The sequence below is a fragment of the Notechis scutatus genome, chromosome Z (assembly GCF_049901735.1).
Source record: "Notechis scutatus isolate UNSWTSFEM ecotype Mainland chromosome Z, rNotScu1.2, whole genome shotgun sequence".
Lineage (NCBI taxonomy): Eukaryota > Metazoa > Chordata > Lepidosauria > Squamata > Elapidae > Notechis > Notechis scutatus.
Window position 1 is genome coordinate 87,033,621 of NC_142025.1, and position 72,089 is coordinate 87,105,709.

The window sequence follows — 72,089 nt, forward strand, 5'->3', positions numbered from 1 at the left end:
TCAGATTCTCAAAAAATCAGTGTTAACATTGTTATTGGTTAGAGTTGAAAAATATTTGTGGCCTGTTTTGCAAGATTTAGATTGGAAGGGATAGACTGATCCTTCACCTGCATATTATGTCCTATAAAAAAAATCAAAATAATTTATATTTGCTTCACCTTTCTCATATATTTGTGATGTCTAGCAATTAAGCAAAAGATTTTAAGGAAAATACTTATCAATGCAAACCTTTCCAGCTTGAAAGCAGGGTGCACATGTTTTAGAACAAACAAATAAAGCAAGTCAGTTATTTTGGCAGAAATTTTTAAAAAGAAAAGAAAGCAGACATGCTAGGCATTAATCAAGCAAGCTCTGTTTACTTTCTTGATAAGAAGGGCATCCCTTTCCCCTTTGCCTTCCTGACTTGAGAATTTCTCAGAAACTGAGATTTCAAGAAAAGCCTTTTAAAGGCACACCAGAAGGATTTTCTTTCATCTGCTTATCTCAAGGGCCCTGCCCTTACTTCCCAGCCCACAGCATGAACTGAGAGTCTTTCTTTGTTCCACCAATAGCTCTTCATAATTTATTCTTTCTTAGTTACTCCTTTTTCCTTTATTAGGCAATGGAGGTATTATTCTAATTTTTCTCTATGCTCACACTCTGGGGGTATCAAACTCACAGTAAGTTCACAACTGATATATGATCACTTTGCAAATACAGAAGTCAATAGCAATGGACAAAAGGCAGAGGTGCTGATAAACTGGCAGCCTGAAGTTAGCTGCAAGAAAGTACACATACTACAGTTTGATGGCCCATTACTTCCACATATAATTTCTATCCTAAAAGACCTTTTGCTGGATACTTCTATTTTATAGCTGAGAATACTATTGAGAATTAAACAGGTTTTTGATGCCATCAATCATGCTATCATTCAATCCCTGCATATGGGGATTAATAATAGATGGTACTATATTGTGATGGTTGTCCCTTTTCAATGGTCAGATGGAGTTGCTGTTGGCAGAGGGATAGAAATCAAGCCAGAGATTCTTGACATGGGGAATGCTCTTCAGGGCTTGACCTTCTCACCCTTCCTATTTAACATTTACATGAGGCTTGGGTGATATCATCCATTAGTTTGAGGTCATATACCAGTGTTATGCTGATGATCTCCTGCGGTACATCTCAAAGCTGAGTAACTAGAAGATGCTGTCCAGGTGTTGTCCTTGGTATCTGGAAACTGCAAGACCAAGTGGGGAGGAACAGGCTCAAGCTCAACCTTGGCAACATTAAGTGGTAGGAACATGATTCCCCAGAGATTAGAATGGCCCCCTCATGAATCCTCTTTCAAAAGGCACTGAAGTTCTGCCAGTGGGCCTGGGGAACCCAGAGAGGGATGGAGCCTATCAAATGGCTTGGATGATCTGCTGTCGTCGGGCGGGGGGCAGTTGGGGGTGATTTTGTATTTATTTTTTTTATTTATGTTTTCCCCAGATTTTGTTCTATTGTACTTTATTAATTTATTTGATTCTTTTTATTAGTTTTTGTTTTTATTTTGAATATGATTTTACATTCTGTGAGCCGCCTCAAGTCGCCATGGGCGAATAGGCGGCAATATAAATAAATTAATTAAATAAACAAACAAACAAACAAACAAATAAACTAACTCTTTGTGTTTATCCTTGAAATCCACTTGAAACCTGTATCTGGTTCAGAATCTAGAAGCACGGGTAGTGAAGGGGATACCGTAATATGGTCATATAATATTATTGCTTCATGAGCTACAATGGTTACCAATCATCTTCTGGGTGCAATCATATATGAAGCCCTTAATAGCATATGGTTACTTGGGAGACTTATCTCTCCTCCATAATTTCAGCCTATCTTATACAATCAGGAAGAATCAACTTTCTTTGGATCCCATTGATTAGACAGTGTCTTTTCTGCTACAACACCTGGACATGATGTCTTCCCAAAGATTCCTATGGTGTCCATCCTGATGCTGTTTAAATGTGTTCCTAAAACCTGACTTTCCCTCTAGGCCTTGGATTACAGTACTGGCAACCTTCTTCTAAAATGTTTGCTTTGGTGATTTAGGTGGTTTCCCCGAATATTTGTATGATATGTTTTGTATGATCTCTGTAATATCCAGTCTGGGTCTCTGTAATATTCTATTTAATTTGTCTCATGATGTACGCTGCCCAGAATTGGAATGAAGTCCAGAAGCCCACTAATAAAAACAAACAGATAAGTCCCTCTCCCCATCCTATGATCCTGAATACACATACTACCCAGGCCAGCCTAAGGCATTTAAATGTTTGTGGCAGAAGTAGCATAGTCTGCCTTGTGGGAAGACTATTCTTGAAGTTCAACATTCGTTTATGATGTGCTTGCAAGATCAGTCTTCCCACTAGGCAGAATGAAACTACTTCTGAATATAAAGTCTGAACAAGAACTCTTAGAGCTTAGTCGCAAACAAAACAGATCTTCTATGCTAGAATTAATTCCTACTATTAAGGAAAAATTAAGCAGCTTCAGCTCCTACGATTCCTACCTAGGAAGAACGTATTTGAAGGGTAATAGGTTGTGGGTAATAGTATAGGTTTCAGGAAGGACATCCAGCCAGTAACTGCATGAGCTCCATCCAGTCCCTCCTGTAGGAAGTTAGCACCCACCCCTCTCCTAGAAAAATGATACCCTAGGAAATATTAAAAGGCAGAATATTCCCTCTAAAAGGGAAGTAGAAACTCAAGAGAAGCAGAAGCTCACCCCCAAACCTTTGTTAATGGGCAGACCATTAAGGCCTGGGCCAGAGTATTCTACATAACAAAGGCCTCTACCATCTCACCACCTGGCCTGGGAAGATTGCATCAGCCAGCACTCAGGTGAAGTCATATGGTCCAGACAAAGTCTACAAAGTTAGCTAAAAAACCCACCCTGGGAGTCTGACAGCCAATGAGATACATGTCAGCTTTGGAAACCATGTTGAGATTCAATGCTCCCACGCTGCCACAAGCCTTGATTAGAATGGAGGTTTGCTGGGCACGCTGACAATACATTTCTTACACAAGAACAGGAAACACTAAGGTGGGGCCCAACAGAGGGAATAAAACCCAGGGACTCTCAGTGTCTCTTCCCTTTCCTTCTTTCCCTTCACCCAACATCTTGAAGCATGTGGTCATCCTTTTTACTTTGGAGCTCCAAGCTATGTGGTCCTGTCCATCATTAAACCATCTTTCCAAACAGCCTCCATGTTTCCGGTGTCTTTTTCCCCACTTGGAACTGAACCCAGGATATTTTTTCCAACACCCCAATCCACCTTGATGCAAGGGATTACAGGGTTGTTAAAACAAACAAACAAAAAAGTGTTCTGGAAGTATGATAAACCTTTTCAAGAACCTTATTAATTAAAATACCACACAAATATGAAGGAACCAAGCCCATGCAGATAAAAATGCAATTTAAAACAATGATTTAATGATTTAACAATCAGATAAATTAGGTTGAATCTGTTATTCATTCTGATCTACAGGCTTCTGTAATTCTAAATTGCCAGGAGCTAATGATTAAGTGGGCTAGACTAGAACAATGCAGCTTGATTAACATATCCAGTTCCAGCTTCCGCAGGTGCATTGCTTCTCTTAACACATGTGGAGAGATTATGCTCAATCTTCATAGATCTGCCACAAAAATGGTGATTTTCAAACGAGTATTTTTCAAACTCTGCAATGTTAAATATGTGGATTTTAATTTCCAGAATTCCCCAGCCAGCCTCATAAAGTTACTGAAGTTGAGAAACACTGCACTAGAAGTATGAGCTGTAATTTCTTATTTTACACTTAGCCAGGTATTGCATCTTTTGACCTGAATTCCCAATTTTGTTACAATATTGTTTACATGCAGTGCAGTAACAGTGTTATTTTCAATGGTGCATGAATAGTATAATTTATTGACATATATGATGTCTGGTTTGGGACACTAATAGCCCCTGGAAGGAACAGAAAATGATTTGAAAAACATTTGTAATGGAAAAAAAAGGACAGAAAGCAGTGTGTTGCATACTCTTTTTGAGACCTGGATCAGACAACAGGTCAGACAAAGTGATGAGTTAACGGGTTTCTTTAGAGTGGACTGCAATTTGTGACAGAAAAGGGGGAGGAAACTTTGGTTCACAGGAATTTGGATGATAAAAGCAGTAAACGCCGAGTTCCCAAATTCTTATCCTTTCTAGAAACTGAAATACAGTATATACAGAATGTCAGCCACTTACTTGTTTTGTAAGAAAGACCTACATATTTCTGTCTTTCAGTGCTTCTCACACATGAGAGTGAGAAAAAAAACTTTGCACCAGAATTACAATCAAATTTTTCACTGAACTCCACTCTTGCCCAAGAATATTTATTGCAGATGCCCATGTTTCAGATAGGGGTTAAATTAATTAGAACTCACTTAGCGACCATGTGACTGATTTAGCGATGTTCAAGTTACAATGGCACTGGAAAAAGGGACTTATGACTGCTTTTCACACTTAATGACCATTGCAATTTGATCCAAATTCAGACACTTGGCAATCGACCCATACTTATGACGGTCTGTGTCCCAGAGTTATGCGATCCCTCTTTGCGACCTGACCAACGAAGTCCACAGGGAAGCCAGATTCACTTAACGACCATGTGACTTACTTAAGAGCTGCAATTATTCGCATATCAATGGTGGCAAGACTGGACATAAAATAGGTGAAAGCTCACTGAACAGCTGTCTTATCTAGCAACAGAGATTCGAGGCTCAGTGGTGGACATACAGGAAGTCGAGTGGTACCCTTACTGTTATGAGTGTGTCAATCATCTTTGCTCTCAAATTCTCAGTCTGATCCACAGTGATGGACATCCACTGTTGGAGGATGGATTGAGTTAAAATGCTTCAAAATTCACAACTCTCTTGCTTAGCAACCAAAATTTTGGGTTCAACCGTGGTCGTAAGTGGAGAACTATCTCTGCCTTCCTCTGCATGGCAGCTTTGTCCTAATAAACTCCTTCCCCTTTCTGGGGAAGTTCCTCTCTGTTAGAGGCACCAAAATAACCCAGAAGATGTAAGGTCTCCTGCTGGAGCAGGGGTTGGACTAGATGACCTCCCTTCCAATCCTGGATTGCTATGCTGTTTCAAAGCATCCTCTGAAGCAGTGTCTAGTGCTGGGTTTTGGTCCTTCCTTTTTCTCTCCCTCCCTCTATCCATCCATCTACCCATATCTCATTCACTTTCCCTTCCCCCTTCCTTCCTTCCTTCCTTCCTTCCTTCCTTCCTTCCTTCCTTCCCTCCCTCTTTCTTTCTTCTTCTTTCTTTCTTTCTTTCTTTCTTTCTTTCTTTCTTTCTTTCTTTCTTTCTTTCTTTCTTTCTTTCTTTCTTTCTTTCCTTTTCTTTCTTTCTTTTCTTTCCTTCCTTCCTTCCTTCCTTTCTTTCTGTTTCTTTCTTTCTTCTTTCCCTTTTCTTTTTTTCTTTCTTGTCTCCCTTCTCCCTCTCTTTCTCTCTCTTTCTCCCTTCCCTTTCTCCTTCCCTCTCTCCTTCTAAGGCAAGCATACCCATCATGAACAAAAACTTCTATGGATGAAACTGGCTTATTTACGCCCCACCCCCACTCTTCCCTTTCCATTTGGTGTCAGGGAGGCATCAGATCCTGGGGAACTTTCACCCCATCCACTTCCTTCTCATAACAAGTGGCTGAGGCTGTTTGGCTGTAGCACCTCCCCCAAAGTCCCCAGACCCTGCATCGATCGCACTGTGGTTTCTGGCTGCCAGCATTGGCATTCAGCTGATTGGCTGGTGGCAAACTGTCCCATGTGCCCAAAAGCTGAGACGAACTGTATTTTGGCGAATGGGCCATGCCAAAGGGTGTGCAAATGGATGGCCAGCCAAAGTGAAAAGCTGGAGGTTATATATATAAAAGCGAAATACCACTCACGCATCACAAAATATCCAGAACCATAAAGCCTACAAACTTGAAATTTGGCACATATGTTCCTCTTGACTTCTAGGTGCTCACTAAGAAAGGATTTTTCGAAATGACCACCAGAGCTTTAGTATTTCGTATATTATTATTAACATGCTCTGATGCTAAGGAGTTCTACTCCTCCTCCCCACCTGAAAAGAATTCTGTTCCAAATGCAAAACACAAGCAGAGGAGAGGAGTTTCAGTTTCAGAGCACCAAGCAGCTTTAGTACAGAACAGTTGAGTTAAGCCATGCCTGGGCTCCTTGCTGTCTTCTTCTTGCTCACACAGCAAATCCTGTTTCACTTTCCAAACAGCCCTCAACTCTCTCATACATTGACAGGACACTAGCCAGATGAATACTGATGGATGTTGGTAGGCAGAGGCAGAATTCCCTCTCCCTTATTTTCCTCCCCCAAAACTAAGCCCAACCACAGTTTTGTAGCGAAGCAGGGGTATGGAGCTAGTAGTATCATAAACAAATACCAGAAAAGCAGCAAGAAGAGGATTGCTGGAACAACTTGCAGAAACCAGAATAGCACTAGGTTTTGTGACAGAAAATGTGTGAGGAAAGGTAATACATTGTCTGAACCACTTAATACTAAATTGACAGCTTTCAAAAAAAGAATGGATAAAAAACTAGTAAAGATGAAAGAGGGGATGAAAGAAGAAGATGAAAAGCTCTGTAAAACAACGGACTGGAGTTATAAAACAATAGCAAAGTGAAAATTCTGGAGAGTAAGAAGTTAGGGGGAAAAGAATTAGGCCATCTACCATTACTGGAATTGAGAGAGAAGAAATTTTGTTTGAGATTCAGAGCATTTTCCTCCAGTTTCCCATCTCAGTATCAGCAGATCTTGCTTAATTTTTTAAGATCAATTAGTCAAGTATTGCCACCTACTGTGACCTCCCCACCCCTCTTTCTATTTAATTATATCCAGTTCTTCAAGATTGCCTGGATAAGTCCCTGGTGTTTACTTGGCAGGTTTTTCAGGAGTGGTATGCCACTGCTTCTACCCTAAAGCTCGGACATTCACCCCAGGTCTCCCAGCTGGCTTTGTACTCAAGGTGGAACTAGACCTCACAGTCATGTGGTTTCTAGCTGGTTGCTTTAATCACCACTCCAAACTGACTTTCTTGATTTATTGACAGTTTATTTATTTATTTAGAGTAGGGCAAATACATGGACTTATAGTAGTTCAAATGGTGATGTCCAGTCTACCCAGCCATTCAAGGACAGGGTGATCTATGTTGAAAAAAAATCAGATATTGGGATAGTGTAAGCTCTTGGTGGGCATTCAGACACAATGCGATGGATATGAGTGAGGGCAAGCCGCAAGCCCCGGGCCGGTCACCACCACAGCTAACTGTCCTTGTCCAGCTGGCCTGCCTTGCCCTGCCTGCCTCCCGCCGCTGCCGCTAGCCATCCTCGCCTGCCTGGACTGCCTACCCCGCCGCTGGCCTCCGAAGACGCGGATTGCTAAATACGATCCTCCAACCTGGTCGCCTACCTACCGCCACCAGTCCCAGTTGCCCGCCCCCATCTTCCCTCGCCCACGGCCCTCCATTGTTGCTGCCTTGCCTTCCCACCACCGATTGGTAGTGAGGAGGCAAAGCAGCAACTCCTGCTGCTGGCCCAGTTCCCTACCCCCTCCTGCCACCGCCACTGCCCCCAGCCCGGTCGAGAGCCAACTCCCGGGCTGGTGCCACTACCTCGCCCACATGGCGGCTGCCATCTTGGCTAGGCCACCAGCCTGCCACCTTATCTCGCCCGCCGTGGCCCAAGGGATGCTGCTTTGCCTTCCCACCACCGATTGGTAGTGAGGAGGCAAAGTAGCAAGTCCTGCTGGGCCGGTCCCCTACCTCCTCCTGCCACCTCCGTCACCAGCCCAGTTGAGAGCCAACTCCTGGGCCGGCTGTCCTCGCCACAGCAAGCTAGAAGACTGAGGAGGACCCCGGCATAGTTGGCTAGCCAACTTGCCTGTCTCCTTTTTGGTAAGTTGCTTTTTTATATTTACGTATTTATTTATTTTTACTGTTTTTTGTTTTTATTAATCATAAAAACAAAACAGATACTAAAAAAAATAAACACATAAATAAAAATTATTTTACTATTCATCTTGATGTTTCTTTCCTTTGCTTTAAAGAAACATCAAGATGAATAGTAAAATAATTTTATGTGTTTATTTATTTTAGTATCTGTTTTGTTTTTATGATTAATAAAAACAAAAACAGATAGTAAAAAAATAAATACATAAAAAAAAAGTAACTTACCAAAAGGAGACAGGCAACTTCTTGTTACATTGATGTTATATATTATCTGTTTCTGCTTAAATCAATATATAGCAACATCAATGTAACAAGAAGTTGCATGCATGCATAAATGAATTTTTTTAAATAAAAGTGTTTTAATTTTTTAAACATAAACAAAAACATAAAACATAAACCATCTTCAGTTACATAGTGTGTTGGTTGGTACAAATCACTTGTGCACAATCTCTGCAGTCTTTCCTTTCCTATTTGCATTAATCCTTATATCATGCTAAGCAATTGGCCACTAAGCGAGCACCTGGTCATTCAGTGAGGACCACTTAAATTTGGGTTGCCAGCCACATGGCCATCTGCCTGGGCCTTGCCAGGGCCTCCCCAGGCCTTGGAAACTGGCTAAGCAATTGGCCACTAAGCAAGCACCTGGTCATTAAGTGAGGACCACTTAAATTTGGGTTGCCAGCCATATGGCCACACCCACCCCAGTCACATGACCACATAGCCACGCCCAATCAGCAAGCCACTCCCACCCATCACATGACCACCAAGCCACACCCACAAATTAGGCCATGCCCACAGAACCGGTTGTTAAGAAATTTGAATCCCACCCCTGCTCTGAGGTATTTGGGGTGAGGATCATAAGAGAGAAAGTTGTTTTTCGGGTAAGCCTTTGGGGTGACATTGGCAAGTTTGTTGTTGAGTTGGAAACAGGTAGTCACCGTTTTGCTGACACTGGGTATGAGTCTCCAGGGAGCAAAGAATTTTTCTAGCGACTTCAGGTCCTCAGAGATGAGTCAGTCCAATACATCCAAGTTTTTATTTTGCACTACTAGGGCAAATTTACATCTCCTTGTAGCTGGCATATCTGAGATATAAAGATTAAACAGTCTAGGTGCCAGTACAGAACCTTAAGGAGGGCCATTGTTGAGTTTTCTTAATTTGCTAACATTGTCCCCATAATGAACTGAAAGAATCTACTGCTGAGCATGTTGTTTATTAGGCAATAGAGGAATTTTTTTTAATAAATTTTATTGGTTTTTAAAAACAAACATAAACAAACAAAACATAAACACATCAAGCTATCTTCCATAGGTGTACATACAGTGTGCCGGTTGGTTTACAAATTGTTTTGTGCTTCCATTTTGTAGTCTTCAATTACAATTACATTACATATAATCTCATATTGTCAATCAAAAATTAAATACCTTAGTATCATTATTAATCAATCATTTGACTATATTTTTATTCATTCATGTTTTACAAGATAACCATAATTTACTTAATTTATTTTATAACAGTTCATATTATCATCCCAAATCTATCCTAAAATCATTTTGTAGTTATAATAAGAAGTACATCTTTATATATTTATTATTTTCTAAAAATCTACATATTTCATTACTGTACTTTGTTATTTAACCATAGATAGAAAAGATCCCAAATTTTATAAAATTGTTTATCCTCTTGTTCTCTAATTTCAAATGTCAATCTACTCATTTCAGCACATTCCAATATTTTCTTAATAATTTCCTCCTGTGATGGTATTTTCTCATTTTTCCAGTTTTTAGCAAATACAATCCTAGCCGCTGTTAATACATTTACAATCAGGTATTTCAAGTCTTTACTATATATTTCAGGTAAAATTCCCAATAAAAATATCTCTGGTTTCAAGTCTATATGTTTTTTCGTCATTTTTTCCAACCACATGTGGATTTTAGTCCAGTATTTTTTAGCATCCGCACAAGTCCACCACATATGGTAATATGAGCTAGGTGTCTGATGACATTTTTCGGATTTATTCTTGAACATTCTTGCTATTCTTGTCGGGGGAAAATGCCACCTGTAAAACATCTTATACAAATTTTCTTTATATGCTGTTGACATTGTCATTTTATAATTTTGAGACCACAATTTTTGCCATTTCTCTAAATCAATCCCATATCCAAAATTCTTCCCACAAGCAATCATAGTTTCTTTAACTTGTTCTTCTTCTAGTTTAATTTCTAATAGATATCCATACATTTTTTCATCAGTACCTATCAAAATCTTATCTTAGTCAGTCAGTTTATCATAGAAATCTTTCTGTTTTAGAATCTTTATCATACCTTGCATGTATTTGCGCATATGAAAACCAATTCATCTTTATACCTTGTTCCTCTAGTTTTTGCATAGATTTAAGTTCACCCTTTTCATTCTGTATTTCACCATATTTAACTGTTTGTTCCTTTTTGTATATTATAGGATACGAGAATGCTTCAATAGTCGATAACCAGACCGGAATTTTCAAATAACGTTGTCTTTTAATCTTCTCCCAGTTTAACCACAGAGACTCCCATATATAATGTCTTCTAAAATACCCGTGTTTTAATTCCTTTGTGCCATAAAAAAGCATGCCACCCCAACAACAAATCATGTCCTTCTAATGTCAACAATCTAGCATTTCTTAGTGTTATCCATTCCTTAACCCACATCAGATTTGTAGCTTGGTAGTACAATTCCCAATTAGGCAAACCAAATCCTCCTCTAATTCTAGCATCTTGCAAAAGTTTTAACTTTATTCTCGCTTTCTTACCTTGCCATATATATTTCAACACAATTTTATTTAAATCTTCAAAATAGTCTTTTCCAAGCCTAATTGGAATTGTTTGAAACAAATATAACATTCTGGGTAATATATTCATCTTGATTGTTGAGATTCTCCCTATTAGTGAGAGTTGTAAGTTTTCCCATTTCGCCAAATCTAGCGCTGTTTAAGTTTAATATAATTATTCTCTTTTAATGTACTACATCTTGCTGTCAAATATATCCCCAAGTACTTGATCTTATTCGTGACTTGAATTTTCAATAGGTCTGCCAGTTCTTCCTTTTGTCTTAATAGCATATTCTTTGTCAAAATCTTTGTCTTATCTTTATTTATTTTCAAACCAGCCACCTTTCCATATGTCTCTATCTTTTCTATCAATTTTGATGTTGTTTCTAAAGGGTCTTCTAAAATGAAAACCAGATCATCCGCAAATGCTTGCAGCTTAAATTCTTCCTTTTTGATTTTCATTCCTTTTATATTCTTTTCATCTCTAATATTTCTGTTTAACACTTCCAAAGTTAGCACAAACAACAAAGGTGATAGTGGGCACCCTTGTCTTGTTCCTTTTCTTATGTTAATAGAGTCTGTCAGCTCACCCTCTATCATTACCTTTGCCGTTTGCGTATAGTATATAGCTTCTATTGCTTGGATAAATTTTGTAGCAAAACCCATCTGTTCCAACAGTAATAACATGAATCGCCAATTCACATTATCAAATGCCTTCTGTGCATCTAGAAATATCAGAGCCATTTGTTTTTCAGGATGTGCCTCATAGTATTCCAAGGTGTCCAAGATTACTCTCATATTGTCTTTAATTTGTCTCTTTGGCAGAAATCCATTTTGATCAGTATGGATAAAATTATTTAGATGTTTTTTAAGTTTTTCTGCCAATATTGAAGCAAAGATTTTGTAATCTGCATTTAGTAAAGAAATGGGTCTATAGTTCTTAATTTGTAATGGGTCGGCCTCCTCTTTAGGAATAAGTGTAATATAGGCTTCTGACCATGATTTAGGTATCTTCTTCTTTAACATAACTTCATTCATAACTTCTAGCAATGGAAGATTCAACAATTCTTGTAATGTTTTATAAAATTCTGCCGGAAGTCCATCTGGGCCTGGTGTCTTTCCATTATTTTGCTTCTTGAGTGCTTCAGTTAACTCCATCATCGTTATGTTGCTTTCTAACATTTTTTCAGTCTCTTTAGGTATCTGAGGTAAATTAGCATTCTGTAAGTACTGCTTGACTCTTTCTTCATCAATATTCTCTTGCATATATAGTTTCCCATAGAAGTCTCGAATGATTTCCTTCTTCTCTTTGCTACCATGGCAAACTTGGCCTTGGTCATCTATTAATTGCAATATTTTCCTTGATTCTTTCTCCTCTATTAATTGCAATATTTTCCTTGATTCTTTCTCCTTTCTCAATTTGTATGCTAACCATCTACCTGGTTTGTTTGCGTCTTCAAAGTAGTTCTGTTTAGCACCTCTAATTTTATGTGCTAATTCTTCTTTTTCTATTTGACCCATTTTGTGTTTAATTATATCCATTTTTAGCTTGATGTCCTTTTCTGTGGCATTTTCTGTAGCTCTTTTTCAAGTCTTTTATGTTCATCCTCTAGGGAAGGGTGGGCAAACTTTTTGGCTCGGGGCCGCATTGACTTTTAAAATTTGACAGACGGGCTGGGTCAGCACAAGATTTTTTGGGAATCGCCCCACCCTTCCCCTCTTCTCCTCCTTCCCCTCCCCTCGGAGGCCCCTGAGTCAGGAGTTGCTACCGCCGGCGCGCTCCATGCGGCTCCAGTCCCGCGTTGCCTCGGGAAGGGAAAGGCAAAAAGGAAGAGCCGCGGCGGTGCTTTGCAACGGAGCAGCGGCACCGAGGCTCAGGCTCAGTGGCTCCTGGTTTTGCCTTTTCCTTCCCAAGGCAACGCGGGACTGGAGCCGCACGAGCTGCGCCGGCGGTAGCAACTCCTGACAGCCCCAGCCGGACACCTGAGCGGAGCCCGGGCGAAACTGCCTGTTGCTGCTGCCGGAGCACCGCCGGTCGCCTCCTCCAAGCAGCCCGCCCGCCCACCCGGCTTCCCTCTGCCGCGCGGCTCAGGGCCAGGCGCGAGCACCCGCGAGTTAAAAGGAAGCCGAAAGTTGCTGGGAAGTTGCTCGGGTGCTGGGAGCAGGCTTTTAAAGTGCCGCCCGAGCAAAGTTTAAGCAGCCCGCCCGCCTGCCGGGCAGAACCCTTCCCGCTCCTCGGCGGGAAGACGCTCCAGCCTGCAAACTTTGCCTTTGCAAAGCCCTGGAAGCCCCAGAAACCCGAGCAACTTCCCAGCAACTTTCGGCTTCCTTTTAACTCGCAGGCGTTCGTGCCTGGCGGAGGGGAAGCCCGGAGCCTCCTCCAAGCAGTCCGCCCACCCGCCCGCCGGGCTTCCCCGCCGCCGCTGCGGTTTGGGGCCAGGCACGAGCGCCCGCGAGTTAAAAGGAAGCCGAAAGTTGCTGGGAAGTTGCTCGGGTTTCCGGGCTTCCAGGGCTTTGCAAAGGCAAAGTTTGCAGGCGGAGCATCTTCCCGCCTGAGGAGCGGAAGGTTCGCCCAGCGGGCGGGGCGGGCTGCTTGAGCGGGCTGCCGTGCGGCTCGGGGCGAGGCGCGAGCGCCCATGAGTTAAAAGTTGCTGGGAAGTTGCTCGGGTGCTGGGAGCAGGCTTTAAAGTGCCGCCCGAGCAAAGTTTAAGCAGCCCGCCCGCCCACCGGGCGGAACCCTTCCTGCTCCTCGGTGGGAAGATGCTCCAGCCTGCAAACTTTGCCTTTTGCAAAGCCCTGTAAGCCCCGGAAACCCGAGCAACTTCCCAGCAACTTTTCGGCTTCCTTTTAACTCGCTGGCGTCGTCCCGTTGCAAAAGCACCGCCGCGGCTCTTCCTTTTTGCCTTTCCTTCCCGAGGCAACGCGGACTGGAGCCGCGCATGAGCCGCGCCGGTGGTAGCAACTCCTGACTCAGGGGGCCTCCGAGGGGAGGGGAAGGAGGAGAAGAGGGGGAAGGGGTGGGGGCGATTCCCAAAAAATCTTGTGCTGACCCAGCCCGTCTGTCAAATTTTAAAAGTCAATGCGGCCCCCGAGCCAAAAAGTTTGCCCACCCCTGCTCTAGCCTAAAATATTACAAAATCAAAAAGGAGAAGGAAAAAATAGATATGAACGAAAAAACCAGTCCAGTTTCAAAATACAAGATCGTATATAGAAAATCCAGCAATGAGAAAAACAAACAAACAAACATTACTTTGACATTCCTGTTTAAAATCGCCGCTTAATCACTTTTGTCAAAACTTTTACAGATTCTTTCTTTTCCTTAGGGTGTCCTTTTTCAGATCTTAGAGTAAAAAAAAGTTCTCACCAAACCGGCACACTCTCTCCTTCTGCTCTCTTCCGTTTCGAGCTGTCCCAACTTCAGCAGCTTTAATGGCTGCCTCTTTGCCGCTGGCAAGAAGAGCTTCTCCTGGATCTACCAGGGACTTTGCGGTATTCCTGAGATCAACAGGATGCGCTCTTCACTTTCACCATCTCTTCGGGACGGTTTAGATCTGATAGGACCGTCCAGGAGCAAAGATATCGGCAGCAATCTCAGACCTCCAAGATCGCATGCCGTATCGTCGCGACGCCAGCTCCGCCCTCTCCAGGCAATAGAGGATTTTACAGGGGATGATTCCACGGGCAGAAATGTATCTATTGTGGGACCAATTCTGTTTATGATAAGTTTCTGCAGACATTTGTAACAAGAACTCAGAAGGGCAATGGGGCGGTAGCTTTCAAGCTGTCTTGTGGTTCGCCAGGTTTCAGAAGTGATATTACTTTGGCTTTTTTGAATTCCAGTGGGAGGTGTCTGCTAGAAAGTACGTTTGAAAACAATTTGCTACTGACAGTAAAATGCCAAGACAGAAATTATTGTAATGATTAATCATTGCTATTATACATGTTTTTAATATATGGTAATTTACTTACAAACTCATGCTTATATACAACTAAACAATCTCAGCTTGATCCAATAAAATATATTCCTCCACATCCTATGTTTTAAATCAGTTGCTTCCTATGCAATCAGTTACTTTGCAGAGCAAGCTGGTACTCTGCACAAAATTGCTGGGAAAACAAAAATCAGAAAATAATTCCATGTAGTAGACTTGAGGGGCGGGGTAATAAGATTGAGAAAAGATACAATCTATTCTTTTGTGGCCCTAAGGAAAATACTTATCTGGAAAGTTCAACTGTATTCTTAGGAATTGTTGCTGATCAAAATTCCTATTTTTAAAATATTATTTTATAATTTATATTTTATTTTTTGAAGTCAGATTTTAACAATTTCTTTTGTTATAAAGTCATTTTATTGTTACATGAGTATGCTGTTTAGGTTAATTTAATTGTTCATTTGTAGGCAAAATATTCTGCAATATTCTGTACAGAAGAAATGATTTGGGGCAGTTAGCTGTGTACATAACATCGAGTCTCATTTAAAATCCAGCTTTAGAACTTCACAAGATTTTTTTTATAAATGGCAAAATAGATATAATACGCCAGCTCCTAATGAAAGGTAGAACTACTCCTTGAGAAAAAATGGACAAAAAATTAGAAGAAAAGTCTAGGATACATTTTTGCTTCTAGCACCATCTATGGTTCATCTGGATTCACAATGTGAATTTCTGAGTTCCCCAAATCAGGAGAAAGCTCTTAGCTAACTTGGGGATTGTCCTAAATGCTAAGCAAAATCAGAAATATAGCCATTTTGATGTCCATACTTTTCAAACTTTCCTTAAAAAGTGTTTTGTCTGAAATCCTGGAAAATATGAATATTTAAATAATATTACTTCAGAATAAAGTGGAAAATCCTGTATTTTAACTTTTCAACTAAGACTTTCCTTTATTGCTACCTTTTATATTGAATATATAGCTTCTGAGCCTCAATTTTTGTCATAGTAAAAGGTTCACTCTGTATGAATCTTTGCCTTTATTCTGCAATATATATTGGGAACTTCAAAATATACTTGGGTGTGTGTGGAATCTTACAATTTATGGTTGCTCTCACATTCAGCCCTACTGCCCATTAGCTTAAGCTCTGGTGTTTTAAATTATTGTACACAGTTAAGAGATGTAAATGCAAAGATTCAAATGATCAGTGGATGATACTAAGTTATACAAACTTGTCACTTCCCCAGATATCTCCAGCACATAATTTTAATAGCCTTCAGTTATAAATTCTTGACAAAGCTGCCAGGTCTGGGTTCACATAGCACATTAAACCATATTTTATGATTACAAACCAGTTGCCCAAGTTCAAAAACAAAATACATAAAAACAAATGTTCTACTTAATGTAGGGACCTTTCATTTGCCAACATACCAAACAGTACAGATTTATTTTCACAACATACCAAACAGTACAGATGTATTAGGTTTCCACTTAATTTTAGGAATCTAGTCATTGAGTGTACAAACCATGGCTAAGTATGTGTGAACATAGTCAAATGTTAATAAATTTTGGTTAAGCAAACCAAAATGGAATGTTTGAACCCAATGTCCCAGAGGTGCTTTTTGAAAGGGGCAACTGGACTTTCTTGTCTTTCTGTGAAGACATTTCACTTCTCATCAAATAAACTTCTTCAGCTGAGTGGATGGTGGAGAATGGAAGGATTTATACTCCTTGCAGACAGCTGGTTATTTGCTTTCTTTTAGAGAGTCATTAAGGTCACTTGGAAGTTTATCTGTTTAATCAGGGTCACCTCAGTGGTGCAAATGGGTGTGGAGCCCTTTTGGTTAAAAGGACTGTGTTATTATATATTGGAGATAGATGATGTTGTATTCCTCCCCCTCTGTTGAGAGGGCTGCTCAATTTTAACATAAATGGCTTCTTTTACCCCTCTTTCAAACCAGCTGTCCTCTCAATCTAAAATGTGGACTTTGCTGTTTTCAAAAAGAATGGCCTGTGTCTTTTAAATGCAGGTGGACTGCTGAATCTAGTCCTGATGGGTTTGTTCTCCATACATACCATGACCTGGATGACTTCACAGACGTTTGAACCCAATCTTTGTACTTAGGTTGTGTCATTTTTAGACTCACTGAGACCCCACTAAACTCTTAATTATGATTTGCTTTCCATGGTTCATAATTAGTATCAGCTGAGACCAGGAAACTACAATACCTCCCACTATAAATTTTGGTTTATTCTCTTTTCCTCTTGATCCTTCCCCTTTCCAAAATTCCCTTCCCCCTCAGGGAAATAGAGAAATTAAACATTCCTGGAGTGAGAGGAATCCCTCCCCCCACAAGTTTTAAATGTAACATCTTAATATCTGATTTCTATTCCTTTCTAGCCTTTGCGTTTTGTTTCGGTTTAATTTGAGTTTGTGTGACAGGAAAAAAGTTACAACTTATTCCAACTGCCTTAGCTTATCTCCGGGTAATTAATATCACTTACCGGCTTCTCATTGGGTAGGAGGAAGTTTCTCCAACTGCTTGCCGTAAGTTCCCGCCCACTAAGATTAGTGGGCGGGGAGAAAGAACAGGAATACCTCTATAAAAGCAGCGCAGTTAATTAGGGGCCCAAATTTGGACAAAGGCGGTGCGGTGTTCACCTACCTGATTGGTTCTCTGGAGGAGCACTGACGATAACAGCCTCCACTTACAGGCATGAGCTCAGCAGAAGAAAGGATAAAAAAACTTAAGAGTTGCCCTACAATGACATTCCCGAGTTTCCTATCCTTGTAGCTATCCGCCGAGGAAGATGCGGGGGAAGGAAGGATATGGGGGGGAGGGAGGGGGCGGAATGCCGCTTTTTATTCGTCGTCTTTTTATCTGCGGCATCCAATTGTGGGGAGGCCTGAGCGGTGGGGGTGTTTGTGTGGAGGGGGAGGGGATGATCCCTTGGGAAGTCGCTTCCTTCTTCTACCCCGCCCCCTCCCTTCCCCAGTCTGTCAGGTGTGATAACGGTTGTTCTCCTTCCCTCGGCTGCTGTGAGAGACGCTCTCAGCTTCCTTGGGCATGGCGGGGATTCCACGACGTTTCTCTTTGTCCCCAGGTTTCCTTGAAGGAAGGGAGTGAGAGGCGTTCTTAAAGCTGTGTAGGGAAAGGGATGGAGGTGAGGGGGTGGGGGAACGGGGTTGAGGAAGAATGGTATACAATAGAATGATACTCTGAGGTATGAAGCAGAAGGGGTCAGGCAAAGGACAGGCGGGAAAAGAGAGGGGTGAAAGGGCATATGTGGATGGAAAGGGGCGGTATGATGAAGAGGACTTGATGAAGGGCAAGCGGGAAAATACGGAATGGATACAAACTAGAGAATTTAGATGAGTGGGCGACCAGCAGAAGATACTGGAAATGTAGCTAAGGAAAATAAATGGGATGTGGAAAATTAGAAAGCAAGAGGAACCACAGGAACTTGAGGAATTGAAAGTCGGGGGTTGCAAAACTTAATAAGCAAACACCACTATGAAAAAGGGGTGCAATCATTAATTACATATCAATATAATCGTCGTGCATTTAGCAAAAGGAATCCAGTGTTTTTCCAGTCATGTTTTTCCAAATTGCCCAACTATTCTCAGTGGAGGAATCTAAATTTTTCCTTTGGTTTGGCTAATTTATGTTTACAGTTATGTGTGGGTATCTGAATAAAAATATGGACTTTAGCTATTCATTTTGCTAACTAATCAAATCTGTGAGTTTTAAAACTAGGAAATCTTGACTCAGAATTCATCCAAGTTGGAGATGCAGATACTATTTTGCAATTCTTTTCAAATCTTTGGTACACTATTCTTTAATGTAAAAAAATATGGAGAGCAATATTTTAATAGGCTGATTCCCAGAAAGTCAGCATATAGAAATGTACTTACCCATTTTTTTTAAAAGTGTAAAGCAAACAATTTAGATGTGAATTAATTGTCTTTCTACTTCCATTGTTTTATACCAGCCTAAAGTAGCTTTCAGAGGTGCCAGCCACTATTTGAATAGTACAGAATCCAGTGGAAGACTGACGGATGTGTTCAATAACGTTATCATGACAGGTTGCAGCTCCTTCTATGATTGCTACAAACTGCAGGTTCAATCAGTTTTTTTAAAGATAATTTTACTTCAAAAACATTTTAGGGAGTAACCACATTGAAGCATTGTATGATAGTATATAGTTCTATTATATTGACTTTAAAATAAGCTTCGTATTTAAAATGCATTATGAAATAGTTCATGAGTGAGTTCAGTATTGGGGTGATAACAATACATTCAAACTGTATGGGCAGATGAATCATAACTCTGGCACCCTGTTTTTGCAGGTTTTTTTATAGCAGAACAATGCCTTTTTTTCAGCAAAGTGTAAATATAGATAGTGTTCCATTTATTTTCAAGGAGAAATAAAAAGGGAAGACTTTGTTAGGCTTAACATACAAATGTTTTAAAAAATCCTATCCCAAAACCTTAAGCAGAGGTAACAGTTTGAATTTTCTACTGTACTGTTGCTAAAGATTAATTTCAGCATCCTATGATTCTTGATCAATGAAAATAGATGTGCAGCCCATACCCCAAGATGATATTTTAGTATGGTTTATCAGTTAACTCTGCTATCCTTAACATGCTTCTGTATCAGAAAAAAGAATTATATAATCTCTTGTGAGATTCAGAAGATAGAGGGAAGAATGGGTCAAATGACATCTTTTCTTTAATTTTCTTTTTTAATTCTATATTTTGCTCTTCTGTCTTTTTCTACTTCTATGAAAATTAAATGAGAATTCAGTATAATGAACTTATAATTCATTATAAGGTATGAATAAAAAGAATAAAAAAAGCCTTCAAATTTTCACTACTTCCAACAAGTATATTTTCACTACTTCCAACAGTAAATTTGTTCCTGCATTTGAATGGAAAATACCTTTGCATTATTTGTCCCAGGAACTCAGAGTGAAGTGTTGGGACTTACAAAGTGATTGCTTATCTTGTTGAGGCCCTGACTAAATTGTTTTCAAACCAGTATGGTATTTATACCAAAATTAATAAACATTTTAAATAATGCTTTATTCTGTCATCTTCATAATACAGAAATATGCTACTTTCCAATACAATGATATAACACCAAAAATGTATTAAGGACACATTATTTTCCATTTAGCATGATGAAGTGATCACAGGATCCAGGGGACCAGGGGTGGGCTTCAAAATTTTTAGCAAGGCGTTCTCTGCCCAGTTGTTGGGTGGGCGTGGCCTAGTTGGCCTCCTGCACCATGGCAGTTGGGGTTTGTCTTCCCTAGACTCCAGAGGCTTTCCTCAAGCGTCTGGGAGGGCGAAAACGGCATCCCTGGACTCCCAAGGCTCTCTGGAAGCCAGAAACGGGCCCATTTCCAGCTTTCCTGAACTTCTGGGAGGCCGTTTTTCACTCTCCCTGAGCCTCCACGAGCACCCTGCACTTACCTGCATCCAAAATGGGCTGCATGGGGACTCTTGGGAGGGGCGGGGTGGGGTGGGCAGGGCCAACCAGGAGTGGATTTGGGGGATTCTCTGAACTGCACAGAACCTTAGCTAGCGGCTCTCCCTCTGCAAACCCCAAGTTGCTCACCCCTGCAGTGGACCCCTGAAAGCTATTACTCCAAACTCAGGTGTTTTTGTGTAATCTTGTTGCAGTTTTTGGTTGTATTTTATGTTTTAGGTCTTTGGCTATATAATACGACGAATTTACTGTATTACAGGTAGTCCTCGATTTAGGACCATAATTGAGCCCAAAATTTCAATTGCTAAGCAAGACAGTTTTTAAATGAATCCTGCTGTTTAAAATAGTAACACAGTTGTTAAGTAAATCTAACTTTCCCATTGACTTTGCTTGTCAGAAGGTTGCAAACAGTGATCACATGAGCCTAGGACACGGCAACTGTCATAAATACATGCAAGTTGCCAAGCATCTGAATTTTGATCACGGGACCAGGAGGATGCTGCAACAGTTGTAAATGTGAAAAATGGTCATAAGTCATTTTTTTCAGCACTGTTGTAACATTGAATAGTCCCTGAATTAATTATGTAAGCTGAGGATGGGTCTAGACAACTTACAATGGCCAACTTGCTGTGGGATAGCTCACCAAAGCCAACTCGCCATTGCCATGGGACAAGAGTTTCACTGATATCAAAGAAATGGTGGAATAGAATCATTAAAGAAAGGATGCCAAAGGAGGAACAAAATGAAATGTGAATGACAAAAATTAAATGTTAATTTTTTTAAATATACATATTTAAAATATATACATATATACATATATATACATACATACATACATACATACATACATACATACATACATACATATATACATATCTTGGTATTTTTTCGGTAAGATTGAGAGTATCTTGGCGACGTTTGGCGAGGTCCCACTCGCCATCCTGCGAGTGGGACCTCGCCAAACGTCGCCAAGATACTCTCAATCTTACACGGAAAAGACCCAACATGCCAAGACCTGCATACCTGTACCCGTGAAAATCTATGAATATATATGTGTGTGTGTGTGTGTATATATATATATATATATATATATATATATATATATATATATATATATATATATATATATATATATATATATATATATATATATATATACACACACACACACACACACACACACATATACACATATACACATACATACATACATATATACATATACATATATAGATTTTACAGCATATATTGAGCAATGGTTACATTTTTTTTCTTTATCATTGACGTGATCTGCCTTGTTACCATAACTCCTTCGTTCTTTTATGTTTTAATTTTTCTATATAGTTTGTGATTAAATGCACGTCTTCCGTCATTTCCATAACTTATCCAAATATCAAATATTATCTTTTCTTTAACCACTCATACCAAATGTTCCATATTTCATAATAGTCACTATCAGTCAGTTTGGTTAGGCTATCCATCTCAGCACATTCATGTATTTTTTTTAATTACCATATCCTCTGAAGGAATGGAAGACAGTTTCCAGTTTTGCGCGTAGGTTATTCTAGCTACAGTTATGATATGCAAAATTAAATATTGATATTTTTTCTCCATGTTTGAATCTATCATACTTAGCAGAAAGGTTTCGGGTTCAAGTTTTAAATTTTGTTTTGTTATATTTAAAATCCAATTTCTAATATTTCTCCAAAATTTCTGAGCACATGGGCAAGTCCACCACATGTGAAAATATGTTCCTTGTGTGTAGTTACATTTCCAACAATTGGGTGGGGAAATATCTTAGCCAGTCTCGCAGGAGGTAGGTGCCAGTGATGAACCATTTTACATAAGTTTTCTTTATACGAGACTGACATAGTTAATTTGTAATTTGTTTGCCAAATGTGTTCCCACTGATCAAATTCAATACTATGACCCACATTTTTAGCCCAAATTATCATAGATTCTGTAACTGTTTCTTCTTTTAATTTGTAATCCAAAAGATATTTATATGTTTTACTAATTGTTTTCTTTTTCTCTCCTAGCCATGTTTTATCTAATTCTTGTGGAGTCATATTAAAGCCAAATTGTTCTCTATCATTTTTATAATGGGTTTGTATTTGTGCAAAGGGCCACCATGCTATCTCCTTTCCTTGAATTTGTATTTGCTTCCTATTTTTAAACTCTCCAGTGTCATATAATAAATCTTTATACCTAACAATATTTTCATAATCCAATACATTTGGATGTGTATCTGCTTCCAATGTAGATATCCACAATGGAACCTTTGGGTAATGTTTTTTTTTTAATCTTTCCCCAGATATTAAACAATAGGTTTCTTACCTGGTGCCTTTGGAAATCTGAATGTTGTTTAGATTTTCCATCCCACATGAAGGCGTGCCAGCCAAGTTGGAGATCAAAACCCTCTAATACTAATAACCTTCTATTTTCTAATTTAACCCAATCCTTAAGCCAGTTTACTATAGTGGCATCATAATATAATTCAAAATCTGGAAGGCCAAATCCTCCTTTTTTCTTGGCATCCTGTAATAATTTATATTTCACTCTGGGTTTTTCCCTCTGCCATATAAATTTAGATATACATTTGTTTAATTCTACAAAAAAATTCTTTTCCTACTTGACTGGCACTGTTTGAAACAAGAACAACAATTTTGGCAAAATGTTCATTTTTACTATCAAAATATGTCCCAATAGCGATAACTACAATTTGACCCAATTATCTAAATCTTTAACTATTTGCATTATTAACTTATCATAGTTATCTTTTTTAATTGATGAACATCTAGCAATCAATCAGATTCCTAGGTATTTTACTTTATTTGCCACCTGCATACCTAATTTATATGCTAGTTCTTCTGCTCCTTTGTACAGTTTTTTGTTAACACTTTTGTTTTTTCTGTGTTAATTTTTAACTCTGTCACCTTTCCATATTCTTCTATTTCTCTTAGTAGTAGTATAGGGCTCGCTTCTAAGGGTTCTTCTTAGTTCCCCAGACCCACTGGCAGAACCAGGTCTTCAGCGCTTCCGGAAGAGGGTTAGAGTGGGGCCATTCTAATCTCTGGGGGAATGATATTCCAGAGAGAGGGAGCTACCATGGAGAAGGCCCTTCTGGGTCCCACTAGATATATCTCTCTAGGGCAGTGATCCCCAACCTTTTTATGCTGCCCGGCACCGGCATCAGCTGGCGCCGCGCCCGGCACCGGCATCAGTTATATGCCGCCATCTTGATGAAAAAGCTTCCGTGACCTCACCGGAAGCACTTTTTCATCAAAAAGATGGCGGCGCGAGCGTTGGTGAGCTTTTCCAGGTAGAAATGGCTTTCTACCCGGAAAAGCTCACCGGAAGCACTTTTCATCAAAAAAGATGGCGGCGCCCAGCAACCAGCGGCCCGGTAGGGACTTGTTCGCGGACCGGTACCGGTCCGTGGACCGGTGGTTGGGGACCCCTGCTCTAGGGGATGGGACCTGCAACATTTCTTGCCTCTCTGCTCTAGTAGTTGGTTAGATGTGACCAGCAAGAGATGGTCTTGCAGATAACTTGATCCCAAACCATGAAGGGCTTTAAAGATGACAACCACCACCTTGAATTGCACCCAGAAGCAGATCGGCAACCAGTGCAGCTCCTGCAGGAGAGATGATACATGTACACACAGGTCTGCACAAAACCATGCGGGCCACTGCATTTTGCACCAATTGGAGCTTCTGGATGCTCTTCAAGGGCTGATGATTGCACATTGCAATAATCAAGATGGGAAGTGACTAGGGGAGTGACCATGTGTAAGTATAGACAGTAACTTACTGTTACTCTACCAAGTTGCTTGTCTGGGGAATATTTCTCGATTGCTAATTAGAATTTGTTTATTTGCCATCATTGTGAGAGGATATTCAAGGCAGATTATAACAGAAAAGAATATTCAATACTTAAGAATCTTTCCAATTCTAAGGCTGTTGGCTATATTTGCTGTCATAAGTTTGATTTTCTTTATATATAATGGCAAAACAAGATAAAGCACAAGTGGATTTAGCGACGGTTATGCAAGGAATAGAAGAACTAAAAATGAATATGGAACAAAGAATGGAGAGTATTGACCAAAGAATTGGGAAGATTGATGAAAAATTTGAAAATGTTCAGCAGATGATGGTGAAACATGATGAGAGAATCCAAAAAATAGAAGAGAAAGATAAGCAAAGAGATGACATAATTGGAAACATTGATAGCAGATTAACAACGGTTGAACAATAAAAAAGTGGGATGTTGAAGTGGGAGATGGACAGGTCAGAATTTTACCTTAGATTCCAAAATATTGAGGAAGAAAAAGGACAAAATTTGGTTGCTGTAATGATTGGGGTTACTTTAGAAGGCATTATATACGGGAATCGTTATGGTTGAATTAGGAGAAAACTAAGAAACAATGTTATTTGAAAATCCCAGTTTGGTTATCAACTATTGAAGCTTTTTCTTATCCTATAATCTATAAGAAGGAACAAACAGATATGGGGAATTATTAGATGAAAAGGGTGAACTTAAAACGATGCAAAATTTAGAAGAACAAGGCATAAAGATGAATTGGTTTTCATATGCGCAAATACATTCAAGGTATCTTAAAGATTCTAAAATGGAAGGATTCTATGATAAATTGACTGATTTAGATAGGATTTTGACAGGTACTGATGAAAAAGCGATCAAAAAATTATAATTATTTGTTGGAAATTAAATTAGAGGAAGAACAGGTTAAAGAAACAATGATTGCTTGGGGGAAGAATTTTGGATATGGGATTGATTTAGAGAAATGGCTAAAATTGTGGTCTCAAAATTAAAAAATGACAATGTCAACAGCATATAAAGAAAATTTGTATAAGATGTTTTACAGGTGGCATTTCCCCCCGACAAGAATAGCAAGAATGTTCAAGAATAAATCTGAAAAGTGCTGGAAATGTCATCAGATACCTGGCTCATATTACCATATGTGGTGGACTTGTGAGGACGCTAGAAAATATTGGACTAGAACTCGCATATGGTTGGAAAAAATGACAAAGAAGCATATAGATTTGAAACCAGAGATTTTTTTATTGGGAATCTTACCTGATACATATAATAAAAACTTAAAGTATTTGATTGTAAATGTATTAACAGCGGCTAGGATTGTATTTGCTAAAAATTGGAAGAATGAGAAAATACCATTAGAAGAAGAAATTATTAAGAAAATATTGGAATGTGCTGAAATGAGTAGATTGACATTTGAAATTAGAGAACAAGAAGATAAACAATTTTATGAAGTTTGGGATCTTTTTTATCAATGGTTAGATAATACAATATAATAATAAAATATTTAGAAACCTAGGAAATAATGAATATACATTTGTTGGGGGGGTTGATAATATTTTATAATATTTTATTAAGATAGACTTGGTATGATTTTATGATTTGTTAGAAAATAAATTAACTAAACTATAGTTATCTCGCTTAAGTATGAATTAGTAAAATTATAGTCAAATGATTGTTTAATAATGATATTAGGATATATAATTGTTGATTGATAATATGACATGTAATATAATTACTATGATGACTATGAAATGGATGCACAAAAAGGAGTGGTAAACCAGCCGATACACTGTCTGTAAATTTATCATAGTTATCTTTTTTAATCGATGAACATCTAGCAATCAATCAGATCCCTAGGTATTTTACTTTATTTGCCACCTGCATACCTAATTTATATGCTAGTTCTTCTGCTCCTTTGTAAAGTTTTTTGTTAACACTTTTGTTTTTTCTGTGTTAATTTTTAACTCTGTCACCTTTCCATATTCTTCTATTTCTCTTAGTAGTAGTATAGGGCTCGCTTCTAAGGGTTCTTCTTAGTTCCCCAGACCCACTGGCAGAACCAGGTCTTCAGTGCCTTCCGGAAGAGGGTTAGAGTGGGGCCATTCTAATCTCTGGGGGAATGATATTCCAGAGAGAGGGAGCTACCATGGAGAAGGCCCTTCTGGGTCCCACTAGATATATCTTTCTAGGGGATGGGACCTGCAACATTTCTTGCCTCTCTGCTCTAGTGGTTGGTTAGATGTGACCAGCAAGAGATGGTCTTGCAGATAACTTGATCCCAAACCATGAAGGGCTTTAAAGATGACAACCACCACCTTGAATTGCACCCAGAAGCAGATCGGCAACCAGTGCAGCTCCTGCAGGAGAGATGATACATGTACACACAGGTCTGCACAAAACCATGCAGGCCGCTGCATTTTGCACCAATTGGAGCTTCTGGATGCTCTTCAAGGGCTGATGATTGCACATTGCAATAATCAAGATGGGAAGTGACTAGGGGAGTGACCATGTGTAAGTATAGACAGTAACTTACTGTTACTCTACCAAGTTGCTTGTCTGGGGAATATTTCTCGATTGCTAATTAGAATTTGTTTATTTGCCATCATTGTGAGAGGATATTCAAGGCAGATTATAACAGAAAAGAAATGAAAAGAATATTCAATACTTAAGAATCTTTCCAATTCTAAGGCTGTTGGCTATATTTGCTGTCATAAGTTTGATTTTCTTTATATATAATCTTAATCTGATTTTTTTTTACTATATTCTTTGACTTTCATGATTTAGATATTGCAGGTCATTTGCATTTTTTAGCTGTCAGAATAGTATCATCACCCTAGCAAATTATTGATGTTTCTTCTTCCCGTTTTAAAACCATGCTCACCTTCAAACCCAGCATTCCTCAGTATATATTCAACTTAGATGCTAAATATATAAGAAGAGTATATATACAGATATTCTGTATCATCTTGACTTAATTTGTTTTACTGGCCAGGTTAATACACTTCCAGAAAAAGCATACTGTTGTCTGTTGAAACTGTTGTCTTGTTTTATTATTTTCTATGGCAGGGCTGTCAAACTTGCGGCCCATGGGCTGGATGCGTCATGTGCTGGCCATGCCTATGCCCAGTTTAGTGAAGGGGAAAAAAGTTGTGATACATCATGTGATGACACCGCCATGACGCCGCGAGTTTGACACACCTGCTATATGGGATGCCTTTGTAGAATCTGCTGAGCCTGAAGACATAGATGAAAATATATACTGTGCTTGGAAATGCTACCTTGCCATTTTGTTTGTTTTGATTAAAACAAAAGAAGCACTCAATAGCACATTGAAGCACATAAGTATAAAATTGGGAGGCGAGGAAGCAGAGATGTTTGTTGATATAAGATATTTTTCTCTTGAAATTGTTGTATACATACTAATGTATGTTAACATTTCATTTGCATGACTATCTAATAACTTATTAAAAACTTTAAAATATTTTACCCTATTTGATAGCCAGAGAAATTCACAGATACAGTGAATTTTTGTATTGTGAATTGTACATTTTCCCTTCAGTTTAAATGACATGACACTTCAGGGAAAGGATCTGGGAGAAACCAAAGAAAAAAGGCAGTAGGTCTTAACAGTTACATATATAATGAGTGATTATACCCTTTAGGTAGTTTAATGTAATGGTTGCCACTGAAGGTAGCAATTGAAAGAAGGCTTGTACCTTGGTTCTTTACTAATCTAGGAAAATACAAATCAGGTCAACATGCTTAGATTTTCAAAAATAGTCCTAGGGTGTTACATATGAGGTAATCACAAAAATAATAGGTAGCTGCATCACACTGGGGCATTACTTCAGAAAATGTTCCTTTTTAACTAGCAGCAGTACTGTACATATTATTCCATTGTTTGATATATTTATTACTCCTATATTAAGACACTTTGGACATCCAGTTTACTACTTTTTGCTTGAGGATAGATTTACATTGTGTGATGATATAGAAATTATTTTAGTTGTGAGGGAATAAATTACAAAGAATGAATTATATTTTCAGTGGTTTATTGATAAGTGAAATCCAAATAAATTGCATTTTTAATTTTGTATATGCTCTGGAAATTGTACTTCACTTTCTCTTTCCTGCTTACGTTACTTAATATAATATAAGAGCAATTCTTATTTTTTTTTCTACCAATGCTTGAATTATTTTGAAAACAAGCTAATTTGATGTTATGTTATTTATTAAAAACATGAAATTATAAAATGTAAAATGTTGAGTATTGAAATGTGAACTGTTGTTATGGTTTGGTAATATCATGAAACAATTTTGCATTGAAATTAATTAATACATTGAATTGAGAAAACAATGTCTAGCTTCATTCATTTGCATACATCTAACTTCCTAGCATTAGGCAAAAAATCCAGATGGTTGTTTTCCTCCTTATAACCTGCTTAACCTTAATACTGGAAATTAATTATAAAATTTATGTTGTAAGAAAAGTACTGTTAAGAAAAAGTACTGTTTTGTATATTGCTTTGTATTTTTTTTTCTTCTTTAAAATTCAGAATGAAGAGAATGTAGACTTACGGCAGACTTACAGTACTTCACTTTCAACAACCTCTGAATGTTTAAATCCCAATGACTCTTCTCTTTTCTACGTCCCATGGTCCACTTATGCAGATGATAATAAACAACCTCCAAATTCTCAAATTAATGTAAAGAGCAGGTATATGATTAAATAATTAAATGAACTTTGAAATTTGTTTTGCTTTCTGGCATAAGACATAATATGTTAGAGCTTTTCTAAATTGTTTCTAATGTCCAGCAATCTTTCTGCACGGATCATTTTTATTTTTGCCCCTAATTGTTTTTTTTAAAAAGAATGATGAGGAAAAAAGAAACCTAGCAAAAGAGAAACTTAAAAGGCTCAGAATAATGTTATGTCATCATCTTCCATTCTGTAAACATATTTGCCTTTGATCTACCCTTTCTTTTACAGAAATACAGTAATAATGGATGTAAAAATCAAAGCTTTCAAATGTCTCTCCTATTCTAATAGCAAGATAATAAGTTAAGAATTACCAACATTGTCACCTTATGTTGTACTGTATTTTGATTGATCATTTTATTAATCTAAATGACAGAAAGTCTGATAAGTCAACTGAAGAGAAAAAGACTCTTGCATTTTCTATCTTTACAAAATAAGTTGGTGTAAATCTTTAGGGAATGATGGCAGCAAAAGTAATGATTTTGATGTTCTGAGTTTTATAAAATCATATGGGTTTGAATTTTGGAATTTGCTTTCAGAAAATTCTGGCATTACCAACTATATTTATAAAAAGGAATTAATATAAAGGTGCAGTTTTGGCCTTTCTGACCCATAGAATCCTCTAGCAATAGCAGTTTGGATATATTTGAATTATGGAAGTTCTTAATTATATGGTATTAAAATGTGGATTGATATAAAATTATGTGTGATTCAGATCATGATTTGGTTGGGAAATATGTTTTTATCAGCCGTTGTCTGGTAGGAAGCTAGCAGAGTAAAATAAAGAGAAAATTTAGTTATGCTATGTAAGAGGGAACTTGGTGAAATAAGTTGTAGTTCTGGATAATTCATTATATCATAAGTACAGACTATACAATTAAAAAGACCAAACATAATAGAATTTGGATGGTAAACCACAATTCACTATACTTTGTTTGTCCTCAGGATTCAAACAGAAAGAAATGACTATGGCAGTGAAACAGATCTATATGGACTTGTGTCTAACATCTTGGAAGAACAAGATAAATCACAGCCCTATTTTACTGAAGGGTTAGTACTGTATTTAGAATAGAACAACATTTTCTCATGCTTACTATTATAAGCAGCATTTATCATATATAGCCACTTTTAATCTACTTCTAATAGTAAAAGGTTGTAATTTCTGTAAAGCCTTGATATATAAATACTTGAAAATTAAAATTTTCTAAGTATTTTTTTCAGCTGTTTCAACTGTTTAGTGTCTTAAACAATATATTGGATCTATTTCAAAATACTATCTTCTTGAATTTATTCATTAAATAAAATATATGCCTGCTACTTGCAACCTCCGCATATTAGCAGCATAAAGGTAAAGGTTCCCCTCACACGTACGTGCTAGTTGTTTCCGGCTCTAGAGGGCAGTGCTCATCTCTGTTACAATGCCAAAGAGCCAGCGCTGTCTGAAGATGTCTCTGTGGTCATGTGGCCGGCATGACACCAAAGGCGCATGGAACATGATTATCTTCCCACCAAAATGGTCCCTAGTTTTTTAATTGCATTTTTTACATGCTTTCGAACTACTAGGTTGGCAGAAGCTGGGACAAGTAACGGGAATTACGCAGTGCTAGGGTTTTGAATCGCCGAACTGCCGATCTTTCTGATCGACAAGCTCAGCATCTTAGCCACTGAGGCACCACGTCGCTTATTAGTAGCATACTACCTTTTAAATATTTATTTTTACTTTAATATATATGTTTAATATACAGGTGGCACGCAGAGCCATTTGTGCGGGCATGTGAGCCTCAGCCAAACTTACCTACACTGCGCATGCACGTGCCTCCCAGTTGATTTTTGGCCTGTTTGAAGCTGTTTTCAGCCTCCCAGAGGCTTGAGGGAAGCCTCTGCAGCCTTGGGAGGCCGAAAAATGGGCCTTCCGGAAATACCAGAAGTGCTGAAACTGGCCTGAGTTCAGCCTCCCAAGGCTCCAAAGACTTCCCTCAAGCCTTCAGGAGGGCGAAAACGGGCTCTAGAGGCCCTCCGGAGGGTGAAAATGGGCACTTCCAGTATTTCCGGAAGGCCCATTTTTTTGCCTCCTGAAGCTGCAGAGGCTTCTCTCTAGCCTGCAGGAGAGCGAAAACAGCCTCAAACGGTCCAAAAATCAGCTGGGAGGCGTACACATGCACAGTGCGGGTAAGGGGGTAGGGTGGGGGTGTTGCACGCACATGCGCAGGGGGGCAGACACATTGCATTGTGGGTGCCAGCACCGTGCACACACTTTCGGCACACCACAACAAAAAGGTTTGCCATCACTGATATATGTTGTTCGAAGACTATAATTGTAATAGCTTTTAATGGCTCTTTGGGTACATTAATTATAGGACACATCAAAACTAAAAGCATAAAATATAAAACATATTAAGGAATTGCCACAACTATTTATGTTTCATTCTTCTAGAGCATGTGCCACCAGTTTAAAATCTGTATGGCCTGTGAGCAGTACTCGATTTACAGATCATCCTGATGTGTTGTCTGAAACAAAAAGAGCAATAGATGGAGTCATTCCTCAACAGGCTTTTTATGGTGGAGAATCTTTACCAGTTTCTGAAAAACAGTATCTGCACACTGGTAATGTAACTTTGCAGCAGAAGGTGGATGACCTTTATCATGAGCTTACTAATATAGATCTTGATGAACAATGGCTGTTTCCTTCCAGGAATGATAATCTCAACTGTTACAATGTTCAGTCCAATGAGAATGCAAAGGTATCACAATTTCAAGACTATTCATATGCAAAAACATATTTTACCCCACAAACCAATCTTTTAGAAGCAATAAAAGAATCAGGAACAGATACTTACACTTATGGAAGAGAAAAAACAGGTCCTAAGGGACATGATTCAGAACATCAAAAGAAAGCTGAAATGTTTCTTTCACAATTTAATAGGTACGGTGAAAGTGCTGATTATTATAGATACCTGGATTATTCTCATCTTAATAAAGTAAAGCAAAATAAAAACATAAATTATGGTGTCCAAGAGAGTAAAAAATTACCAAGTGGAACACCTGAGTTACCAATGTTAGATACAGATAATTATAGTAAATTTTTTCAAAATAAACAAGTTGTCCCAAAGAAAATGGAAGATGTATCTTCAGAACATCAGAGTTTTACATTTCAAAAGACCACAGGACTCGTATCAGAAAAACAGTTTGTGAATGAAAATTCATTTACTCCTGATTTTGGTTTAAAGTCGGATTTTACCCTGAAGTCTCATATAGCTGTTCCAGGAAGTGGTGATTTTGCAAATGTTTCAGAAAATTCAGATTATTTCAAATCACTGAATATTTTAGCAACAAATCCAGTAACTACTTCACCAAGCACAAACCTGAGGCCAACATGGATAAATATACAAGCTAAAAACAGTTCCTCTGTCCCTATTCGGAATCAAAGCACCTTGATAAAATTGAGTAATTTATCTACAGGTTCAAAAGGTTCCAATCATTCTTACGATTTTTCTCAGCTATCATCAGCGAATGCAACTTTAAATAATAATTTGTTACTTCAGAAATATCGCCAAGAAGTACCTACAGTATTTTCCAATTTTGATTTTAAAGATGGTGGTGCTACAGAGAGAGTTTCTTCTTCCAGTCATACAGAAGGATTAAGTAAAGTAGAAGAAAGCCTTTTTGAGTCCATTATTGACAAAAAAATTAAGCCACCAAACGGTTTTTGTGATAACTATTCACAGCAATATGGGATCATTGAAAATGTGAACAAGCACAATTTTCAAGTTAAACCACAAACTGGACATTATGAAGTTGAGGAAGGCCAAAAACATTTAGATGGATTGTCTCAAAATTCCTACCAAGATATGTTGGAGTCTCAAGGCCACTTAAATAGTCATAGACAAGGAGGCGGAGATAGTAATATTGTCAGTAACCGTGTAAATCGCAACCAAGTTTCTTGTTTCTCAAATAATTTTATGATGGGTGATTTGAGACATAGCCCAAATGCCCAACAGCTAAGTTCAAATAGATTTCCTTTGAAATCCAACCATGCTTCTGGACCATCAGTTATTCCTTTGATGGATTCCTATGATTTGTTTTCCTATGAGGATTTAAGCCATTTGTACCCATATTTTAATGATATGTATGGAGACAATTCTTTCACCGGCTTCATTCCAACATTTGGATTTCAAAGACCCGTGAAAACTCGAAGTGGATCAGCCAGTGAGCTTCATATTAGATTGGAAGAATGTTATGAACAGTGGAGAGCTCTAGAAAAAGAAAGGAAAAAGGTAAGAAACCTATGCATAGTAGAATAGTTATTACAAATAATATTTGTTGTATTCTTAAATTTCTTCTTAAACTACTTCTGTTACCTGAAATAGAAGTTTCAAATATCCATATTCTATTGTACTAAATAAAACAGAATCTTAAGATATAATACAATGGAAAAAAATAATTGTTAATAGCTATAGTTTTCTCTAATATTAATCCAAATGAATTCAGTGGGCTCATTTTTTGGGGTAGTCAAATGTAAGACTTCCCAACAGCGGTACTCCCAAATTTATCTCTTTTCATCATAAAATGAAAGTAGCTTCTTATTTTTGTATGGAATAATAAAATATTACTCTTGAGAACACATATACTGCCTTCATCTAATAATTGAATATAGGTAGCTTTTGACTTTAATTGAGCCCAAAATTTCAGTTGCTAAATGAGACATTTGTTAAATAATTTTTGCCCTATTTAAAACTTTTGTTGCCACAGTTATTAAATGAATCACTGCAGTTATTAAGTTAGTAATACAATAGTTAAGAGAATCTGGATTTTCCATTGATCTTGCTTGTCAGATGTCGCAAAAGGTGATCACATGATCCAGGGATACTGCAATTGTCATAACAGTGAGTCAGTTGTCAAGCATATGAATTTTAATCATGCCACCAGGGGGGTGCTGCAATGGTCATAAGTGTCAACAACTGTTGTAAGTCACTTTTTTCAGTGCCATTGTAACTATGAATGGTCACTAAATGAACTGTTGTAAGTTGAAGCGTACCTGTAGTCAGGCCATCATCAAAGGAATTCCATAGAGCAGGAGTGTCAAACTTGATTTTACTGAGGGTCACATCAGGGTTGCGTTTGACCTTGGTGGGGAGGGCAAGGTCTTTCCTCTTTCCCTTTCTCTTTCCTGTTCCCTTCTTGGATGCTTAAATGCAAAAGGGGAAATATTTCTCCTTTTGTTTTGTTTTTAATTTGTTTTCCTAGCCCCCTGCCAGCAAAAATGGAGTCTGGGGGAGGTCATGTGTAGCTCCACTCCAGGACCCGGTTTCAGCCGTGATGGCCTCCTGCAGCCCTCTGCCAGCGAAAATGGAGTCCGCATGCGGCCCTCCTGAGCTCTGATTTCGCTGGAAGAGGCACCGCGGGCCGGTCCTTCTCTGTTTCCAGGGCAGCCCCACAGGCCAGTTCTAAGCACCTCATGGGCTGGATCCGGCCCCAGGGCCTTGAGTTTGATACCCCTGCCATATAGGGGAACAAAAATTCAATACAGATAGTTCTCGACTTAGAACAATTAAACCTAAAATTTCTCTTGCTAAGTGAAGCAGTTAAGTGAGTTTTGCTCCATTTTATGATCTTTCTTGTTATAATTGTTAAGTGAATCACTGTAGTTGTTAATAATATGATTGTTAAGTGAATCTGGCTTCCCCATTGACTTTGCTAAGTCACAAAAGGTGATCACATGACCTTGGGACACTGCAACTTGTCAAAAATACATGGAAGTTGCCAAGCATCCAAATCATAGGATCGTAGGGATGCTGCAATGGTCGTAAGTGTGAAAAATGGTCTTAAGTCATTTTTTTCAGTACTGCTATAACTTTGAATGGTTACTAAACAAATTATTTTCCATTGAGGATTATCTATTATAGAGGACAAATATGTACTGTCAATTTACCCTTCTTCTACAAGTAGTCTTTAACTTACAACAATTCATTTAGTTACTGAAATTATAATGGCACTTGTTTGCTATGCGGTGATTTTGCTGAAAATCAGAAGTATATGCTGACAAAAACATAAATCGCAATTGTGATAGTGGGATGCTGCAAATAGTGGTAATTGTGGCCCAGTTGCCGGGCACCTGAAATGTCATGTGACTGGGGGGAGGGCAGCTGTTGGAACTTTAGAACCAGATCATAAGTATCTTTTGGGAACTTGATATAACTATGAACAATTTCTAACTGACAGGCCATGAGGACTATCTATACAATGGTTAAAGCACCCTGCGGTCATGTAATGATTTATGGCCTTCCCAGCCAAAGTCCAACAAATAAAATAATGGGTGAAACCATATTCATTTAATGACCATGTAATTCATGTAATTTGCTTAACAATCATGGTGATTTGATTAACAATCACGGTAAAAATGGTCATAAAATTGGGTCCAGTTAATGATGATTGAATTGCTTAATGACTATATAGCCTAATGGCTCGAAATTCTGATCCCAATTGTTGTCATAAGTCAAAGACTATCTGTATATTATATTAAATAAATGCACCTAGTAGATGCTTCTACAACTGTTCTTTTCAAATGTATTAAATTCCTAGAAAATCCAGGAAACAGTAGCTTTGGCTTCATTAACATAATCTTCTAGATTTCTTTCTTGCGGGTAGAACACAAATTATGAAGATCAAGCTCCATAATATGTTTATTTCTGTACAAACATGTTCTGTTGCAGCTTATGTCATGATAGATGCTCACATTGGCCTTGGTACCTCATATCAAGATATATCTCTATGTTATGTGATGTGGACTCCAATTCTTCTCTTTCAAAAAACTGAATAATTTGCCAGTTAAATTTTAAGATAGTATTTCCAGAGCCTCTGGTCTTTGTTATCCTCCAAAGGGAGGAGTCCATTCTGGATGTAAAATACATGAATGAGTTTACTATTGCAGCTTCAAGTCATAAACTCTCCAATCAAATAAGGACTTCAACTGGGGACTTCGTGTCTTCCTTTGATCTATCAGAGATTAGATACTTTCCCATAGTAATGGCAAAAAAAAAAATCTCTGATGTTCTTATCAAAACAATCATTTTGAGTTCTAAGACTTATGTTTTGATTTGCCATGGGCCCCAAGGGTGTTTTCTATATTTTATTTATATACCTGTTTGTTTAGCTGTTCATCTCAAACAATGGGTGTCATACAAAGTTTTAAAAATATAACAAAAGTGCAAACTCATAATGTCCCAATTAAACAATAAACCCCAAAACAAAATCACATCAGCAAGACCACTGTTGCTCATCTAGCTTGCTCTAAAACCTGGAAAAAGAGCTAGGTCTTCAGATCTTTACAACATTTTAATAGGATCTGGGCCATCAGGATCTCTCGGGAGATCCCAGATTGAGATCTGTATAATACATAGTAACTAAGTCTCTAAAAGTCATACCTGGAGAATCCATTAGCAGGCTTGAACTAAAGTTAAATATTCCAATGTATGCTGTATATGGTCTCTATTATGCCTATCATAAAAATACATTAATACTTAGAAGACATTCATTTTTTTTAATCTCTAGAGAGAATATTGACAAGGTATCAGATCCATACCATCCACAAGTGCTTCTTGAATGAAACTGCTTCTTATCCTCTTGTGATGCACAGGCTGTATTTTGATCAGGGATTTTACAGATTGTTGTAAGCCCCCTAGAGTAGTGGTGGCTAACCTTTTTGGGCTCCTGTGCCAAAAATTGCGTGCGCACTCACACGCTCACGTGCCAGCACCCAGAAGGCAATGCGCACGCCCCACGCCCCCTGTGCATGCAGGTGTGATCCCCCCATGCCTTACCTGCACTGCGCATGCGCACTCTTCCCAGCTGATTTTCGGTCTGTTTGAGGCCTTTTTCAGCTCCCAGAGGCTTGAGGGAAGCCTCTGCAGCCTTTGGAAGCCGAAAAACAGGCCCGCTTCATCACTTCCTATATTTCCGGAAATACCGAAGTGATGAAACGGGCAGACCCTGGCCTCAAAGGCTGCAGAGGCTTCCCTCAAGCCTCTGGGAGGCCGAAAAAGGCCTCAAATGGGCTGAAAATCAATCGGGAGGTGAGCACATGTGCAGTGCAGGTAAGTTTGCCTGGGGTTTGCGTGCCTGCACAAATGGCTCTACGTGCCACCTGTGGCACGCATACCATAGGTTCGCCATCAGAGGCCTAAAGTATCATAATGGCAAGATAGACAGCAAATAAATTTAACAAACAAACAAATACTATTCCCAAGACCTCTCATTGAACCTCTGATACCTTCCAAGCACTGTGTTCAGTATAGGCAAACAGCCATTTATTTGACCCAAAAGAATCTCCAAGCTTTTTGTCCTTTCTGTTTCTAAATTCTTATACATTTTAATTACATCATTCCCTGGTTATTTAATTGTTACACAGCTATATTATTCTCCCGATGTTACTACAAATTCAATGTTTACAAGGCATTAAAATGATATTAAATATATATCTTATTTTCTCTTACTGATTCCATTTTTGTGCCATTTAATCCCAGTTCTCTGGATAAGAAAGCTGCTAACCATTTTCTATCTAATTAGTTTAAAGATAATTTAAACTAAATTGCAAGCCCTATGATAGCAAATTTTCTAAACTTTCTCTTGTTCATGTACTATTCCCAAGGCTGTCACTGTAATCATATTTTCTTCTTATGTCTACTTATTGGAAATAGGCATGGCAATTTTCTGGATATATTTTCATTAAATATTATAAGTTATTTCATAGTAACTTATTTAAAAAGCAGCTTTTAGTAGATGCAGTTTGCCATAAATCCATTCTTATTCACATGTCAGTTTGATGTCACATTTATTCTGATTTGCCACTGTTTATTCACATTTATTCTGATTTGCCACTGTTTTAGCTTCAACTAAGTTATCATTTACTAATGATAACAATATTTTTTTTCTTCCTAATGCTATCCTTGTATAAATTCCTAATTTAAGTTTGGCTGTGGAAAACTAGAAGATATAGCAACAGCTATAACAATTAGACCTATATACCACTCCAAAGTGCTCTACAACACTCTCTGGTTTACAATGTCAGCATATTGCCCCCAACAATCTGGGTCCTCATTTTATCGACCTCAGAAGGATGAAAGGCTGAGTCAACCTATGTGATTATATAATTGCAAGTTACATAATTTTGTACTTTGGATACTCCATGCCAGAAAGAAACTTTACTTCTGTGCCCAATATCTTGTTTTGTCCAATATCAAAATTTCAGTATTTTATATTCTATTATTAAACTTAACAAGTGATTCTCTTTTAATATTGTCATAATTATGATTGAAATTTTGAATTGCAAACTTCTTCTAGGGAATATATCACATTTACACAATTTTTGAAAGTTAGGCTGAATAGTTGGAATCCAGCAATTTTGTTTGGAGCTTATATCACTATTTGCATCCCTGAAGTGTGGAAAATCTTTCTTATCATAACTAGTTTTAATGTGACATTAGTTATTCTGCTTTTCAGACTGAATCTGTCCTTGCAAAGAATTACCCTGGGAAGAAGGTATCTAGCACTAATAACACTCCTATCCCAAGACTGACATCAAATCCATCCAGAGTTGACCGTTTAATTGTGGATCAGTTACGAGAGCAAGCCAGAGTGAGTTATTTAAATTTTGAATCTCATATTTTATCAGCTTTGTTACTTTTCCCAAATGGGCGCAAATTTTCTGCCAAACAGAAAGATTGACTATTACATGCAGTGACATTTTTATTTAATTCTTCTTTGCTTTGCTCCTCCACCTAATAGACATACATGGCTGCTCAAAACAATTTTATAGAATTTTATAGAATTCATTCGATGTTGGATGCAGTTTGTTCTATCTTCAGTCTTGTCAATTTTAAGGAAGGAGGACTGGATGCAGTTTCTATCAATTTTCCTTGCTTCAAGCTGGCATTCCTGCTCCCTCTTACTGGTTTTTCTCCTGTTTGTGCTCTTGGGTTAATGATGAAAATAGAAGCAGCAGTTGGAAAGTGAAGCACCACCATATAAAAAAAGTATAATACCTTCAAAAACTGAGAAGAAGTATCTGCTTGCATATTTTAATTCAACAAATATCTTCATATCCTGAATCAGAAGTTTATTAAAATTAGAACAATTCAAGGAAATAAATAAGTGAAACAAGTTACACTATATTTTTCATAGTCTAAAATAAGACTTGTCTTGGCAGAGGACATAGAATAAAAAAATATTTTAGAACATTCATGAGAGAATCTAAAAACCTGACAGCCATAAGTAGAAACAATAGCAATAAACACAGTATATTAACCAAAAACCACAGCTATAGTATAAAAATAGACAATAAAAAAGCAAAAAAAATGGCAACATCAAATTGGGCAAAGGCTTCTGAATTAGTTTGGTTTTCACTGAGAGGGTAGGTAATCACTTGGAAGCTGTTCCACAATTTCTGTTCTACCATAGAGAAGAGACATCTTGCTTCAGTCTGTTCCTCCCCCAACCTTGCAGAAGTGAAGAATTTGTAACAATTATTCCTAATAGATTTAACTGGTTGAGCCAATACTGGCTGGAGTAAGTGGTCCTGCAGGTATAAGTAACTTTATCACGATCCAATTATTGTAAAAAAACAAACGCTGAAATAGTGTTCTATCAATATAATTTTCAAAAACACAAAATATTTTGAAACTCTTAAATTCAGAATCTTGGAATGGCATGGGGATACTCCGGCAAATACAAAAATTACAGTTACCTTGGATCCACAGAACTGTAGCTCTTTGAAAGATTTAAAAAGCAATTTCATATTGTACTTTTATAGTAGGCCTTCGGTACAATTTTTCTTTTCAATACTTTTGAGAAAGGGCTAAATTTCTCTTGACATAAGTCAATTAGGATGGAATTTAAACTGTCTGTTAATATTCATAGGTTGTGACTCTGCTGGGAAAGATGGAACGTCTACGAAGTTCTCCCCTTCATGCTAATATCTGTACTGCTCTTGATAAGCACTTGGAAGCAATACATGTTGTCCAATCCCGCAGAAAGGATGAAATTGTCAATGCTTCACATCGGCAAAGACAAGGAGGGCCCCGGTGTCAAGATGACAGAGGTAATACAAAATAATAGAATTGGGAGGGGCTTTGGAGGCCATCTAGTTCAAACAGGAGGCCTTTTGCAGTGGTGGGATTCAATTTTTTTTAACTGCCGGTTCTGTGGGTGTGGCTTGGTGGGCATGGCAGGGGAAGGATACTGTAAAATCTCCAATCAGAGGTTGTATTTGCTGGTTCTCCAAATTAAAAATTTCCATTACCAGTTCTCCAGAACTGGTCAGAATCTGCTGAATACCACCTCTGGCCTTATATCATTTTGGAGAAGTGGCTATCCAATCCATTCTTAAAAACTTCTAGGGATGGAACACCTACAAGACAAGCCGTTCCACTGGATAATTGTTCTAATTGTCAGGAAATTTCTCACTATTTTCTGGGTTGAATCTCTCTTTGACAAGTTTCTTGTTACTTGTAACAGTGCTTTGAAGAATAGAATGTTCTCTTCTTTATGACAGTCCCTCAAATATTGGAAAACTGCTATGATGTCAACCCTATCCTTCTGTTAATTAACAGACATGTTGAAGAGTACTAGGCCTAGGACAGAATCTTGGGGTGCCACTGCATATTTCCCTCTATGTAGATCTAGTTCCATTAAGCACTACATGTTGAGTACAGTTTGTCAGCCAGTTACATATCCATCTGGTAGTGATGCTGTCCATCCCACATTTTTTAATCTTACCAAGATGTAGGTTGTTGTCTACTTTGGCAAATACTTTACTGAAGTCCAAGTGTACTTGTCCACATTTCACTGGTCCACTAATTTAGTCACTTTTTCTAAGAATGCAATAAAATTTGGGCATGATCTGTTTTTGACAAAACCATATTGACTTCTAGTAATAGCTTTGCTAGCTTCTGGGTGTTCACAGATCTGTTGTTTGATTATCATTTCCAGGATCCTCCCAGATACTGATGTCAGGCTCATAGGTTTATAGCCTCCTGGATCCCCCCCCCCCCTTCTCTAAAGAAGGGAACCACATCAGTTCCAGTCTTTGATAGTTCCCCTGTGCTCCGGAAGTTTTAAAAGATAAGGTTCAGTGGTTCTGTGATTACGTCTGCCAGCAACTTCAGAATTCTGGGATGTAATCCATCTGGTCCTGGTGGAATTTTGTCTAGGGTGGACAGGAGTTCTCTTACCATTTTCTTGTCTATTTTGACTTTGTGTCTCTGGATATTTTCAATTTGGGTTGTCCCAAAGTTCCTTTTTCACTTGTTTTTCACTTGTTTTCTTTGAAGATGTTTCACTTCTCATCCAAGAAGCTTCAGAGCTGAAGAAGCTTCTTGGATGAGAAGCGAAATGCCTTCAAAGAAAAACAAAAAAGGCTAGTTGCCCCTTGAAAAAACAACTTTGGGATCCCTAGCCTGTCTTTTATGATTCTGCTTTTGGTAGAATAGACTATTTTTTTCTTTTGTGTGCAGACAGATACAAAGAATAAATTATGAAGTTCTATTTTCTCTCTGTTGTGATCATTTCCTCCTTATCCCATTGGTGGACCAATTGTTTCCTTGACATTTTTCTTATTTTTTGCATGTTTAAAGATTTTTATTTTTGTTAATTTTAGCTCATTCTGAGCCTTTTCTGACTTTATATTTGCAGTTTCAGGTTATATCCTGGTATTCTGCCTTAGTTATGGTCCCTTTTTCAACTTTTTATACTTGTCCTTTTGTCTTTCAGTTTATGCAACTATGCAGGTTTTTTTTGGATCTCTTATTTTTCTTTTTCAGTGGTATCATGCTGGACTGGATTTTGATAATTTCATTTTTCTGACTTTCTCAAGCTTCTTGAATTGTTTTCTCCTTAAGATTTTGATCCATGGAATCCTTTCCAAATTCAAAGTTTGTTGAAATATAGCTGTTAAATTCTAAGACACTGCTTTGATTTGTTCTATTTCTTGTGTCTGTATTATATTGAATTTCAAAATGACATGGTCACTCTCCTCCAAAGTTCCTACAATATGAACCCCTTATACAATTTCAACTCTGTTAATAAGAATTAAGTCCAGTATAGCTGACCTCTTGTTCCTTTCTCTAGATCAAGGGTCCCCAAACTTGGCACTTTCAAGACTTGTGGACTTCAACTCCCAGAATTCCTCAGCCAGCTATCTGGCATGGGCACGCTCTCGGTAATTGTTGATGCCAACAGATATAAAGAGACTGCCCGTATCAGATTTAAAGCACTCTTGCCCACTTCAGATTAGTTACTGCACACTTTAGTTAGAAACATACTCCATTAAAAGATGGGAAAACTATACAAATAATTTTTGCTGTTGTTCATTACAATAATTTTAAGCCCTAGCAATATCAGGATTTCTTAAATGGGAATTCCTTTATGTTCCTTTTGGATAGGAATAGGTATTATTTGCCAGATCTGTATGATTCAGATAAAATATTTTTCTCCCACAATAATATAAAAATAATGCAGTATTGTTGAAATCAACAGCAGATATTGGTGTGGGTTTGTGTCTTAGTAATAATTTTGAGCAGTTGATAAGAATTTATATTTTCTATTTTTTTCTTATGTTGCAGATGTTTTTGCTCTTGCATTGGCTATTAAAGAGATGTGCATAGCAACACGTAAAGCTCGTACTACACTGTGGTGTGCTCTTCAGATGACATTGCCTAAAATAACCTATACATCTGTTCCAGCTGAGATGGAAAAGGTTTTACAAGAGCTAGTAACATCTCAAGATAAATTGCATGATCAGATGAATAGTGGTAATCCTATGATTCAACGGGGAGCTACAAAAAAGCACTGAAAAGCAAAGGCAAATATATATATACATACATCTACATACATACATATACATACATATATATGTTTAAACATTCTGTCCAAATTAAAAGTAACTACAAGGAAGTAAAGTTGGCTTATGTGAATCCAGCAGCTAACTGATAAGTATCAGTTAACATAAGCCACAATGTCTATGTTAACTGCTGTTGGAATCAGTATATTCATGAGGTTGAACTACTGTATTAGGTTCAATAAATCAGTATGTTTTAAACTTTGAAATCCATTCTACATTGTAAGTATACACAATGAGAGTTTGGTTGTACAATAAAAATTCTTTTAGATTACATTATTACTTCAAAATAATGAACTGAATTGCTGTCACATACTATCGTGTATGCAGTTTAGTAAAACAATCTTTGATTGTGAAAAGAAAAAAGGTTTCATTTAGACAATGAGTACCTGGAAACATAAAGAAAACAAAGCTAAACACACCCAGTATGAAAATTTTAAAAATGAAAATATCTAAAGGAATATATATTTATTAATTTGAAACCTTATTCTAAGCTTAAGTACAAAATTAACCGATTTTTCTCAAATTAGTGATGCTATCATAAAGTTATTATCCAACCATGCATTTAAAGGGAACATAAAAAGAAGTTTTGAAATCATTTGTACCAATTATTTTAAATATCAATAAAACATTGCCTGTTTCAAAGTATTTAAATGTAAACAAATATTACATTTATCTGATCTGTGTCCTTACAGTTGTGCTGCAACTAAAATAATGAGTATTATTTTTAATACCCTTGGTTTACTTTAAGAAGGGTATCAAGAAGTTCTGAAATGCACTTTCTTTATGGTTATTACACTTTAGCCAGTTTGGTTTAAAATTGTTTAATGTATATTTTGTTTCCTTGGTTTGCTTCTGCGTACTTTAGCACTGTTGAACAATTGCTTTTGTCTTAATATCTTTTAATATATTTTTATTGAATGTGGATAACTTATTAAATTAGCATGTTATTATGTGGCTCAGGAGATCTTGGGTTTTAACAATATAGCATGAACATAAACTGTATAATGTCTGGATAAAATTTATTAATCTGCCCTTGGCTAGGTACACAGATATTTTAAATATTTGTGTTCTTCCAGCGTTTAGAAATCCTGGTGTGCTAAAAAGTATAATCAAACCACATAAATTGCCTTTAGATGATGAGAGGAATTGATTGAGATTGCAAGAGAAAATATAGGGAACAATTTTGATCATTGATATGACATTCCATGCTGCCAGAATAAACTGCAGATGGCAGCAAATTCATACCACTATGCTATAGTAGCCACTCAAAAGATGGGTTGAGTTTTGACATTGATATGTTTCATGTTATGAAAACAAATATTGTACTGACTTCAGTCTCTTAATTAATAAACTGGATTTTGTTGCAGTAAATTGTGTTTTTCCTATGTCTATACCTTGACTTTCAGATACAAGATATTGGCAAATAGGGCTTTATAAATAAATTAAAAACTTCAGGCTCCCTTGTTTCACTTTTCCAGCATTTTTACAAGCTTTTAGCTGTACTTTCTAATAGGGGCTGAGAACTAGAGATGTACACCCTATTCAGTTTAGGTGGGAGCAGTGTTTTGGACCTAGCATAGTGTGTTCATTGTATCTATCATTGGCTCCTTCGACAAACCGAATGTCCTGGAACTGGAAGCCCAGGAAAAGGAGTGACAAGTACCGTGAGCATATAAATATCAGATCCAAAGCACTTTTCCCAGTTTGCACATTTGTATGGAGAACTATAGAAACTACTTGTTCAATTGACATGACAGATTTGATCTGGCCAGTATTCTGAAATAGTTAACACAAAATGTAAACTTCCAGTTTTTATTGGATAGGTCAATACAGCTTTTAAGAGAGATTATTTCCTATTTAATGATTTGGGTAATTTACTTTTCCTTGAAAATAGATGTTTTACTTATATCCCACCGTTATTTTTATAAACAACTTAAGGTGGTAAACATACCTGATACTCAGTTCCCCCTCCTATTTTTACCATAGCAAAAACTGTGTGAAGTGAGTTGGGCAGAGAATGATTGGACAATGTTAACAGTATTTTTAGATACTGTGATCACTTTAAAGTCACCCCTGTAATAGAACTATTGTTGTTTTTGTTTGATGTTGCCTGGAAATAAATAGTTGAACCTTTCCAATATCATAATCATATAGAACTAATCCTCGCTACACACCCTTCAGCATAGTTCGCATCTTTATCCTCAGTCTCTTGACCACTGCAGACAGAGTAACTTTTTCTTAAAAGTTTGAACTGATCAACTGGACCCCCATCATCACCTGCATCTTTAATAAATCATTAGGGATATATTCCTTCTTGCTTCAAATTCTCTATCATCCCCAGGGCCCAAGACACCATCAAGGAGTTGAGTGACTACAGACTGATTGCTGACATCTGTAGTTATGAAAACCTTTGAAAGATTAGTGCTGACCCACCTGTAAACCATCACAGAACTATTGCTAGACCTTGCAGTTTGCCTATCAAGCAGATGATGCTGTTAATACGGCACTGCACTACATTTTACAATATCTTGAATCCCCAAGGACCTATGCAAGGTCCTTTTTGCAGACTTCAACTCAGCATTCAATATCCCAGAAATTCACTTTAAATTGACTCAGCTAGCTATACCTGTCAGCTTATATATGAATTATAAGCTTTTAAACAGAAAAAGTAGGTGTAGCCAGTAAAATTACATTACCTGTTCAGTTAGCACACACACACACCCTTTGTGCATTCTCCATACCAATGACTACATTCTCCTAATGATATCTTATGATTATATTACTTTGTTGTTTGTATGTACATTGAAAGCTGTTGCACTAGAGATAAATTCCTTGTGTGTCCAATCACACTTGGTCAATAAAGTGTTGTATCTACTCTTCAATTTCCATTGCCATTCTACTGTATTCACATCAGGTGCTAGAATGATCATGATCCTTTGAATCCAATTGTTGCAAAGCCTCTTCCTCCACTGCTGCTTCAGAGCAATGAAACTACATAAAACTCCAAGGTGATATTTGGAAAGTTACGTGAAAGTTAATATAATTATGTTTAGTGGCACAAATTACACTAATGGCACAAATTACAAACTGGATTATAGTTATGAGAGAGGTTATGTATAAAGAACAAATAATAGTGCCCTATGAGCATTGGTAAATATAGTAAGAAAATATAACTTATTTAGCACTGCAAATGTAAAGAAAACATATGACAGCAATCCCAACAGTGTATGTCACAACAGCTATACCCTTAATAAATCTCGAACATGGAACTATTGAAATAACAGTATTAATCAAGTAAGATCAAGTAGTCAGATCTTCCACCAAAATGTTAGAAATATTCCTTTAAGAAGCAAAATGATAAAAGGTTGTAATTAATACCTATTGTAATAAATAAATGGGGGCAGATTTAATGTAGCTTTTCTTGATGTTCTGTTCTTGGCCTTTAATTTTCAATAATTCATCAATTAGTGTACTAGCAAGGAAAAGGTGATAATCAGGAAAGTACAGCAATTACTCTAAAACATTTAAGAGTGTGACTGCAAGGGTAGTATTCGTTGTATCAAGTCTGGAATCAAGTAGCCAGAATCCTGGGTACTGAAATGTTGATGCTATACTAACACTATAAAACAATAACAGGATAAGTAGTAGGATAAAATAAGATGCTTTGGGAGCATCTATTAGAATAAAGAGGAAAGCAAAGGCAATAACTTTAGGCACTATGTAATTAAGGCGACCATGCTTCTGCATTACAGCAGAACTTAAGCCAGGACTTCACTGCTACAAATACAGTACAATATTTGTATAAAAGGAAATTTTTTCTTGTTCCAAAATACTTTGCCTTTAAAATGGAAGAGTCATCTGAGATTTGCTAAAAATTATCATTGTATCTTATAAACATTAAGGATCTCATTTAGTATTCATTCACGATAAATATGGTAGATTATAAAGAATGTATGGAGCAGGAAGTCAAGCATGTTACCTAAGGTAGTCACAGTACAGTTTTGCTGAAGTAATGTATACATTTATTAGGCCAATCCTGAACAAAAGAAATATGTTCTCTCACATTTGATGTCAGATGTTTACAGCATTATGCTAAATCCAACCTTATACACTCATCATGGCGTGTTATCTCTTCTTGACAAATCCATGTAGCAAACTGGATTTTTCCTCAACAATTCTACCACTTATAAGTATCCTTTGGGTAGACTGAATATTATAGAAGTGAAAATACTTAAGAGCAGAAAATGACAAGAAAAACAAAAAGTCACCAGTTCTTTGGTTATAGATCTTGGCTGTGACAATTCAGCCAAATTCTTGGACAGCAAAATTATATATGGAAAATTTTAAATCAAAGTTTTTATCATGAGAGAGAAAACATCCCCTCTCCCTGCAAACCTTGCCAAGTACATGCTGCTGCTTTGGAAAAACAAAGAAAAATGTTCAAAGCTTATCTGCTTGATCACTCTGAACATGCATGCTGTGCTATCTTTTAGATAATGGAGGGGAAGAAAGTCCAGCAGCTGTTATTAGCTACCGTTTCCTCTCGCCTTTTTGTGTCCTCTTCTTCTCTTTCTCCTTGCGTTCTTGCTTAGTCAACTTATCTTTCTCCCGCTGGACTTTGTCCCGTTCTTTCTTTCGCTGGGATTCATCCCGTAGATGTTCTCTCTCCAGCTTACGAGCATTCATAACGTCTTCCAGGTTTGTATTTTTGAACAAAGCTAACAGAGAGTTGAGGAGAACAAACCTTTTGAGCACATAAAGTTCTGACTTTGTCTAAACATACTTGCAACACAGCCTTAAGCCATAGAAACAGAATATAACCTGAAGAAAAATCAGTTCCACATGGTTCTATGGAAAATGAGATTTAGCATTCAAATATCAATTCAGACTTGCATTTATCAGTGAAAAAATGTAACTATTTCTCAATTTACTAAGCTTATTCTGAAGTGAAATAAAGAAAAATAAAAACATTTAATAAAGTAGAAGATGCAACAGAAATTATCAAGAAAATAGCTGCTGCTGCATGATCTGTACCTAATCAATTAACTCATTAGGAAGACAGTGAAAAATCTGGAATATTGTAAGTAAGAAAATCTTTCCTATAATAATTGAAATTTCATTCTTCTTTACCCAAGATTCTCCTCTGGAGACTCAACACTCTTTAAAATGTTATACTATTGACACAATATGCTTCTCTATTATTATTCCAAGAATGACCAAATTTAGCTTCAAGGGACACCCTACAAAGGATACATTTGCTAGAAGCAATAGGCATTGCTGCTGCTCCCAAATCTTCATGTACATTTACTTCAGTGTACTGAGTTAAGGATAATAAAATATTGGGAATATGAACAAATGTACTAAGTGCCTATGTAAGATGCTTCATGACTATTGCCTACCATGAAAAAATAATTAAGAGATCAGAAATAATCTTCCATTCCCCTACTGAAATAATCCGAAATATTTGCCTGTAGTTTTTCTTTCATCAAGGATGGCAATATAGGTATCTTCAACCTTCACTTATTCTTGGTATCTATTAACCAGAGATTTCCTATGAATATAGAACATTATATACCAAACTACCACGGCTAAAATAAAGAACTTACCAACATGAGTGTGTTTGATCCATGCTGAAGTCATTTAAATTATTTTAAAGTAACTTCCTGCTTACTTCAATAATACCTATCATATGGGTATACAGCCCTTATTAATTCTGACATAATCATAAAGATAACGTATGTTAAATAGATGGTAGAATGAGAATCTTCTTTCTGATTAAACCACAGTTGGTTATTAATTATCCCTGTCCAATCATCATGGAGTATCTTTGCTCTGACCCATATTTAAAATTCTTCCATATGTTCTACCCTAAATTTATAACACAGCGCAGGTTATAACAAAAAAATAGTTAACCAAGGAATACAATTCACCTCAGCCCTGAGTCACTGAACGAGCCAGCTAAAGAATAGACATTTTCAAGACTTGCAGAAGAGAAAGGATATTCCTCATCATCTGTCACTTCAGCATATTGTGCCAGGAGAGCAGCTTTCTGAAGTGTATCCTCCTTCAAGATCTCTTTAGGTTTCACAACAATTTGTGCTTGTTTTTCAATTATGTTCGTGATGGCTTGGATCTCATCTGGGGAGGAAAGCAAGAATAAATAATAACAAGTCCACCAAGAAGTCCTTTTTTTTCTTGTATATGAACATGATGCTTTCCAGAAATCAGTATTTCCTGCAATTTGAATGCAATGTTTAAAAAGTCAAAATTATAACAATAACTTTATTTACAGCCTCAGATGAAATAAATTAAAAATTCCAGCAAGATAAAACTATTAATAAAAATAAAAACAATGAAAAATAAAATGAAATAGAGTAAAAATAAAATAAGAGACTGCACAGTTGAATACAGAAGCCTATGCCATGAAATCAGAATTGGAAAAAACAATACAAGGGGATAAAAATAATTTTTGTAGTGAAAATCATGCAAAAATATCCCAATTCATGCAACACCTTGAGTACCACAAAGACTGTCATTTAATACCTTCTTTCTTCTCACTGATTTCAACATATTGTGCCTCTGACCATTTTTTAATTATTTCTTTACAAACTTCTTGTAATACATCTTCATCCTGATAAAGAACAGAGAAATTACTCAGTTGAATCAAGAAAATCTTACCTAAATTAAAAATATAATTCTCTATGGTCTGTAATCTGAAATCCACTAACGTGCAAATTTATGCAGTTTTTTATAATTATGTACTTATTACATTACCAATGGTAGAAAGTGTGTCTTAATTGGGAAGCTCTTAATGATAGTTGATGCCAACTTTATCACAGAGTCTGATCATTTCGCGAAGGAATCAGTTCATAAACAGAATTATATTTTAGAGTATGGACCAATTTAAACTATTTCCTAATAAAAATTGAATCATTTGAATTATAACAGGAGAAAAATAAAATAAATATAAGATTACAGAACAAGAAAATTTTGTGAGTCACAAGAAAGTATTTTTAAACAGTTGCATAAAAGCAGATGGTAGGCTATGAATGCAAGACCCACTTATTCAATGGAAATACATTGATACAGGATTGCAGCATCGCCACAAAACAAGCTGGTGTGTTACTGCCTTTTTTTTTTAGTGGAAAGCAAGAGAAAACATTCTTGAATTGTAGTCCTGAGACCTAAGAGACTCAAAAAGTTTGAGGCAACCAAAAAGACTAACAGATTCTTAAAGTGAGATGGGTGGTTTCTAAAGTTGATTGATAAATAACTTTCACACAGTTCCAATCTCAAAAAAATGAATTATTTTCTTGCAGATATGTTTCCAACTGTCAGTAGCCAAGTTACTATTTTTGTTCTCTTATCCTTTAACCATAAAAAGAAATGCATACATTCTTAGCGATAGTCTTGGCTTTATTTTCTGTGCCCTTTTTAAATCTAATACTTTTTATTACTAAACTATTTTACTGCTACTGTAGTTTATGGCTCATTATATGGAATGACCTGTGGTTGCAACAATAAACTTAGTTACATTAAGACTTTTCAAAATACAATACAATCTTTTTTTCCAATGTAAAATAAAATTTAAATCTGTATTTTATGAAACAAAAATTATAAAACTAGAAATAGGTTTATACATTGCATACATTGATTTCCGGAATTAACCCTTGATATGGCATCTTTGCAATGGTAGGCAAAGCTAGGGGCAAAGAAAAACTTGTACCTCTCCATCTAGACCCAGTTAATGTCATCCAAAAAGCCCTAATTGCTCTAGACTTTGGCTTTTGAAAATTCTGATATGTCTTATTTTATAAATGTGTCCATCCCAGCTGCCTGAAAAGTTGTTCTCTTCATGCTTGTATTTAAACAAATGGCAGAAGATAATGACAAGTAGTTGTTTCTGATTTTTCACTTGCTGTTTGATTTTCATGATATCTGTTGATACAAAACTAACAAATATTGATTGTTGCAGCTTAGGTTCACCACAAAACCTGTCAATTGACCCTTTCTGGATTCTACTTGGATTCCCCATCCACTTAATTCAAAACACTTAAGAACAATCTTAACGAAATCAAGGACAGAAGAGTAGAACCTCCTATTTGTAATGTAAGCAATGAGGATATTTAATAAGAGACTGTTGCTTAAACCCATTCAGTAAACACTAGGAATAAACAAAATTTGAACCCAGATTTGACAACATAACTTGTCATCTCGAGATGCTTTGCGTGAATAAGAAATAGAGATAAAAATTAAAACTACACTCGGTTCAATACCCCTATATACCTAGCTGTTCCTGGAATTCTTCATGCGCATTTTTGATACATTTTATACATACGAATAAAATATACCCCCAAAGCTAGAAAAGATAGGAAATCCATTTTGATAGTGTCATATGAGGGGAGGGAGGGAGGGAAAGAGGAAGGGAAAAAAATAGCTACGGAAGCCGCCCAGGACCAATTTGTCGTCATTCTCACCGATTCCCCAGCAGCCAAGGCCCCTGCCAGCCCTTCCAACCGCTCTGCATCGCACTCCGCTTCCCGCAATACGCCTCGTATATATCCACCGTACACATCTCCATCTAATCCAAGGGCCTCGAGACGACTCTCAAGCCAAGGCTCAAAAGCGCAGGGCGCCGCCATCTTAGGTCATAACCCGTCCGAAGTCGCAGCCGCGAATTAATATACATGCGCAGTGCTCCGGCGGCGGAAGTTCGAAAAAGTGTAAGGATTGGAGATGTACGCTTCGGTGGAAAAAAAAAATAGCCTTGTGAGATTGTGATAATTCTCAACAGAAAATACCGGTAATATGAATGTAACCTTTTAATTTAGCGGAAATTGGGTCTCAAAAAATCTTGTCTCCAAAAGAAGTAGCGACAAGTGGTAGGAATTACTGCTTTTTCTCACTTAGGAGTTTTTTTTACTGTTGCATTCTTAGGTTTTTTTTTTTTTTTAAATTTCAATTTAACCTACTGTCAGGTTTTACACTTGGACTTAAAAATAAATCATGGATCTTCTGAGGCTTCACCGTAGCTCAAATGCTAATTTGGCTGGCAAAGTTCATAGTCACCAGTGTTCAGCTATATTGCATATACATACAGAATAGAGTTGGAAGGGACTTGGAGATTTTCTAGTCCAACCTCCTGCTCAAACAGGAGATCCTATAGCATTTCAGACAAGTGGTTGTCCAGTCTCTTCTTAAAAACCTCCAGTGATGACACACCCACAACTTCTGAAGGCAAGCTGTTCCACTAGTTAAATTGTTCTCACTTAAGAAGTCTCTCCTTAATTCCAGGTTGCTTCTCTCCTTGATTAGTTTCCATCCATTATTTTTTGTCTTGGCTTTGGTGCTTTGGAAAATAAGCCCCACCCCACCCCCTTTTTGTGACAGTCCCGCAAATACTGGAACACTGCTACCATGTCACCCCTAGCTGTTCTTTGCTCTAGACTAGCCATATCCAATTCCTGCAACCATTCTTCATATGTTTCAGTCCCCAGGCATTTAATCGTCTTAGTTGCTCTCTTCTGCACTTTTCCCCAAAGTTTCAACATCTTTTTTGTAATGTGATAACCAAAATTGAATACAGTATTCCAGGTGTGGTCTTACTAAGGTTTTATAAAGCGGTACTAATACTTCACATGATCTTGACTCTATGCCCCTGTTTATATAACCAGGGATTGTATTAACTTTTTTGGTTGTTGCTGCAATTGCTGGCTCATATTTAAATGATCGTCCACTAGGACTTCAAGTCCCTCCCTGTTTTTCAGCCAGATTTCCCCTAATCTGTACTTGTATCTTTGATTTTTCTTCCCTAAATGTAAAATCTTGCTTTTCTTCACATTAAATTTCATTTTGTTGGATAGGGCCCATTGTTCAAGTCTGTCAAGTTATTTTTGGTTTCTGAGCTTATCAGTATCCAAAAAGCATATGAAGTTGTACACATTAGTTTTATCCTCTCCAATAGAAAGATGTCAGGGGCATTTATATTTTCTAAAGAGTTTAAACCTGATGCTTCTTATAACTGGTGTATCCTGTACAAGTAGAGTATTAGCAAGTATTAAACAAATTAGACTGCTTATATTTTTGCTGTCATCTAAGATTGAATAGGAATTGCCATCTAAAGGGAATCTAGAGTATGTAGATATTGAAACGCACAGTAGAATTACAGCCTCATTCAAATCAGAGGAACATAAGGTATATATTGATAGTTCATGTCAGAATTAAACTAGAAAGGGAACTGAGATGCAATGATTAAAGTTTTTTCCCCAAACGTGAATATCATGTAAGATCTAGATATAGTAAAAGTCTGGTTCATTATATAGCAAAATATATTTTATTATATCTCTTTGTTTCCACTTAGTGTTCATCTGTATATTTGCAGCCCAGAATAAGTGGCTATATTTTAAGCTCTGTGGAAAGCAGAACCACAAAATACCCAACTCATTTAGTCTACTGTATTGTATAAATTTAGTGTATCTTGTTACTTTGTGGTTCAGTGTGTTTTGCAAACTCATTAAACTGGATTCCTTAGTGAATGATTAATCACTTTTCCCAGATGCACTATGGTAATTATTTTCATAAACAATGCTATCTTTAGATGTATGGAAATAGTTTATGGCATTTGAAACTACATTTAGGACTTTAGTAGTTTAGGATTTTAATTTCCAGAATTCATCACCAATCACTTGGCTAAAAATTTTGATTCTTGCAATCCAACCCATCTGGAATGCATCTTATTAGAGAAGGCCGTTTTAGTGTTTTGCTTTACAGCATTCTAGTTTCCAATTTAACTTTTTAAGGCAAGACATGGGCAAAGATATCTGGGGAAACAATGGGACCTGAGTTTTGTATTATTTACTCTAACTTATACTAACAATTATTTACTAACAACAATACCTAGGAAGATACTGGAAAAAGTAATAAAAAAACAGATCTGTGGACATCTAGAAACAAATAAAATTATAACTAGTAACTGCTTTTTTTTGGTTAAAAACGGATCATGTCAAACCAATCTTACTTCATTCTTTGACAAAGTGACCAAATTAGTAGACCAGCAAAATGCTGTGAACATAGTATGTTTAGACTTCAGCAAGGCATTTGACAAAGTAAACCACAACCTTCTTCTTGATAAGCTAGAAAAATGTGGGATAGACAGTCTCATCACCAGATGGATTTATAACTGGCTGACAAACTGTATTTAAAGAATAGTCTTTAATGGTACTACATCTACATGGAAGTAAGTAAGCAGTGGGGTACCACAAGATACCATCTTAGGCCCAATACTCTTCACTATCTTAGATGATGGAATAGAAGGGGATACTTGTCACATCTGCAGATGACACTAAATTGGCGGGAATAGGCAATACCCCAGAAGAGAAGCTCAGGATCCAAAAAGATATTGACAGACTCTACTCAACAAATGAAATTTAATGAGATAAAAAGCATGGTTTTATACATGGGCAGGAAAAACCAAAGGTACAAGTATGCTTAGGTGAAACCTGGCTCAAAAACAGTAACTGTGAGAGGAACCTTGGAGTCCTAGTGGATGATCACTTAAATACAAGTCAGCAGTACGCGACAGCAGTCAAAAAAGCTAATAGAATTGTTGGTTGTATAAACAGGCATAGAATTAAAATCACATGAAGTATTAGTACCGCTTTATGAAGCCTTAGTAAGACCATACCTAGAATACTGCATCCAGTTTTGGTCACCACATTACAAAAAGGATTTTGAGACTTTGGAAAAAGTGAAAATAAGAGCAACTAAGATGATTAAAGGCCTGGAGATGAAAACATGAAGAATGGTTGCAGGATTTGGATTTGGCTAGTCTAGAGAAAAAAGGACTGGGGGGGGGGGGGCATGATAGCAGTGTTGTTGTTGCAAAGTCGTGTCCAACCCATCTTGACCCATGAACAACGTTTCTCTAGGCCTTCCTGTCCGCGGATCATTTTGTGATGCCGGTACCGGGCCGTGGCACAAAAAAGGTTGGGGGCCACTGTTCTAGAGTCCATTTAAGCTCATGGGTACTGCTTCAGTTACTCCATCCAGCCACCTCATTTTCTTGTCCCCTTCTATTGTCCTCAATCATTCCCAGCATTACGCTCTTCTTAAGTGAGTCCTTCTTTCTCATTAGGTGGCCAAAGTATTTGATCTGTCCTTCTAAAGAGCATCAGGGTTGTGCAGAATGCACAAACAGAAAAATATCCACCATCCTAAGAAACCCTAAAGACAGAATCGAGTTAGAAAACCAAGGAGTATATGAAATCCCATGCACCGCCTGCCCCACCACATACATCGGACAAACCAACAGAAGAATAAGTGCACGCATTGAAGAACACAAGAACTCAATCAAAAAAGAAGAACCAACCTCTTCCCTGCTCCAACACCTCAAAGCCACAGGACATGAGATTGACTTTAAAAATACCAGAACTATCGCCAAAACTGAACACTTCAACAACAGAATAATCAGAGAAGCCATAGAGATAGAAAAACGCCTACACAGCATGAATAAACGAGATGATACCTCCCGCCTACCAGCCATTTGGAAACCCGCCCTCATTAACAAACGAGTACCTAACATGAAGAATGACACCAGACCCACACACACGAGGGCCACACAAGATGCTACCACCACACTTCCACGTAGAAAGCAGACTCACACCCACACAGATGATGAGACATGACCACGGACCAGAAGCTGTACCGCAGCTACATCACTACCCTCTTCAAACCCATCCGACCCATACATGAAGCGAACGGACGCCCACCATGAAGATGTGGCACGACCACGAACACGAAGCCAAACAACAGGATCACAGCTCACCAGCTCAAATCCCCCAGCAACTAAGACTAACCTGAGCACAACCAAGCCCCCACCTGAACAGAACACACCCTCAGCCAATCAGAACACAGCCAACCCCCAACCAGAACACAGCCAAACCCCAACCAATGAGAACACACCCCACCCAATCAGAACACAGCCAAGCCCCACCCAATCATATATATATATATATATATATATATATATATATATATATATATATATATATATATATATATATACACACACACACACACACACACACACACACACACACACACATATATGCATACATACATACATACATACATACATACATATATTATTTTCTTAAATATACATCTATATTGTGTGAACAGAATTAGTTTTGGATATCATTCATATTGGTCCAATTCATCATAACAATATGATTAATCTCTATCACATTTGTCAAAGTAATCATTATATTGTTTAAATATTAATAAGTAATCATCATTATATCGTTAAGTAATTGTCATTATATTGTTTAAATATTAATAAGCAAAAAATGTCTAACTTCTCATCTTTATCTTCATCTATGTCTTTCTTGTTCAATCTAAATGTTTCTCTATTATATATAAACAAAATTAATTCTAGGTATCATATTGATCCAATTCACGTTAACAATGTTGGTAATCTCTATTACATTTATCAAATTTAAGTAATTCTCATTTTATTATCTATAAATACATAAAAATTGCCTAACATCTGTAAACTTCTAGTCTTTCTATCTAATATTTTTATTCATTCTATAAAAATTTATATTCTAATATTTCCCCTATCTCATTTTATTTCTGTCTTCTTTAGCTTACAATCAGGCTACTTAAATATTTAAATGTCAATTCTTTTTATCTATCATCTCTTCTCCTTAGTGCTTCAATTCTTATCCATTTTTTAATTCGCCTCCCACACTCCTCATCTTTATCTCTATCTTCATCTCTGTCTTACTCAATTTAAACATTTGTCCCAGTACAAACTTATGCTGTCAATTCTCACAGCTGTCTGCCCATGGCCCAATTTCCTTATCAAAAGTATATTCCTGTCTCTCCAATTGTCAATTTGTCTGTTTTATTTTCTTCGATCTTTCTTCTTTTATCGACTGATTTGTCAGTCCTATTTTTTGCTCCAGTCCTTGATTTATTTGTTGATGTGGTCAATCCATCCATTCTTTCAGCTCCTTTTGCTTGTCATTTATCTGATCTTCCTCTTCATTGAACTGTTGCTTCATTTGCTCTATTTGCTGGTTTTTCTGATCTGTATTCTTTCCCTGTTTGTGTTCCATTTGCTGACTTAAATAGTCCATTTCCTCCAATCTTTCTGTTGATTCCACCAATTCATGGGCAGTTTGATCTTTATTCATTGTTCTTTGCGAAATATTTTCCCTTTTCTCATCCATCCCACAATCAAATCCATAATCTTTCGGAACAACCGAAATATCTCATTGAAAAGTCTTCTCATTTCCATAGCTTTTTCTTCAGCTTCAATCATAGTAGCAATAGAAATGGAATAAATAATCACGCCTCAATCTGATTTAGACAATCCAAAATCATAGAAGTATGATTTGTTTTCCAATCATTAGTAGATAGGACTCTCCTCTCAAATTTCCATGCTCCTTTTTTCCAGCAGATATTTATTTCACTCAATCTCAATTTCTTTCAAAACAAAATCAATTATTTAATTGAGTCAATTCCAGCTTTTATTCCATCCAAGGTATTTTCCAAAATCTTTTAATCTGCTCTGTGATTTTATTCTTTTATTCCAGCTTCCCAGAGACTCTTTTATAAAATGTCTTTCTTATTACTACCTCTGGTAAGCACAAGGCAATAAACAGTTAAAAGTCCCACCCACCAGCTACCATGTTTCTTAGAAAATAAGACAGGGCCTTATTGTCTTTAGACCCCCCCCCCAAATGGCTAGGCCATCTTTTCGAGGGGTGTCTTAATTTTTCCCCCACGCGCCTCACCTAGCCACCGGGCCACTTCTATCACGGCTGAAAGGAATGCCCCACGTGCCTTGCCTCTCCACCGGGCTGCTTCTTTAGTGACCGAAAGGAGCTATTCCTCAGGCTTAGCACAGACTGAGGAAAGAATGGCAGGAAGGAAAATTCCTCCTCCCCATTTTCCTCCCGTTCTCCAAAAAGCCTCCATTCCAAAACTTCAGTGTTTGGAATATGGAGGCTTTTTGGCGAATGGCAGGAAAATGGGTAGGGGAATTTTCCTGCCTGTTATCCATTCCTCAAGCTCCCTCTCTCCCCCCATTTTCCTGCCTTTCGCAAAAATGGCTCCACTCCAAGCCTTCAGCATATCCCAAGACTTTGCAAGGCTTGTTGTACTGTTGCGCATGCAAGCAGCGGCATTGCTGTGAGGTTCATCACATCGGCACAGCCTCTTCAAGCACAACTCTGCAATGACTGCTGTGCCATTGCACGTGCAAGCGCTGGCACCACTGCGAGTTTGGATACACTGGTGCAGGTGCTCACAGCAGGATGCCAGCTGCACCAGTGTGATGAAGCTCATAGAGCTGCCATTCATGAATGCAATGCCACAACATGGTCAAACAAATGGCAGGTTCAAATCTCAACAAACAAATGCTCTGTCTTACATATTGGCAAAAAATAAATAAATCAGAAAATAAAATACAAGCTGAATAGTCAAGACCTTGTTGATGACTCCAATTATGTCAAGGACCTTGGAGTACTCATCTCTAGTGATCTAAGTGGTAGAGCCCACTGTATCTACATAGCCAAAAAGGCATTAAGAGTTGTTAACCTAATCCTGTGTAGCTTTTTCTCTGGTAATATCAAACTACTAACTAGACCATACAAAACATTTGCTAGACCAATACTTGAATACAGCTCATCAGTCTGGAATCCGTATTACATATCGGATGTTAATACAGTCGAGAAAGTCCAGAAATATTTCATGAGAAGAGTTCTCTACTCCTCTACTTGTAGCAGAATACCTTATGCCACCAGACTTGACATTTTAGACCTAGACAACCTAGAACTACGCTGCCTTCGGTCCGATCTAACTATAGTACATAAAATTACCTACTGCAGTCTCCTACCTGTCAACGAATACTTCAGCTTCAACCACAACAATACAACAGCAAACAATAGATATAAACTTAAGGTAAACCGCACCAAAGTTGATTGCAGGAAACACGACTTCAGCAACAGAGTGGTAATGTCTGGAATACTCTACCTGACTCTGTGGTTTCTTCCCCAAACCCCAAAAACTTTAACCTTAGACTATCTACTATTGACCTCACCCCTTTCCTAAGAGGTCTGTAGGGGGCGTCCATAAGCATACCAAAGTACCTACCATCCCTGTCCTAATGTTTCTTTTTTTTTATTCGTATCCATTTCATGTGTTCATAATCATGGTTATACTTATACCTGTTATCTAATACTTGCTTGACAAATAAAAAAATAAATAAGCAAGCAAGCAAGCCTTGAAGGGCCCTGCTCCAAGAGGAATGGATAACAGGCAGGAAAATTCTCCTCCCCATGAAAACGGCTCCACTCCAAGTCTTCAGCATCTCCCAGGATTGCAGTGCTGAAGGCTCCGTTCCAAACCTTCAGCGTTGCAATCCTGGGATACACTGAAGGCTCAAAATGCCTCTGCTTCAATGCAGAGTGACTTTTGCCCCTCTCTGCAGCCGAACAGTTGCGCCCCCCTCCCTGTGCCTGCACCACCACTCGTGCTGGCCATGCCCATCCCCCAGGCTTATTTTGGGGATAGGGGCACCCCACCAAAAAAAAACTTAGGATTGGCTTATTATTGGGGTGGGTTGTGTTTTCTGAGAAACATGATATCAAGTTTCCTCCTCTGTAAATTTCCACGTGTCTAGGAGTCACTTTTCTTTTTGTCAGCAGATGATGCTCTCAACTTTTCTGCAAAAATCTCTTTTAAAATATTTTCTTCCCCCGCTTAAACAGTTATAGTTTTAGAGCCTTTTCTCTAGGATTTTTTTATTCTTGGGGTAATTTTTAAAGAAAAAAGAATCATCTCATTCAGCAACAATCTCTGTTCACTGTTTTTTCACTCCTGCCCTGTCTTAGGTATTCTGGCTGTTCCCAGCTTTATGGTAGCCATGTTGACTGCCGCTGTTCCTCATCTTTGGATGAGGAGTTTTCTAAGTCAGGGAGGAGAGATGCGGCTCTCCTTGACCTGCAAGTTGCCCCCCTTTATTTCACCACCCCTACAGGGTGGCTATGGCTTCTCTTGGAGCCCTCCGACAGGGAAAGCTTGGAGCAGGATCACGGAGCTTGCAGTCCTCATCCCCAATGGCACTGGAAGCACAGAAGTCCATGTCACCTTTTGTTTTGGGTGGAAAGGGCAGTGAGTCGCGAGGCAACTGACATTGACAGGTTCTAGCTTGCATGTTGAGTACCAAACAAATTAAGAGTCCTGGGATTTTCTTGTCAAAATGCATTGAGTACCAAATTCGATGAGTTTTAAAACAATTGAGTATACCGAGGTACCACTGTAGCAGTAATTCTTTAATGCTTCACACAGGGAACTGCACATTAGAACCCAATACTCTTTTTAAATTGATACTTGCAAATTTAGTACATATGTTATTTCTCTTCTAAATAAAGTTTGGTTTCTAAGTTGAGTAGTTGATTCTCAAGCCAATATTAATAAACCATGTGCTCTTCATCAAAATCCTCAAAGAGATAAACTATAATTTTGCATATAAAGTAATCAAACAGCCACTTGTCTGGAGTGGTATAGGGCAGGAGTATCAAACTCAAGGCCTGCCATAGGGTAGCTAAATCTGGTCCGTGGGGCTGGCCTGGAAATAGCAAAGGACCGGCCCATGGTACCTCTTGCAGCCAAAACGGGGTGAGGGGGAGCCGTGTATAGCCCCTCTGCAGCCCATTTTCAACCTGGACAGATTCCTGCAGTGTTCTGCCGACCAAAACAGGACGTGTGTAGCCTACTGCTCCCTGTTTTGGCTGGCAGAGCACTGCTCAGGAGGCCATCCAGGCCGAAAATGGGTCTCTCTGTCTCTATCTCTTAAATTCAGTTCAATGACATGGTACCCAAAGGTTAGCATTTTTCATTTTCTGGTTAAAACACATTGGTTCATTCCTGCATAGTCTCTTTACAGTTTAATAGGGCTTTTTATAACAAACACAAGAGGAGCTGGGTTTTTGTTCCTCAAACTATTGTGGCTTCAGAAGCAGAAAGAGAGACAATTTCACAAGGGCACAAAGTACAACTATTTAAGTCTCTTAAATAGAATGAACAGCTTTCTCACAATAGTGGAACAATCCACCTACGGTAATTGTGGCTTGCCTGTCTAGAGGTTTTTAAAGGGTAAGACAGTCACCTCTCAGGGACATTTTAACTGGTTTTCCTGCACGTTGCAGTGTGTTGGACTAGATTATCTTTCACAATTCTATTTTATATAAAATGCATGTGTGAGAAGTTGAAACAACATTATTTGTTATTAATCACTTCAGATAAATTATTAAAGGTATGGTTCTTCCTATTAACTGTCCATTTACTTCCATCTCATCCTACTAAACTAAATGGCAATTACATCTGGTTTCTGGTTTTTTGTTTCTATCTACTGTAGGTTATAGAAAGTTTTCTCAGTAAAGAAGTGAGTTATGTTACAGCCAGAGCTGCAAAGCTAGATAAGAAAGAAGGCTAAAGAAGGAAATGGTTACTCTGCTGAAAGATGCTGGAAGTTTTGGCAAGTTTTTCCCGTAGGAAGGCACTTCTGCGGTTGTTGGGTATGGTAAATGAGGGTTAGTTGAGTGGAGCCTGCCTGCGTGGTTTTGGTCAGGCAGGGGGTGCAACCATCTGATGCGCTGGCAGAGTTCTGTGATCTCTTAATCCGATGTAGAAAAGGGGTGGCCTGAGCATAAATGTCAGGCTGACTTGCGAATTGTCTGTGATAATGACGAGGTGAACGGGGTCTAAGGACTGTCCAGGATTCATAAATGTTGCTTATGGAATCATAGAGGCGTCTACCGGAGCAATAATAGGTGGTGGCAGTGGGGCAAAGTATGAGGAGTGTAGTTCGAGGGGGATGTTCAAAAGTGTTGATCTGGAAGGAAGCATTGCTGGAGATGTGGGGTCACGGCTTAGGGAGCGTTGACCATCTGAGGTAGGGGGGAAAGATGTCCCCAGATACGGTGCAGGTCAGCAGGAGGGGAGTACCTGGCGTGAAGTATGTCACTCGAGATGGAATGGAGACCTTGGAGGCATGTGCAGCAAGAAGGAGAAAGAGGGTCGGCAAGGCAACGGGACGAATCATGTTGATATGTCTGCAGGTGGTGACTTTTCTACCTTGGGGTGGTATGGTCTGATGTGCCGTCCAGGAACCCACAGGACACGATCTGGAAGCTGGATAGCTGCGTAGCCACGACCCCAGGTGAGGAGAGCAGCAGGACCCTTCCAAGTAGGGTCTGGCAGTTGGCGGTAGTATACCTGTGGTTTGGGAGAATCAGGGGAGGGGGAGGAAAAATGCCGCTCCGCTGCTGTCATAGCAGGGGTGCCAGAGAGGTTGAGGAAGTTGAGTGTATAAAGACAGAGATTAAGAGTGTCTTGCATCGCCGGGAGCCCAAGGGTTCTTTTCCCTTTGATCAAATGTCGTTCTAACACTGTTTTTAGCGTTAAGTTAGCTCTCTCTGCCAGGGCTTGTCCCTGGCTGTTATAAGGAATACCAAATTTGTGGGTAATTTGCCACTTAGCGCAAAAATTCTGACATAGCTGTGCTAGTGTATGCAGGACCATTATCTGTTTTTATTTCATTTGGGCGTCCCAACGATGCAAAAGTGCGAATGCAATGATTGATGACATGTTTGGAGGCTTCTCCTGTTTTGCGGAGTTGCCATTATGAACCCTGAATAAGTATCAATTGTAACATGCAGATACTTCCAGGGGGCAAATGAAGGAAATTGAGTAACATCCATTTGCCATATTTCGCAGGCTTTCAACCCGCGGGGATTTACCCCTAAGGGAATGGAATGGGCTTGTTGACTACAGGTGGGGCACTGCTGTCTAATGGCTGAGGCTTCGGCCATAGTGAGGTTGAAATGTTTCATGAGAGCTTTGGTGTTTTGATGGAAATAAGAATGACTCTCCCAAGGAGTCAATGTGTGTGATGTCATGATGCCTGCAGCCGCTTGATCAGCCACATCATTGCCTTCCTGGAGGATTCCTGGGAAGGGTTGGTGGCTACGAATGTGTGCTACAAAGAAAGGATGTTGACGCTGTGCAACAAGGTGTTGTAATGTAACAAAAAGAGAGAGGAGGTTTTTATCAATAGCAGGAGAGAGGTAAGAGTCATGAATAGTAGAGACTATTTGGGTAACATATAGGCTGTCTAAAATCAAGTTGATGGATTCGTTAAAATTCTGGAAGACTAATATGGTTGCAGCAAGTTCAGCTCTAGGATATTATGTCAGCAGGCTTTTTCCCCCAAATAAGGGCTTCAAACAATGGAGAAAGAATATCAGTGGTTAAAGACAGAGTTGAACCAAGGTGGGTTGAGAAGGTAGAGACAAAGAGGGAAGTGAAGGATAGGCAGTAGCAGAAAGCATTTTATAGCCCAGATATGCGTACGGAGTTAATACTTCGGTGAAATCAATCTGTGTTCTCTGGAAAGGCCAGCCCACTAGGGGTTGCCCTCCCATTTCTTTTTTCCTTGCTGCTTTCTTGTTTACTTTCAAACATATAGTCCGAGAGGGAAGCCCCCCCTCGGGCAGATAGAGGCTGTAGAATCCTCTTGCAATCCTCATTTGCATTTTCAACAGCCAGTTTTAACAGAAGCTCCCTACGGGCCTCTACATTAGAGATTTGCCTATGAATGGCTTTCTGAAGTTCCTCTACGAACTCGGCATACGGCTGATTTGAGCCTTGAATAACTTTTGAAAAAGATCCTACGATGCCAGAGGTAGGATCATCAACTTTGTCAAGGGCTCTGATTGCAATAATACTGGCAAAGGTAAGGGTACGTTGTGGGAGTGTCGCCTGAGTTGCTAAGTCCCTAAATTGACCCATACCACAAATTTGATCCGCTCTCGCGACCCTACCATGATCGAGGGCAAATTTTTCAGCTTCGGCGCGAAAGTCTGATTCCCAAACAACGTACTGTGGTCCTGTCAGTATCATGCGAAAAAGATCCTTCCAATCTTGGGGTAACATGAAAAAGGAGGTGCTGATGGTGTTAATGAAGCCTCTGACATATGGTGCCTGGATGCCGTACATGGCCACGGCTTGTTTTAAATCTCTAATTAATTTCATGGGTAAAGGTTCAAGTCTAGGCACCATATTTCCGGCTTCATCCCCTTCATATTCAACGGGACAGAGAGAGCTCCTCTAGAGTAAGAGAGCCTTCTCTGCGTCCCTGCATCATGGCTTGTGCGAATGCTCCCATGGGTGTTTGATCCTCCGCTGAATTTGAGTTAGGAGGATTTATGGGTTTAGAAGCTGTGGAGGAGGAAGCTTCTAACCGGAGAGCGTCCTTTGTTTTGGTTTCAGCTGTATAGGGAGGAGGAGGATCCCCAGGGGGGGCTTTGGTCAGCGCTAAACCATGGATTTTTAAACATTCCAGGACTATCCTCCACGTGGTCAGAATTTTTGGTGGAGCCCTGGGATTGCTATGAAAATAGTCACCCAAACGTTGCCATGTGGAAACTTTCAAGGACCCTTTATCCGGATAAGCCGGGCATTGCGTGTGAATGTAAGTCAAAAGGGTAATAAGGTCCTTCTTAGTTGGAATCAGGAGCGTTTTGCCCTGACTCTCAAGAATACGAATTGAACTCTTCGTTAATTCTCCTAATTCCTGCAAATGTGCCATCTGCTCTTTGGAGAATTTTCCGCCCATACTCACCTGAAGGGAGGATGTCTTCTTTGCTGAAGATTCCTGGGGAGGGATCCGTGACACGAGACGGCTTCCCTGAGTTGCAACTGGCTCGTCCGGCCGGGTGAGATAGGCAGTCGAAGAGAGACGCACCCGTTTCTTTTAGCGGATCACGTCGGGGTCACCAAATGCGGCTTTGCTCCGCATTTGGAAGGCTTCTCACTGGGTGGTCGAATGCATCAAGAAAGACACCAATGCAGGTTCTATCTTGGGTGAGCTGCCCCGATTAGGGTTGGGGGAACTCTTTTTATTGGGAACATACAAAAGGGGTGAGTTTCATCCAATCATTATGTTACATGCTAGCGATCTGCTATTCAAACAGCGATAAATTCCTCCCATTCAGCTGCCAGTTAAACAATTAACCCGTTCCTTGCAGACTCTTAATACTACCTCATTACCTCAAATCTTACAACTTTTCTACCTCATCACCTATATCAACGATTAGATAATCAATTTCTATAAAATATTTTATTAATGGTTTAACTGATTTATTGTTTTTAATTGATTAGTGTGATTAGAGTGTTTAGTGCAAATAGTGTGATTACTGACTAGTTTAAAAGATCAAAATTCATGTAATTTAATTGAATAGCAAAATCATTGATCTAGTGAATTTAAATGAACAGTGTGATTAATGATTAGTGTAATTAATTGATTAGTGATTAGAGTAAGTAATTGATCAGGCTGATTGTTGCTCAGGAATATTATCTGACTTGAGAGATTACTGCAATTGATTGTTTGATGTAATATTGGCTATATAGATTACCCAAAATTGTTCCTTTAATTAATTCAATCAATGTACTATTTTAACAATCCTACCATGCCAAAAAGAAAATCCTACGTCAAACCACAACCTAAAGAGAAGATGATCCCCACCAATGAACCACAAGACTCCTGCACATGCCTTAAATGCTACAAAAATCTAAAGGATAATGAAAACTCCATCAAATGTTCTCTGTGTAAAAAATACACTCATCATGACTGCTTGGGATTACCTGAGCAGATGATTCAACACCTAAAATCATCCAATGAGTTTCCATATTTCTGCAAATCATGCAGACCCAAACTGGATCTGTCTGAAAGAGTTGATACCATCGAAACCATTGAAACATCCCCTACCATCGAAACCATTAAAACATCCCTCAACATCATAGTAGCATCCTTGGACGCCGTAAAGAAAGAATATCCAACCTTGAAAAAAAAAGACACAACGCAAAAACCTGAACATCCAATAGCTACAAACCACATCTCTACCAAACAACCACAATCCAATCCAAAACCCAATCCACAAATAAACACAACCCAGACAAATATTGATATCCCAATCCTCATCAGAGAAGCCGTTGAGCGTGAACGGAAACGCCCAAACGCCATCTTATTTGGTCTAGAAGACATCAATGTCAATGATGACATCACAACTGTCCGAAACATCATCAGAAATTATCAAGCATCAACCATCTCCGCTGATGAAATACTTGACATTTCCCCGCATCGACCGAGAGCTCAAAAATAGAGACGGCTCTGTGGCCCCACGCTTGTGCAGGGTCATTTGCAAAAATGAATCAAGCAAACGTAAATTCATTTATACTATAAACTCACTTGCCAAAACCAACACCAACCATAAGAACCTCCATTGCCGCCCTGACCTAACCATACAGCAACGTGCCCGCTCCCGTGTACTCCGATCGAACTCAAAAACCGTCTAGACAATGGAGAGAAGGACCTGTACATTGACTACCATGCTGACTGTATCAAAAGTAAGCCACGCAACCCAATACTCAGCTTTTACCCTCAACCACAACCCTACCTCAACCCATCCACCATCACCCAAGACTAGGCACGCACGCCCCAACTACCTCAATTCCAACTACTGCCGGCCTTAAATGCAAACTACTCAATGCAAGAAGCCTCGTGAATAAAATACCTGAATTTCTCTTCCTCCTAAATATGGCTAACTTCGACATTATATTTGTCTGTGAAACATGGCTCAATGCATCTCTCCCGACTCCATTACCACAGTAAGAGACTATCATGTTTACAGATCAGATCGTGAAAATCGTCGAGGAGGTGGTGTTGCTATATTCTATAAAAAATCCTTACATCTAAAAAATATCCAAGTTACCCAGGAGCTTGCCCTTCCTGAAACCATCATCTGTGAACTATCCTCAAATATCACAATTCGATTCTTACTATGTTACAGAGCACCTGATTATGACATCGAACATGTAAACAAGCTAAATACATTACTAACATGGGCTGCATCCTGCCCATACCCTTTTATCCTTCTTGGTGATTTCAATCTACCTCATATTGACTGGACCCTAAATGATTGTACAACTGAAATCATACACACAACCTTCTACAATGCTATTACAAATCTGGGACTGGAACAACTAGTAATCAACAACACTAGACTAAACAACTGCCTCGATCTCATCTTCTGCAACAGTTTGAACCTAATTTACAGAATACAAACTAAAGAACCCTTTTCCAGTAGTGACCACAATATGATTGACTTTTTGTCTCAACATACATCCACACAAAAATCACCACAATGATGTAATCCCCTATTGTAACTTCAAAAAGGCAACTATGATCTTATAGACAACGATCTCTCATCCCTTGATTGGCAATCTCTATTCACTGGATGCAATACCGTTGAAGACCATTACAACATATTTTTACTTGAAGTCAAAAGAGTCATCAAACTATATGTTCCAACAACAACTCCCAAAACAAAACAAAAAAGCAGATTACCCATATCAATAAGGAAACTTCAATCCAAAAAGAGATCACTCTGGCGGAAAACAAATCTGGTCACGTTGCCAATTTCAAAAACCGATACAAAAATTTATGCCACCAGATAAAGACTGAATGCACCAATTATCACATTAAACAAGAGGAAAACCTTCTAAGCACCAATTCCACCCGAGCTTTTTACAATTTTATAAACAACAAACTAAAAGACTCAAGGTCCATCCCTCCCTTGATAGGACCTGATGGTAAAGACTGCAACGACGACACCATTAAAGCCAACATCTTTAACACATTCTTCGGCTCAGTATTTGTAAACAGCAATGGATCATGCCCAGTATTTCCTAGCCGTACCACAGATAACAACAATGATCTTAATACATATCGATTTCACAGAAGACAATGTCGAAAAATCATTACGCAATCTAAAACCATCTCTATCTATTGGACCGGATGGAATATGTGCCTACTTCTTAAGAAAGCTATCCACTGCCATAGCCAAACCTCTAAGCATAATCTTTGAAAAATCTTTCAGGACCAGCTCCTTGCCTAACCTATGGTCACAAGCCACAGTCATCCCCATCTTCAAAAAGGGAGACCCAAGCCTAGTTGAAAATTACAGGCCAATCTCCTTATGCTGCGTCACCTGTAAAGTCATGGAATCAATTATTAACCAATCCATCATCCTCCACTTAGAGACAAACAACCTACTCTCCAATAAACAATTTGGTTTCAGAAAAAAAACTATCCTGTAATCTGCAACTCTTACACTGCAAAAACATATGGACGACACAACTCGACCAGGGCAAAGCAATAGACGCAATCTACATAGACTTCTGTAAAGCCTTTGATTCAGTGGTACACGACAAACTACTCCTAAAAATAAAATCCTATGGTATCTCTGGACAACTGAATAACTGGATAGAAGCATTCCTGTCAAACAGACAACAAATGGTCAAAATCGGGAGCGTCCTATCAAATCCAGTACCTGTCAATAGTGGTGTCCCCCAGGGCAGTGTTCTAGGACCAACTCTCTTCATACTCTACATAAACGACCTCTGTGATCATATTAAGAGCAATTGCGTTCTCTTCGCTGATGATGTAAAGCTGTTCAATACCACAGACAATACTGCTACCCTACAAAAGATCTTGACTATGTATCTGAATGGTCAAACAAATGGCAACTTCAAATCTCAACAAATAAATGCTCTGTCTTACATATTGGCAAAAAAATCAGAAAATAAAATACAAGCTGAATAGTCAAGATCTTGTTGATGACCCAAGCTCTGTAAAGGACCTTGGAATACTCACCTCTAATGATCTAAGTGCTAGAGCCCACTGCAACTACATAGCCAAAAAGGCATTAAGAGTTGTTAACCTAATCCACGTAGTTTTTTCTCTGGTAATATCACACTACTAACCAGAGCATACAAAACATTTGCTAGACCAATACTCGAATACAGTTCATCAGTCTGGAACCCTCATTTCGTATCTGATATTAGCACAATTGAGAAAGTCCAGAAATATTTCACAAGAAGAGTTCTCCACTCTTCTACTCGTTGCAGAATACCTTATGCCACCAGACTTGAAATTCTAAAACTAGAAAACCTTGAATTACGCCGTCTTCGGTCTGACTTAAGCATGGTATATAAAATCATACATTGCAATGTCCTACCTGTCAATGAATACTTCAGCTTCAACCATAACAACACAAGAGCACACAATAGATACAAACTCAAAGTAAACCGCACCAAACTTGATTGCAGGAAATACGACTTCAGCAATAGAGTGGTCAATGTCTGGAATACTCTACCCGACTCTGTAGTCTCTTCCCCAAACCCCAAAAACTTTAACCTTAGACTGTCTACTATTGACCTCACCCCTTTCCTAAGAGGTCTGTAGGGGGCGTGCATAAGCGCACCATCGTGCCTACCGTCCCTGTCCTATTGTTTCTCTTATTCTTTTATTTTTCTTATATGTACCCATTTCATGTATTCACAACTATGTATACACTTATACTTATTATCTTGTAAACAATTGGCAAATCAAATAAATAAAATAAATAAAATAAATAAATCTTTTTCAAGACTCCCAGAGGGTCAGGGATGCCCCTTGCTCAAACCAGTTGATGTGGTAAGAACTTTTGGTTGGGAAAAATGCTTACTCTTTTTTATACATATTTTTAAAAGAAAGAACAAGATCTTGGCATGTTTTCAAAATTAACCTGCTGGTTTGACCCCTAGTTCTTAAATTTGTTTTTTGTGGGGTGCTAGTGAGCTTGGCATTCTTTATGAGAACTGCTAGATAAAGACAAGTAGCACAATTTTATCAATTTCGGCAACAGCCTTGCTTCAGTTAGGTTCTGATTACATGCAGATTCAACTACTGTATTGCAATATTTTATCTATAGCCTTTGAAGGCAGTTTGTAAAGTTCAATTGGTACAGAATGAAAAGTCATGGATATATTTACATTATTCCAATTTTATATCAGAAGGATTGGTTCCTGGTTTGTTTCTGGGATCAATTGAAAATGGTTGTATTGAGGATTAAGTTACTTAAAAGCCATTTTTATCTCTATGAATTGTGTCAAAGTTATGATTACCTTATAAGAAACCATATCATCAAATTTGCTTAAAAGTGGCAGAGCCTTTTTAGGTATGGGCCAAATTTGTAGAACTGTCTTATGTTGGAAATATAACTAGCTACTTCAATACTTGTTTTAATTAGATTTGAAAAGGTATTTTCCTCCATGCAATATATTATTAATATTTTAAGTGTTTAATGCCATAAAAAACCTTTTTGCATTGATTTACTGAAATTCCTTTATATTGTTAGGATTAAGTGTCTTATAATTTTAATAGTTATTTTGTGATAAACATCTTCAAATTTGGCATGTTTATTTTTCAGTTTTAACCATTTTTATAGATTATTTAAAATGCCCCTTGATTTGGCTGATCTTGAAAAAGATAAGCAGAGTACTGTAGACCCAGTTAGTAGTTCCATGAGAGTTTATCAGGTGTAGAGGCTAAACTGGAAAGTTAACAAAATATTTTTGAAACAGTGAGGGGAAAATAACCCTTGTTAAAATTTAGAGAAATAGAAAAATCAGACCAAAATAAATCACTTCAGATTTTTTTTACCTTTAATGTAACATATATGCTATGCAATTCAATTGAAAAACAAACTAAATCTTTTGGGGGTGGGGAAATAAGTGATTAGGAGACAAGTTTATCTGAACGGAGAATTTAGTGTACTTTGTGATATACAATAAGTAGATAATTTTTTCTTGTGTGTGAAAATAATGTAGTATTTTAATTTTGCCAGGAGATGGCAGACCAGAACAATCAAGTATTTGCCTATATTTTATTTATTTGTTTGTGTGTTTGTTTGTCAAACATGTAGAAGAAGACAAGTATAAGTATGAACATAAACATGAACAAAGGAAGTACATACAGATAAATGGGGACAGTAAGGCAGGGATGGTAGGCACTCTGGTGTGCTTATGCATGCCTCCTTTATATAATGGCTTTATATGTATGTATGTATGTTAGATACAGATAATCAGAGTTGGAAGGGACCTTGTAGGTCATCTAGTCCAATCCCCCGCCCAAGCAGGAGACCCTACACCATTTCTGACAAATGGTAGTCCAATCTCTCCTTGAAAGTCTCAACTGATAGGCGCTCCCGTATGTATGTATGTGTGTATGTATGTATGTATGTATGTATGTATGTATGTATATAATGGCTTTATATTTATATTTTATATAATGAATGGCTTTATATAATAATGGGTTTAGGTAATGGCTGCCTGGGTTAAATGGTTAAATTCATCCATATAACAGAGTACTAAAGCTCTTGTTTCACCTTTAATTGGTGAAAATGATGCCTCATCAGGCAACAGTTTTTCTAATCAAATTTGTACCTCAACAGTACCTCAAATGGGTTAACTTACAGATGTGTCCATAATCCAGGACCCATGAAATTTCAAATTTGGCAAACTATATAAAATATTTTATGACAGAAATTATCATAAAACATTTTATAACAGAATACAAAATAGCATAAAATATTTCCTTATGGATGTTTGACTGCACTGTAGTTCAAGAAGGGCTGCTTTAAAGTAGCTGCATCTCTGAATATCTCCCTGAATTTTTAAGAACTTTTGCAGTAAAGTCAGTATATTGAAAGCCCTGTCATTGTTGAATGCATTGAGGAGTCTGGTAAGTAAATAATTCTTAAATGATAACTAAAAGGGTGATGAATTGTAGGGTATTTGATTATTGCTGACAAATATTTCATTGTCAGTAACTCCTATGCTTTAGCAGCGTAATCATTATTAGATAAAGGCAATCTCTATCATGAGAAGACTAGTGGGGAAAGTTTGGGTTTTGAGGTGGAAGGTGTCAGGATGCTGTTAAAATCTCATTTCTGCATAGCTATCAAGTATACCTTTAATTGATTCACAAAGCAACTAAGCATATAAAAGCATTTCACAAAAATATTTTTTCTGTGATGGGCATAGTACTATGCTACACTATGTTATTCAGTTCTGGGAATTGAAATCCATGGATCTTAGATTGTCAAGATTGAGAAACATTGATGTAGACCAATAATGTTGAACTCATACATAATGTTTGACATATGACAATTTATTTAATGATGATCTGGGATTATGCCGCCTCAGAAAGGGTACTTTACAGCCTATAAAGCACTTCCAACTGTTCTAAAATATTGCACCACCATTCCTGTGGTCACATGATTATGATCTGGGTGCTTGGCAACTTATTTGCATTTAGGACTGGTTGCCAAGTGCCCTGTGATCATGTGATTGCATTTGTAATCTCTGTCTGCTTCCCCAGAAAGACAGTGGGGAAGCCAGC

The 72,089-nt window shown here is 38.0% G+C and overlaps 2 protein-coding genes across 5 annotated transcripts; one reads left to right on the forward strand and one right to left on the reverse strand.

The window, feature by feature from the left end:
* Positions 1-17,689: 17,689 nt before the first annotated feature.
* Positions 17,690-44,200, forward strand: MEIOC (meiosis specific with coiled-coil domain). Of its 3 annotated transcripts, none has more exons than XM_087947203.1 (8): positions 17,690-17,752; positions 18,741-18,869; positions 28,640-28,800; positions 29,788-29,892; positions 31,277-33,116; positions 38,338-38,472; positions 39,754-39,934; positions 42,456-44,200. In XM_087947203.1, exons 2-8 carry the CDS (start codon positions 18,828-18,830, stop codon positions 42,683-42,685), a joined length of 2,694 nt encoding a protein of 897 aa, XP_087803329.1. In that variant the 5' UTR covers positions 17,690-17,752; positions 18,741-18,827; the 3' UTR covers positions 42,686-44,200. The 3 variants fall into 3 exon arrangements, with proteins under 3 accessions (XP_087803329.1, XP_087803327.1, XP_087803328.1); XM_087947201.1 differs by having other exon boundaries at positions 17,751-17,912; XM_087947202.1 differs by lacking the exon at positions 17,690-17,752 and adding an exon at positions 17,760-17,894.
* A 2,532-nt stretch (positions 44,201-46,732) lies between these two features.
* Positions 46,733-51,413, reverse strand: CCDC43 (coiled-coil domain containing 43). Of its 2 annotated transcripts, none has more exons than XM_026683661.2 (5): positions 51,211-51,413; positions 49,277-49,364; positions 48,736-48,871; positions 47,987-48,045; positions 46,733-47,451 (listed from the first exon to the last, which is right to left on the reverse strand). In XM_026683661.2, the coding sequence occupies exons 1-5, from the start codon at positions 51,373-51,375 to the stop codon at positions 47,264-47,266; spliced, it is 636 nt and encodes a 211-aa protein (XP_026539446.1). In that variant the 5' UTR covers positions 51,376-51,413; the 3' UTR covers positions 46,733-47,263. The 2 variants fall into 2 exon arrangements, with proteins under 2 accessions (XP_026539446.1, XP_087803330.1); XM_087947204.1 differs by lacking the exon at positions 51,211-51,413 and adding an exon at positions 51,085-51,207.
* Between the last annotated feature and the right edge of the window lie 20,676 nt (positions 51,414-72,089).

Coding starts and splice junctions, on each gene's coding strand:
- MEIOC (XM_087947201.1), top strand. Junction 29,893..31,276: donor CAGCCCTATTTTACTGAAGG/GTTAGTACTGTA, acceptor TCATTCTTCTAG/AGCATGTGCCACCAGTTTAA. Junction 33,117..38,337: donor TAGAAAAAGAAAGGAAAAAG/GTAAGAAACCTA, acceptor TCTGCTTTTCAG/ACTGAATCTGTCCTTGCAAA.
- CCDC43 (XM_026683661.2), bottom strand. CDS start 51,375: ATGGCGGCGCCCTGCGCTTTTGAGCCTTGGCTTGAGAGTCGTCTCGAG. Junction 48,872..49,276: donor AATCAGTGAGAAGAAAGAAG/GTATTAAATGAC, acceptor TTTCCTCCCCAG/ATGAGATCCAAGCCATCACG. Junction 47,452..47,986: donor GCCTATTGCTTCTAGCAAAT/GTATCCTTTGTA, acceptor ACTCTCTGTTAG/CTTTGTTCAAAAATACAAAC.